The sequence below is a fragment of the Chenopodium album genome, chromosome 19 (genome assembly GCF_948465745.1).
Source record: "Chenopodium album chromosome 19, dcCheAlbu1.1, whole genome shotgun sequence".
NCBI classification, from domain to species: domain Eukaryota; kingdom Viridiplantae; phylum Streptophyta; class Magnoliopsida; order Caryophyllales; family Amaranthaceae; genus Chenopodium; species Chenopodium album.
Genome location: NC_137852.1, coordinates 15,276,361 through 15,348,449, shown reverse-complemented (window position 1 = coordinate 15,348,449; position 72,089 = coordinate 15,276,361). Strand labels below are relative to the sequence as shown.

The following is a 72,089-nucleotide window of genomic DNA, read 5'->3' as shown; positions in this document are numbered from 1 at the left end:
GTAGAACCAAAATCAAGCAAATTTTAGCAAAATAGTAAGAAGCATTCCCATTTTCTACATGCTCTTTCTAATGAACTAAAAAAACTTGAATAATGTTAAATATATGTATTTATAATTCCTAATCATAGAAATAAAAAAAAAACAAAGCAAGTTATAAGGTTTTAAGGACTAGTAGAACCGAACCGAAATCAAGCAAATTCGAGCAAAATAAGAAGAAACACCCATTTTTTACATGCTCTTTCTAATAAACTTGAAAAGGCTTGATTCATGTCAAATGTATGTATTTATAAGTTCCTAACAAAAGAAATCATAAAAACAAAGGATGTTATAAGGTTTTAAGGTCTTGTAGAACAAAAATCAACCAAATTCGGCCCAAATGGTAAAAAGCGTTCCCATTTTGTACATGCTCTTTCAAATGAACTTTAAAAGGCTTGAATCTTGTCAAATATATGTATTAGTAACTTCATAAGCATAGAAATCACTAAGACAAAGCAAGTTATAAGGTTTTAAGGTCTAATAGAACCGAAATCAAGCAAATTCGAGCAAAATGGGAAGAAGCGTTCCCATTTTCTACATGCTCTTTTTAATGAACTTGAAAAGGCTTGATTCATGTCAAATATATGTTTTTATAACTTCCTAAGAAAAGAAATCACAAAAACAAAGCATGTTATAAGGTTTTAAGGTCTTGTAGAACAAAAATCAAGCAAATTTGGCCCAAATGGGAAGAAGCGTTCCCATTTTCTACATGCTCTTTCTAATGAACTTATAAAGGCTTGAATCATATCAAATATATGTATTTGTAACTTCCTAAGCATAGAAATCACTAAGACAAAGAAAGTTATAAGGTTTTAAGGTCTGGTAGAACCGAAATCAAGCAAATTCGGGCAAAATGAGAAGAAACTTTCCTATTTTCTACATGCTCTTTATAATGAACTTGAAATGGCTTATTCATGTCAAATATATGTATTTATAACTTCCTAGGAAAATAAATCACAAAATTAAAGCTTGTTATAAGGTTTTAATCTCTTGTAGAGCCAAAATTAAGCAAATTCGGCAAAATGGGAAGAAGCATTCCCATTTTCTACATGCTCTTTCTAATGAACTTGAAAAGGTTGAGTCATGTCAAATATATGTATTCATCACTGCCTCACAAAAGAAATCACGAAAATAAAGCAATTTATAACCTTTTAAGGTCTTGTAGAACCAAAATCAAGCAAATTCAGGAAAAATGGGAAGAAACGTTCGCATTTTCTACATGTTCTTTCTAATGAACTTATAATTTCTTGGATCTTGTCAAATATATGTATTTATAACTCCATAAGAAATTAAATCACCAAAACAAAGCAAGTTATGAGGTTTTAAGGTCTTGTAAAACCAAAATCATGCAAATTCGGGCAAAATAGTAAGAAGCATTCCCAAATTCTACATGCTCTTTCTAATGAACTTATAAGTGTTTGAATCATGTGAAATATATCTATTTATAACTGTATGAGCATAGAAATCACAAAAACAAAGAAAGTTATAACGTTTTTAGGTCTTGTAGAAATGAAATCAAGTAAATTCGGGCAAAATAGTAAGAAGCATTCCCTTTTTCTACATGCTCTTTTTAATAAAATTGAATAGGCTTGACTCATGTCAAATATATGTATTTATAACATCCTAAAAAAATAAATCACAAAAAAAAGCAAGTTATAAGGTTTTAAGGTCTTGTAGAACCAAAATCAAGAAAATTCGGGCAAAATAGTAAGCAGCCTTTCCATTTTCTACATTCTCTTTCTAATGAACTTATAAATTCTTGAATCATAACAAATATATGTATTTATAATTTTCTAAGTATATAAATCACAAAAACAAAGCAATTTATAAGGTTTTAAAGTCTTGTAGAACCAAAATCAAGCAAATTCGGACAAAATGGGAAAAAGCGTATCCATTTTCAGCATGCTCTTTCTAATGAACTTGAAAAGGCTTGATTCATGTCAAACATATGTATTTATAACTTCCTAACAAAATAAATCACATAAACAAAGCAAGTTATAAAGTTTTAAGGACTTGTAGAACCAAAATCAAGCAAATTCGGGCAAAATAGTAAGAAGCATTCCCATTTTATACATGCTCTTTCTAATGAACTAAAAACCACTTGAATAATGTAAAATATATGTATTTATATTCCTAGTCATAGAAATAACAAAAACAAATCAAGTGATAAGGTATTAACGACTGGTAGAACCGAAATCAAGCAAATTCAAGCAAAATAGGAAGAAGCACCCATTTTTTACATGCTCTTTCTAATGAACTTGAAAAGGCTTGATTCGTGTCAAATATATGTATTTATAACTTCCTAACAAAAGAAGTCATGAAAAAAAAGGATGTTATAAGGTTTTAAGGTCTTGTAGAACCAAAATCAACCAAATTCGGCTCAAATGGTAAAAACCGTTCCCATTTTCTACATGCTCTTTCTAATGAACTTATAAAAGCTTGAATATTATCAAATATATGTATAAGTGACTGCTTAAGCATAGAAATCACTAAGACAAAGCAAGTTATAAGGTTTTAAGGTTTAGTAGAACCAAAATCAAGCAAATTCGGGCATAATGGTAAGAAGCGTTCCCATTTTCTACAAGCTCTTTCTAATGAACTTGAAAAGTCTTGATTCATGTCAAATATATGTATTTATAAATTCCTAAGAAAAGAAATCACAAAAACAAAACATGTTATAAGGTTTTAAGGTCTTATAGAACCAAAATCAAGCAAATTCGGCATAAATGGGATGAAGCGTTCCCATTTTCTACATGCTCTTTCTACTTTACTTATAAAGGCTTGAATCATGTCACATATATGTATTTGTAACTGAGTAAGCATAGAAATCACTATGAAAAAGCAAGTTATAAGATTTTAAGGTCTGGTAGAACCGAAATCAAGCAAATTCGGGGAAAATGAGAAGAAGCGTTCCCATTTTCTACATGATCTTTCTAATGATCTCGAAAAGGCTTGATTTACGTTAAATATATGTATTTATAACTTCATATGAAAATTGATAACAAAAACAAAGAATGTTATAAGTTTTTAAGGTCTTGTAGAACCAAATTCAAGCAAATTCGGCCCAAATGGGAAGAAGCGTTCCCATTTTCTACATGCTCTTTCTACTGAGCTTGTAAAGGCTTGAATCATGTCAAGTATATGTATTCTTAACTGCCTCACAAAAGAAATAACAAAAACATAGCAATTCATAAGGTTTAAATGTCTTGTAGAACCAAAATCAAGCAAATTCGGGCAAAATAGTAAGAAGCATTCCCATTTTCTGCATGCTCAATCTAATGAACTTATAAATTCTTGAATCATATCAAATATATGTATTTATAATTCTCTAATTATACAAATCACAAAAACAAAGCAAGTTATAAGGTTTTAAGGTGTTGTAGAACCAAAATCAATCAAATTCGGACAAACTGGGAGAAAGCGTACCCATTTTCAACATGCTCTTTATAATGAATTTGAAAAGGCTTGATTCATGTCAAGCATATGTATTTATAACTGTGTAAAAAAATAAATCACATAAACAAAGCAAGTTATAAGGTTTTAAGGTCTTGTAGAACCAAAATCAAGAAATTCGGGAAAAATAGTAAGAAGCATTTCTATTTTCTACATGCTCTTTTTAATGAACTGGAAAAAGCTTGATTCATGTCAAACATATGTATTTATAACTGCCTAACAAAATAAATAACAAAAACAAATCAAGTGATAAGGTATTAAGGACTGGTAGAACCAAAATGAAGCAAATTCGGGCAAAATAGTAAGAAGCAGTCCCATTTTCTACATGCACTTTCTAATGATCAAAAAAAAACTTGAATAATGTTAAATATATGCATTTATAATTCCTAATCATAGAAATAACAAAAACAAAGCAAGTTATAAGGTTTTAAGGACTGGTAGAACCTAAATCAAGCAAATTCGAGCAAAATAAGAAGAAACACCCATTTTTTACATGCTCTTTCTAATGAACTTGAAAAGTCTTTATTCATGTCAAATATATTTGTTTATAACATCCTAAGAAAAGAAATCACAAAAAAAATGCATGTTATAAGGTTTTAAGGTCTTGTAGAACAAAAATCAAGCAAATTCGGCCCAAATAGGAAGAAGCGTTCCCATTTTCTACATGCTCTTTATACTGAACTTATAAAGGCTTGAATCATGTCAAATATATGTATTTGTAATTGCCTAAGCATAGAAATCACTAAGACAAAGCAAGTAATAAGGTTTTAAGGTCTGGTAAAACCGAAAACAAGCAAATTCGGGCAAAATCGGAAAACGTGTACCCATTTTCTACATGCTCTTTCTAATGAACTTGAAAAGGCATGATTTATGTCAAATATATGTATTTATAAATTCCTAAGAAAATAAATCACAAAAATAAAGCCTGTTATAAGGTTTTAACGTCTTGTAGAGCCAAAATCAAGCAAATTCGGCCAAAATGGGAAGAAGCATTCCCATTTTGTAAATGCTCTTTCTCATGTACTTGAAAAGGCTTGCGTCATGTCAAATATAAGTATTCATAACTGCCTCACAAAATAAATCACAAAAACAAATCTATACATAAGGTTTTAAGGTCTTGTAGAACCAAAATCAAGGCAAATTCGGGCAAAAATGCAAAATAGTAAGAAGCATTCCCATTTTTTACATGCTCTCTCTAATGAAATTATAAATTGTTGAATCATGTCAAATATATATATTTATAACTGGCTAAGCAAATAAATAACAAAGCAAAAGCAAGTTATAAGGTTTTAAGGTCTTGTAGAACCAAAATCAAGCAAATTCGGGTAAAATGGGAAGAAACGTTCCCATTTTCTACATGCTCTTTCTAATGAACTTATAAACTCTTGGATCATGTCGAATATATGTATTTATAACTCCATAAGAAAATAAATCACAAAAACAAAGCAAGTTATGAGGTTTTATGGTCTTGTAGAACCAAAATCAAGCAAATTCGGGCAAAATAGTAATAAGCATTCCTAAATTCTTCATGCTCTTTCTAATGAACTTATAATTGTTTGAATCATGTGAAATATATGTTTTTATAAATTCATAAACATAGAAATCACAAAAACAAAGCAAGTTATAAGGTTTTAAGGTCTTGTAGAACTGAAATCAAGCAAATTCGGGCAAAATAGTAAGAAGCATTTCCTCTGTCTACATGCTCTGTTTAATAAACTTGAAAAGGCATGATTCATGTCAAATATATGTATTTTATAACTTTCTAACAAAATAAATCACAAAAACAAAGCAAGTTATAAGGTTTTAAGGTCTTGTAGAACCAAAATCAAGCAAATTCGGGCAAAATAGTAAGAAGCATTCCCATTTTCTACATGCTCTTTCAAATGAACTAAGTAAAACTTGAATGATGTTAAATATAGGTATTTATAATTCCTAATCATAGAAATAACTTTAAAAAAGCATGTTTTACGGTTTTAAGGACTGCTAGAACCGAAATCAAGCAAATTCGAGCAAAATAGGAAGAAGCCACCATTTTCTACATGATCTTTCTAATGAACTTGAAAAGGCTTGATTCATGTCAAATATATGTATTTATAACTTCCTAACAAAAGAAATCTCAAAAGTAATGGATGTTATAAGGTTTTAAAGTCTTATAGAACCAAAATCAACCAAATTCGGCCCAACTGGTAAAAAGCGTTCCCATTTTCTACATGCTCTTTCTAATAAATTTATAAAGGCTTGAATCATGTCAAATATATGTATTAGTAACTGCCTAAGCATAGAAATCACTAAGACAAAGCAAGTTATAAGGCTTTAAGGTCTAGTAGAACCGAAATCAAGCAAATTCGGGCAAAATGAGAAGAAGCATTCCCATTTTCTACGCGGTTTTTCTAATGAATTTGAAAAGGCTTGAATCATATCAAATATATGTATTTATAACTTTCTAAGAAAAGAAATCACAAAAAAAAGCATGTTATAAGGTTTTAAGGTCTTGTAGAACCTAAATCAAGCAAATTCGGCCCAAATGGGAAGAAACGTTCCCATTTTTTACATGCTCTTTGTAATGAACTTATAAAGGCTTGAATCATGTCAAATATATGTATTTGTAACTGCCTAAGCATAGAAATCACTAAAACAAAGCAAATTATAAGGTCTTAAGGTCTGGTAGAACCGAAATCAAGCAAATTCGGGCAAAATGAGAAGAAGCATTCCCATTTTCTACATGCTCTTTATAATGAACTTGAAAAGGCTTGAGTCATGTCAAATATATGTATTCGTAACTGCCTCACAAAAGAAATCACAAAAACAAAGCAATTCATAAGGTTTTAAGGTCTTGTAGAACCAAAATCAAGCAAATTCGGGCAAAAGAGTAAGAAGCATTCCCGTTTTCTACATGCTCTTTCTAATGAACTTATAAAATAATAGATATTATTTTATCGCCTTCATTTTATTGCTAAAAGTGATTGAACGATTATTAATTCCTTCTAATATTTCGTTTTATTTATTACAACATATTATGTAAATTACTTCAATGACTATTAATAAATTAGCAACAATTTATAACACAACTTATTTCTAATGCCAACAAATTAAAATGTGATGTCATTTTAGCAACAAATAGTAAAACAAGTGTCCCATATAGCAACAACTAGAAATTTTGTTGCCAAACGTTTTGTAAAATGGCATTGTTAAATGACAACAAATAAAAAATATGTTATCATCTAGCAACAATAATGAGACGGCTAATTTCTAATAGCAACAATTCTTTTTGAATCAAATGAAAGTAAAATACATTCAACAAAGACAATTGAGTCAAATGAAAGTCAAACACATTCAAACAAAGCTTTTTGAATCAGATGAAATCAAATGCATTCAACAAAGATAATTGAGTCAAATAAAAGTAAAAAACATTCAAACAAAGCTTTTTGAATAAAAAGAAAGTCAAATGCATTCAACATAGCATTTTGACACAAATGAAAATCAAACAAATTCAAACAAAGCTTTTTGAATCAAATGAAAGTCAAATGCATTCAACAAAGCTTTTTGACTCAAATGAAAGTCGAACATATTCAAACAAAGCTTTTTGAATCAAAAGAAAGTCAAATACATTCAACATAGCTAATTGAGTCAAATGAAAGTTAAACAAATTTAAACAAAGCTTTTTGAATCAAATGAATGTAAAATGCAACAACTAGTAAGACAGCTAATTTCTAATAGGAACAATTCAAAAATTTGTTGCCTCAATTTGTTTCTAAATAGCTACAAATAAAAAAGTAGTTGTCAGAATTTGTTGATATATGGAAATAAGACAAAATTTGATGTAATCTAGCAACAACTAGTAAGACAACTTGTTTTGAATACCAACAAAAAAGAGATATATTGAATCAAATGAAAGTCAAATGCATTCAACAAAGGTAATTGGGTCAAATGAAAGTCAAACACATTCATACAAAGCATTATGAATCAAATAAAACTCAAATGCATTCAACAAAGCTAATTGAGTCATATGAATGTCAAACACATTCAACAACGTTTTTGAATCAAACGAAAGTCAAATACATTCAACAAAGACAATTGAGTCAAATGAAAGTCAAACACATTCATACAAAGCTTTTTAAATCAAGTGAAAGTCAAATGCATTCAACAAAGATAATTGAGTCAAATGAAAGTCAAACACATTCTAAAAAACCTTGTAGAATCAAATGAAAGTCAAATGCATTCAACATAGGTTTTTGACTCAAATGAAAGTCAAACACATTCAAACAATGCTTTTTGAATCAAATGAAAGTTAAATGCATACAACAAAGCTTTTTGACTCAAATGAAAGTCAAACACATTCAAACAAAGCTTTTTGAATCAAATAAAAGTCAAATGCATTCAACAAAGCTAATTGAGTCAAATGAAAGTCAAAAACATTCAAACAAAGCTTTTTGAATCAAATGAATGTAAAACACATTCAAACAAAGCTTTTGAACCAAATGAAAGTCAAATGCATTCAACAAAGATATTTGAGTCAAATGAAAGTCAAACACATTTAAACAAAGCTTTTTAAATCAAATGAAAGTGAAATGGATGCAACAAACATAATTGAGTCAAATGAATGTCAAACACATTCAAACAAAGCTTTTTGAATTAAATTACAGTAAAATGTATTCAAAAAAGCTTTTTGACTCAAATGAAACTCAAACACATTCAAATAAAGCTTTTAGAAGCAAATGAATGTCAAATGCATTCAATAAGGATAATTGTGTCAAATGAAAGTCAAACATATTCATACAAAGCTTTTTGAATCAAATGAAAGTCTATTACATTCAAAAAAGATAATTGAGTCAAATGAAAGCCAACACATTCAAACAAAGCTTTTTGATTCAAACGAAAGTCAAATGCATTCAACAAAGCAAATTGAGTCAAAGGAAAGTAAAACACATTCAAACAAAGCTAATTGAGTCAAATGAAAGTCAAACACGTTCAAATAAAGCTTTTTGAATCAAATGACAATCAAATGCATTCAACAAAGCTAATTGATTCAAATTAAAGTCAAACACATTCAAACAAAGGTTTTTGAATCAAATGAATGTAAATTGCATTCAACAAAGCTAATTGAGTCAAATGAAAGTCAATCACATTCATACAAAGTTTTTTGAATCAAATGAATGTCAAACACATTCAAACAAAGCTTTTTATACAAATGAAAGTCAAATGCATTCAACAAAGCTAATTGAGTCAAATGAAAGTCAAACACATTCAAATAAAGAATTTTGAATCAAATGAAAGTCAAATGCATTCAACCAAGATAATTGAGTCAAATGAAAGACAAACACATTCAAACAAAGCTTTTTAAATCTAATGAAAGTGAAATGCATTCAACAAAGATAATTGAGTCAAATGAAAGTCAAACACATTTATACAAAGCTTTTATTAATCAAATGAATGTCAAACACATTCAAACAAAGCTTTTTGAACCAAATTAAAGTCAAATGCATTCCACAAAGATAATTGAGTAGAAGGAAAGTCAAATTGATGTGGCTAGGAATGGTAGGTCGTTGGGCTACCACCTTGCCCTATCAAACAATATTTATATGCTTAACCAACCCCTAATAGTGTAGCGGCAAGTCAAGGTCGAATCCCAAGGGAATGATGTTAAGTGCACGAAGTCTAGATTAAGCTATTTCGGAAACAAAAGGGGTTTGAAGTAGGACTAGGTCTAAACTAGGTATGCAAACTTGTATTTAATCGATCTAAAACACTAGGGCAATGGATCCACATACATTCACAATGGAATTGGTAATTTGGGAGGTCAAACCGTCTAAGTCAATCGATATGAGGGAAAACTATCATGTATCCAAAAGAGCATGCTAAGGTGGTTCACCTAGAGGTCTAACTAGCGTCAACTATGCTAAACACTAACTAGGGAACATAACAAAGCACCTCAATCGTGAAATTGCAAGTCTACTAATCAATTGTCCGTGTCATAGCATACTTACAATGCAATCTAGTGTATTAATCAAAGATGGGCAAACCTCAATTAATCACACACATGCACATGAAAAATCAACCAATTTAATCATATCATCAACTCCATCAATTATCCCCAAATTACACTATTCCATCATTCATGCGTGCTTCACCATCTCCCTAGCTAGAGAACTACTCACTAGCCATAGAAATGGAGATCAAAACTACAACATTCATCAAATTAATCATCAACATGCTTGAATTCAAAGATTAAACCAACAATCAATCAAAATCAATTAAAATTCAATCAATAACCAAATCAATCATCAACAACATGAAAAACTAATGAGATCAACTAAAATCAAACTTGAATTGAGATTAAGAAGAAGATCCTTACAAAACTTTGATCAAAAGATCAAATACAATGATGAATTCTTGAACAAACACCAAAGATCATGAGTTTCTCTCTCTAGTTCTTGAGTTTCTCTCTCTAAAAATTCTCCAAAAACTAACTATCTAATTCAATCTAAAACTTCTTCTAAAAATAGGTAGAAATAACTATATATACAAGGAGGAGGTCGGTAAAGACGCCCAAAAATAGACCCTCGTAAGTGCGGGCGCTCGGAGGAGGGAGAAAGGCACGCACGGGACACACCCAGGCATGTGCGCCCACACGTGCCTGGTGTGCGGCCGCACACGACCACTGTGCGGCCGCACACTCCCTGTGTGCGCCCGCACGTTCCTGGGTTTCCTCCCCTTCTTCTCTTCGTCCTAGCTCAAGTGATGCACGCACCTAGGATGATGATGATGGAGGACAAGGAGGGCAGAAACTTTCTTGAATTTCTTGAAGAATGAAAGCCATGAATAAGGCATAAACAAAGCCTTGAAGCTTGCCCCTTGGATCCACCTTTGACTTGAAACTTCTTGCACCTTCTCTAGGCATAAAAGCAATGAAAAATCGTGGAGAGGAGGCTCGGGAATTCTTGGACAATCGATTACCACCTACAAGCAAAAGATAAAAAACAAGTAAAAGAGAAAAATAACAAATAAACTAGAAAAAGACATGAAAAAGAGAAATAAACTACAAAAAGCATAAAATAAGGAAAACAAGAATAAAACCAAGGAAAACTAAAGAAAAGAGAGATAAAATGAAATAAAAATCATCCAAAAAGAAACCAAATGAGTGCCAAAAATGTCACTCATCAAATTCCCCCAAGCTAAACTTTTGCTCGTCCTCGAGCAAAACCAAGCAAAGAAAAGAGAGGATGAAAATTTTATTAAAAACGAAAAAGAAAGACTCAAGAAAAGAATATACACTAATACTCATTGTCGTAGGAATCACGGTTGTTTTTAGCTACAACAAGCCCTTTAAACCCCAAAGTCGCCTATGAGGACGAGTGAGGTCTCGTAAGGGTATCCTAAGAGTTTGACCCATAACTCTCAACCAAACATCAATGAGGCAAACCAAAGGATTAAAAGAAAGAAAAATGAAAGAAAAACAAACCTTTACGAAATGAATCAACATAAAGACTATAAAGTAAATGAATGACAATCTTTCTCAAGTAGTTAAGGTATGCACGTTTCAAGATATCCAAGGTTGATTGAAACATAGGGTATGCTAGGCATAGGAACTAGTTATCACAATTCACTTTCATCCCAAACAATCTTACCGCGTTCTTCCCACTAGTCTCAAATCTCCCTTTAGTGAGTGTCCCAATGATTCCTCGAAGGAACCGGAAAAAGAAATATTTTAGGCTACTCGACATCTTGACTATGCATCCCCTTTCCTTAGGCAATGACCCATGATGCTCTCCCCCGAATAGTGACTCAACTATCTAGGTCGAAAGGTCTTTCCCCAAGGTTGTAACGTAAGGCATAAAGGGTGAAGGTAGGCTAAAAATTTAAAAATTTGGTGATATTCCTAAAAAGTGAAGCAAAAGGGTGATCAATCCTTAACACCACAATCAAGAAATTACCAAACAAAAACATCACCCCCAAGCTTACTTGAAGCTATACTCACAAAAATATATACAAAAAGCGTACACGCTTCTCCCCCAAGCTAAAATGGAGCATTGTCCTCAATGCTTAGTAGGAGAAAAGAATACAACAAAATATTTTTGAATTTTTCACTTTTCACATTTTTTGTTTTTTTAATAATGCAATTGCAAAGTCCTTGCCTTTTGTAACTTGGGACGGCTTTTACAACCTTTGCACTTATTTGTCCATGCCTTTTATAATGTAGGACGGCTTTTACTCAAACTCAAATGCCATTATTCACAAAGAAATCAAAACACAATCTTGCTTACATAAAAACCAAATTTCCAACTTAACCACCACAAACTTCATCTCAAATGATCATATTGCTTCACAAAAATCAAGAAAAGTAGAAAATGAAACAAAAGGTCAAATAACTAAAGATGTGGCTTGAAAAGAAGGGATTAGGCTCAAATGGTTGCAAGAAGGCAAATGTAAACCCAAAAATAAAAGAAAGTAGCAAAACAAAGTAAAAATGAAAATATCACCCCGAAAAATGTGCCTTTGTCCTTCCTAGATAGTTCGGTCTCGTGTTTGAGAATCATACATCAAGCTTTATTAGATTAGGTTTGCATAGTCAAGGATCCACGCCGCTCATACAAGGAATGTTGAAGGCTAGAAAAACAAGTAACCTCACAAGGTTGTGGCAAAAACTCACTAATGGTGTCAAATCAACTATAGGAAGCAACTACCAACATACCACAAACAAGTAGAATCCGGCTTCATGATCCTCCTAGTTCAAACCAACTACCCTAGCATACACTATCCTAGAGTCAACCAAACATAGTCTCAAACCGTGCATACCTTTACAACCTAGGAAGAAAGTCATGCAAAAGACAAGTCCAATGTACAATGTTCATCTCAAAAGAAAAGAAATGAAAAACAATGCCTCAAAATCACATCAAAAATAAAAAGAAAAATAAAAGAAAATAAGAGAAAAAGGTAAAATAAAAGAAAGTAAAAGAAAAGAAAATGGAGACATAGGAAAGGAAAACATAGGAGGAAATCATGCAAAGGTCTAGAAAGCATGTTAAACACATAAAAATCCCAATCGACAAACAAGTGATCGATAGACAACAAAGTCACCGATCCCAAACACATTACGTGTTAACAAGCATCCATCCTCGAACCATTCAACTTCTCCTAAACTAATCCTATTCTATGCAACCAAGTAAAATAAAGAAGAAAAATAAGAAAGGTCTCACCGGGATTCCAAGCATAGCAAAATAAACGAAGCAATAAGAAACCACCTCGTAGCATTCCATATCCATAAGCTCTTCAAGGAACCAAGTGAGAAAAAGAAATAAAAGAAACTATGAACAAAGAAAATGGTTAGTAACTTCAAAACAAAGAAAAGAAAACAACAAATAAAAGAAAATAAACAAAGCAAGAAATATATACAAATAAGGGAAAGAAAAACTAAAACTAAACTAACTAAAGAACTATTCTAAACTACAAGATTTGGATTAAATGGATTTGGATTGAGGGATTTGGATTTAAGGGAATATCAACAACAACAAGTCAAGCAAAGCATCTCCACAAACAACAAACATCCAAGCGAATAGGGCAAACAAGCTAGCTACAAGGAAAGTAGCCTAGAGATCAAGAAAAGTGGGGAAACCAAAAAGAGGAAAGAAAATAAACATGCAAACAACTAAGATATGTACACAATCAACAACAAGATCACCGAGCAAGTTACTAGTTCCCCCAAGCTAGATAGAAAATACATCTCAACATCCCAAATCAAAACAAAGCAAGTATCAAAAATATAAGGGATGGAGGTAAAAAGCATGAGAAGCTAAAAGGGAACTAATAACTACTACCACCACCACCACCACTCCCACTAGGCTCAGCCCCATCGGGGTCTCTGTTGCGCTCGGGGTCATCGAAGGGATGAGGGTAAGGGTCCCATCCTCCGGTGTACCCATCGGGCCACCCATAATGCCCATTGAAAAGATCTTGTTGCCAAGGAGCAAGAGGGGTGTAGCTATCGGGCAAAGTGAGCTCAAAAGGGTGGTTGGGGTGGACATGGGGGTAGTTAGGATCCCCCCTATAGTCACTACCTCTCAGAGCCTTGTAATCATAGTTACCATGCTCATCCGGGTAATAGCGACGCTCGGTGTCGGGGTTAGGAGGCTCCGACCAATAAGGATGCCCAAACGAAGGTAGAGGACCTTGTTGGGGTGGGAAATATGGATAGTTAACCGGGGGAGTGATGTTCCCACGGTTAACTTCCATATCATAAAGTTGTTGTTGTTGTGAAAACATACCTTGCTGCACTTCTTGAATACCTCTTACTTGGTCATAGAGTGCCCCAAAGTCTTGATCGTACATGCCATCAATGTGGATTTTCAATCCACTCATTTGCTCACTAAGAGCTCTCAAGTCATCATTGGCAAAAGAATGTTGCCCTTGTTCTTGTTCTTGCTCATGGGAAGCTTGTTGGAGTGGAGAGAAATGTTGTTGTTGTTGTTGATGATCTTGTTGTTCTTCTTCATCTTCTTCTTCTTCTTCATCCTCCTCGGAATCAAAGTTGGGATGCCGGAAGGACCTTGGAACATGCCAAACATTGTTGGCAACCCTAGCCAAAGAAGTCAATCGAGGGTTAGGCAAGAAGCACCAATGCTCGTTGCCCCTTAGCCACTCATATCTCCCTTCACTGAAACCCTTGGAGATAAATTGGATTTGGCCCAATTGTTGCATATCAAGATAGATGGAGGCCGCATCCCCTATCTCCCTACAAAATGGAAGATAATCATTGAGGCGAAGGCGAGTCACGAGCCTAGTCACCATACCCCCACAAGGGATCTCTCCCGACCTTCTCTTGCGGAGTTCCAAGCAATATTGGGCAAAGATGTAGCCCAAGTTCAACCGGCCCACAAACTCCGGGCGAGTAGAAAGACAAAGTACCTTGAGCTCCAATTTGCTCAATTTCCCCATCTCTTGCTTGGGGAACAAGACATAGCCCAATAGACGATGCACAACCCTAAGGCAAGGTTGGAACACGTCCGAGATCTTGGCCTTGTTGGCAATGAACTCACTACCACCGGAGATGTCTTCCCACCAAGAATCTTGATCATAATCCGGGAAGATGAAGTGTTCGACGTTAATAATATCCCCATGGGGATCAAAGTCCAAAGCAGCGTTGAACTCCTCCAAAGATTGGTCAAAAACTTGGTTGAATAATTGGAACCGCACTCTATATACCCCTCCAATGGGTACTAGCTCCAAGGTAGCCAAAAATTCCAAGGTTGGCTACTTGTAAGTGCAATAAGCATCGGCGATGAAAGTCCCCATTCTCAAGTTCAAAAGCAATGACCTCACATCATCATCAATCCCCAAATTCAACATATCGGGTTGAAAGTAATGGCGGGTTTGTATGAGGGTTCTTTCATCTTTGAGATTTTGGTAAAAGGCTTTTTGTTTTTCTGTGAAATTTTTCTTCTTTGGAAGAGAGGTTGGAGGTCGTGTTTGAGTAGAAGATGGGTTGGAAGTACTAGGCCTAGAAGATGTACTAGGCCTAGAGGAGGTGCTTGGGCGGGGAGGCTCTTCGATGCTAACATCGGTTTTTCTCTTTTTGGTGAGTTTCTTTAGGTATTTAGACATTTTGAGAGGTATAAGAAATCACCAACAACCAATCAAGTGATCAACCAAAGAACCAAGAACACCACACCCAAATTCAACGCTTACTACCAAAATCACCAAACTTCCAATTTCACAATTTCTTTCAACCAAACCAAATCCAATCCAATCAATAATTCCAATGTACCAAGAAAAATTCCTTTCAATCAATCCAAGACCAAAACACAAAGCCAATTCCAATATCACCACTTACTACCAACTTTCCAAATTTTCAACTTTCAAGAATTCAACCAAAATTGATGAAAATTGCTACAACATCAACAAACAACACAATGTCATGCAAAATCAATCAACAATTATCACTAATTCACAACCAAAATCAAGAACAATCATCAAAAATCACAAAATCAATACTACACTATTCATGCTCATACAAAATTGTAAATCATGCAAATTTATGATATAATTGACAAAATTAAAGCAAGGATTAGTGATTATACCATCAAAGAAGCAAGATAAACCAAGTTTGAGCAAGCAATTCCAACTTCACACAAAACCCCCAAATTTTCGGCCTCAATGTGTAGGAGAGAGAGTGAGTGAAATTTGGGTCAATTTGTGAGGAATTTGTAGTGTAGGAAGGTTTGTGAGTGATTTTGATTGAAAATGGAGTGATTTTAGTGAGGAAATGAGTGAATTTTGATGGTGAATGGGAGGGTATGAGGTGCGCACAAGGAGGGTTTGGAGAGGAGAATGCCGTGAGCTTGAGGAAGAATGGAGGAAATGAAGGGAAAGAAGGAGAAAGAAGAAGATAAAGGCTCGTCAGCTAATGTGCGGCCGCACAGCCCTGATGTGCGCCCGCACACGAGGTCTGTGCGCCCGCACACGAGGTCTGTGCGCCCGCACAAGCCTTGTGTGCGGCCGCACATACTATGGCGTATCCTTCCTTCTTTTTTTTCCTCAAAAATTTGATACTTACTGCCTATTTGGGTGCGCACATGAATCATGATGGTGATGAGGAACAACATAGGCAGTAGCAAAAATTATTTTCAAAGTCCTCAAAGTTGAAAATTCATGTGCACACCTCAAAAATTCACCAAGTATCAATTTTCTCCATTATTCAAAATATGAATTTCCTATCTCACCTTTCTAAAAAATTCTTACCCTTTTACCTCAAATTTCGATTGAAATCGAACAAAATATGATTTGTGCCATGAACACCTTCCATCCATCATGCAAGCTTGTTGAATTCCAAACCCACAAACGAACATCCTAAAAATCCAAATAAAGAGAAAAGTAAAAGAAAAGACAAAGTAATAAAAGAAACAAAAATGAGAAAAATCAAAAATCAAAGAGAAAGGTTAGAAACTCCGGGTTGCCTCCCGGGAAGCGCTTGCTTAAGGTCCTAAGCTCGACCCTTCCTCCTAATCACGGAGGATCAAAGAACACCACCCTCTTCAAGGTGGTTGATAGAGCAAATTTTTCTTCAACCTTTGGCAACTTCTCATTGTTGCTTGATGAAACTCTCACAAACTTCTTTTCAAATTCTTCTTTTTCATTTTTCAACTTCTTCCTTTTTCTTGCCTTCATAGAGTCACGAGCCTTTTTCTTTGGCTCGACTTCAACATCCATTGTCATGGAAGCTTTCTCTTCCTCATAAGGATTAAGTTTGAACCAATTTGGAAAACCAATATCTTTCTCATCCTTTGGCTCTTGAATCTCAAATTCTTCTTCACTAACAACATCAATACTTGCACAAGCATCATCAACAAACTCAAAAACATTGTTAGTGGAAGAATCAACCATGCATATATCATTGATGGAATGAGAAAGACTAGCACATGCAATATCTTGAACACAAGACAAAGACTCATGCATAGGTTTCAACTTAAATCTCTCTTCTAAATTCCCACACCTCAAAGTAATTTGACCTCCTTTGACATCTATTAAAGCTCCCGAGGTAGCTAAGAAAGGCCTCCCTAAGATGATTGGAATATGTTCATCTTCCTGAATCTCTAGAACAACAAAATCCACCGGAAAAACAAACTCTCCAATCCTTAAGGGGACATCATCAATTCTTCCCTTAGGTAGCTTAATAGAACGATCGGCCAATTGAAGTGTTATCTTGGATGGTTGAAGCTCACCAAGATCAAGCCGCTTAAAAACCGAGTAAGGCATAATGCTAACACTAGCACCAAGGTCACACAAAGCATTTTCAAAAAGCATTTTCTTAATTTGACAAGGGATTGAAAAATTCCCCGGATCTTCCATCTTCCTTGGGAGTTCACCATGGATAAGAGCACTAAAGAACTTCCCTCCATCCACCGAACTACCCTCATCAACATCCTCTCTCTCATCTAAGATCTCCTTAACAAACTTGGAGTATTTAGGCATGTCGGGGATTGGTTCGGTAGGGGGTGTAGAATCATGAACATCCTTAAAGGCTTCAAGGAATTTTCCAAATTGCTCATCCATTTTAAATCTCAAGTATTTTTGGGGATATGGAACATCGGGAATTCTCTCTATCTCACTCATCCTTTCATCAACACACTCTTCTCTTTTGTCAACCTCACAAAAGAAATCCTTAGACTCAACTTTTTCCTCTTCATTCTCCTTAGCAACACACTCATCTCTTTCCTCCTTTGACCAAGAAACTCCCTCATCAAAATCAAATCCACCACTAGTGGCTATAGAGTACACGGGTTTCTTTGGTTCAACACCTTGGGAAGGCAAAGATGAAGGACTAGCAAAATCCTTAATTGTGAGTGATTTGAGTCTCAAGCATCTTATTGTGAGTCATCATCTCATTGAATTTCTTATCACTAACCGCCATATAGGTGTTAATGATCTTGGTTTGATTATCAATAAACTCTTCCAAGGTTGTCTTAGGAGAAGAAGGTTGTGAATAGGAATTTTCATTTTGAGTCTTTGGAGCAAAACCGGGTGGGGGATCTCTTTGAGCATTGTTTTGAAAATTTCCCCTTCCTTGGTTGTTCCAATTACTCCTATTTTGATTTGAACCATAACCTTGATTATGGTTACCACCACCATGATTATGGTTTCCATTACCTTGGTTATGATTCACATAACCTTGGTTTTGATTACCATAATTATGATTTTGATTACCATAATTTTGGCCTTGATTTTGGCTACTATAACCTTGGTTATTGTTACCACGAGAACCTTGATTCCCTTGGTTCCTATAACCACCATTATGGTTATAGTTGTCAAAATTGCCTTGGTTTTGGAAATTCCTATTCCATTGGCCTTTTTGATTATCAAACCTTTGAACATTGTTGTTTGACACAAAATTGACATGTTCACATTCATTGTCAAACTCATCAACACATTCATTAGGACAAGCACTAGAATCATGATCATACGATCCACATGCATCACAAAACAAGCAACCCAAAGGCATATTATTTGAAGAGGGAGGAGGTTGAGAGTTAGAAGGAGTACCTCTCCCCTTAAATTGGGAGGGAAGATTGGAAGCTTGAGAAGAGGTAGAAGTGCTCTCCAACTTAGCTTTGATTGCGGTGACCTCCTTTCCCAAATTTGTCATTTGAGAGGAAAGGTTGTTGATTGCATTGAGATGGTCCACCGAATACAATGAAGATTGTTTGCTTGAAGAGTCTCTCTCCCCATCTTGCCAATCCCTATAATATGTCACCACATCCTCAATGATGTCCACAACTTCTTCCTCGATTTTGTTCATGATAGGGCCCCCGGCCCCTCCATCAAGGCATGATTTGCCTTGGGGACTTAAACCGCCATAGAAGATTTGGATCACTTGGTATGTGGGGATTCCATGATGAGGACACTCCCTTTGATACTCTTTAAATCTCTCCCATGCTTCATAGAGACTTTCATTTGGCCTTTGCTTGAACCCTTGAATCAAGGCTCTTGCCTCCGCTGTCTTCTTTTGGGGATAGAAACGGGACAAGAAAGCCTTTGTAACATCATCCCTAGTTCTCAAGGAGTTGGGCTTCACCTCCTTGTCTAGCCACTCCAAAGATCTTCCTATTAGAGAGAAGGGGAACAACTTGAGGCGGATGAATTCTTGAGAGACCCCATTGACTTTGATAGTGTTGCAATATTTTTCAAATTCTTTCAAATGGTTCAATGGGCTTTCATTTTTAGCCCCACTATATTGCCTTCTCTCGATCAAGGTGATCATTGCCGGACGGATTTCGAAGTCATTTGCCGGGGTAGTTGGTGGAGCAATTCCACTTTCAAATCTATATGCCCCGGGCACTCCAAGCTCCTTCAAGGCTATTCTAGGATGTTCACCCATTCCTTTTTCTTCTTGAATTTCTTCTTCACTCGAAGAGCTATAAGCCAAAGATCTAATATCCACTCTTCTTCTTGAAATAGTCCTTTCTATTTCCGGATCAAGGGGAACAAGGGGACGATATCGGGTTTTATACATGCAAAACTCACACAAAAATGTTAGTAGCACGGCTACAAATGTAGCCTAGAGAAACAAAATCTTTTTGTATTTTATCAAAAATGAAATAGACTCAAAAACAAGATACACTCAAGCACCATTCCCCGGCAACGGCGCCATTTTGATGTGGCTAGGAATGGTAGGTCGTTGGGCTACCACCTTGCCCTATCAAACAATATTTATATGCTTAACCAACCCCTAATAGTGTAGCGGCAAGTCAAGGTCGAATCCCAAGGGAATGATGTTAAGTGCACGAAGTCTAGATTAAGCTATTTCGGAAACAAAAAGGGTTTGAAGTAGGACTAGGTCTAAACTAGGTATGCAAACTTGTATTTAATCGATCTAAAATACTAGGGCAATGGATCCACATACATTCACAATGGAATTGGTAATTTGGGAGGTCAAACCGACTAAGTCAATCGATATGAGGGAAAACTATCATGTATCCAAAAGAGCATGCTAAGGTGGTTCACCTAGAGGTCTAACTAGCGTCAACTATGCTAAACACTAACTAGGGAACATAACAAAGCACCTCAATCGTGAAATTGCTAGTCTACTAATCAATTGTCCGTGTCATAGCATACTTACAATGCAATCTAGTGTATTAATCAAAGATGGGCAAACCTCAATTAATCACACACATGCACATGAAAAATCAACCAATTTAATCATATCATCAACTCCATCAATTATCCCCAAATTACACTATTCCATCATTCATGCGTGCTTCACCATCTCCCTAGCTAGAGAACTACTCACTAGCCATAGAAATGGAGATCAAAACTACAACATTCATCAAATTAATCATCAACATGCTTGAATTCAAAGATTAAACCAACAATCAATCAAAATCAATTAAAATTCAATCAATAACCAAATCAATCATCAACAACATGAAAAACTAATGAGATCAACTAAAATCAAACTTGAATTGAGATTAAGAAGAAGATCCTTACAAAACTTTGATCAAAAGATCAAATACAATGATGAATTCTTGAACAAACACCAAAGATCATGAGTTTCTCTCTCTAGTTCTTGAGTTTCTCTCTCTAAAAATTCTCCAAAAACTAACTATCTAATTCAATCTAAAACTTCTTCTAAAAATAGGTAGAAATAACTATATATACAAGGAGGAGGTCGGTAAAGACGCCCAAAAATAGACCCTCGTAAGTGCGGGCGCTCGGAGGAGGGAGAAAGGCACGCACGGGACACACCCAGGCATGTGCGCCCACACGTGCCTGGTGTGCGGCCGCACACTCCATGTGTGCGCCCGCACGTTCCTGGGTTTCCTCCCCTTCTTCTCTTCGTCCTAGCTCAAGTGATGCACGCACCTAGGATGATGATGATGGAGGACAAGGAGGGCAGAAACTTTCTTGAATTTCTTGAAGAATGAAAGCCATGAATAAGGCATAAACAAAGCCTTGAAGCTTGCCCCTTGGATCCACCTTTGACTTGAAACTTCTTGCACCTTCTCTAGGCATAAAAGCAATGAAAAATCGTGGAGAGGAGGCTCGAGAATTCTTGGACAATCGATTACCACCTACAAGCAAAAGATAAAAAACAAGTAAAAGAGAAAAATAACAAATAAACTAGAAAAAGACATGAAAAAGAGAAATAAACTACAAAAAGCATAAAATGAGGAAAACAAAATAAAAGAGAGATAAAATGAAATAAAAATAATCCAAAAAGAAACCAAATGAGTGCCAAAAATGTCACTCATCAAATTCCCCCAAGCTAAACTTTTGCTCGTCCTCGAGCAAAACCAAGCAAAGAAAAGAGAGGATGAAAATTTTATTAAAAACGAAAAAGAAAGACTCAAGAAAAGAATATACACTAATACTCATTGTCGTAGGAATCACGGTTGTTTTTAGCTACAACAAGCCCTTTAAACCCTAAAGTCGCCTATGAGGACGAGTGAGGTCTCGTAAGGGTATCCTAAGAGTTTGACCCATAACTCTCAACCAAACATCAATGAGGCAAACCAAAGGATTAAAAGAAAGAAAAATGAAAGAAAAACAAACCTTTACGAAATGAATCAACATAAAGACTATAAAGCTTTTTGAATCAAATGAAAGTGAAATACATTCAAACAAAGCTTTTTGAATCAAATGAAAGTGAAATGCAGTCAACAAAGATAATTGAGTCAAATGAAAGTCAAACACATTCAAATAAAGCTTTTAAAGTCAAATGAAAATCAAATGCATTCAACAAAGTTTTTTGACTCAAATGAAAGTCAAATGCATTCAATAAAGATAATTGAGTCAAATGAAAGTTAAACACATTCAAACAAAACTTTTTGAATCAAATGAAAGTCAAATGCATGCAACGAAGCAAATTGAGTCAAATGAAAGTCAAACACATTCAAATAAATCTTTTTGAATCAAATGAAAGTCAAATGCATTAAAAAAGATAATTGTGTCAAATGAAAGTCAAACACATTCAAACAAAGCTTTTTGAATCAAATGAAAGTCAAATGCATTCAACAAAGCTAATTGAGTCAAATGAAAGTCAAACACATTCAAACAAAGCTTTTTGAATCAAATAAAAGTCCAATGCATTCAACAAAGATAATTGAGTCAAATGAAACAAACACATTCATACAAAGGTTTTTGAAACAAACGACAGTCAAATTCATTCAACAAAGATAATTGAGTCAAATAAAAGTCAAACACATTCAAATAAAGCTTTTTGAATCAAATGAAAGTCAAATTCATTCTACAAAGATAATCGAGTCAAATGAAAGTCAAACACTTTCATAAGAAGCTTTTTGAATCAAATGAATGTCAAACACATTCAAACAAAACTTTTTAAACCAAATGAAAGTCAAGTTCATTCAATAACGATAATTGAGACAAATGAAAGTCAAACACATTCATACAAAGGTTTTTGAATCAAATGAATGTCAAACACATTCAAATAATTCTTTTTAAATGAAATGAAAGTCAAATTCATTCAACAAAGATAATTAAGTCAAATAAAAGTCAAACACATTCAAATAAAGCTTTTTGAGTCAAATGAAAGTCACATGCATTCAATAAAGCTTTTTGACTGAAATGAATGTCAAACACATCAAACAAAGTTTTTTGATTCAAATGAAAGTCAAATGCATTCAACAAAGATAATTGAGTCATATGAAATTCATACATATTCAAACAAAGCTTTTTGAATTAAGTGAAAGTCAACTACATGCAACAATACTAATTGAGTCAAATGAAAATCAAACACATTCAAACAAAGCTTTTTAAATCAAATGAAATTCAAATGCATTCAATAAAGCTAATTGAGTCAAATTAAAGTCAAACAAATTCAAACAAAGATTTTTGCATCAAATGAAAGTCAAATGCATTCAACAAAGATAACTGAGTTAATTAAAAGTCAAACACATTCAAACAAAGCTTTTTAAATAAAATGAAAGTCAAATGCATTTAACAAAGCTAATTGAGTCAAATGAAAGTCAAACACATTCAAACAAAGCTTTTTGAATCAAATGAAAGTCAAATGCATTCAACAAAGCTAATTTAGTCAAATGAAAGTGAAACACATTCAAACAAAGCTTTTTTAATATAAAAAAATAAAATGCATTAAACAAAGCTAATTGAGTCAAATGAAAGTCAAACACATTCAAACAATGCTTTTTAAATTAAATGAAAGTCAAATAAATTCAACAAAGCTAATTGAGTCAAATGAAAGTCAAACACATTCAAACAATGCTTTTTAAATCAAATCAAAGTCAAATGCATTCAACAAAGCTTTTTAAATCAAATAAAAGTCAAACACATTCAACAACGCTTTTTAAATTAAATGAAAGTGAAATGCAATTCACAAAGCTAATAGAGTCAAATGAAACTCAAACACATTCATTAAAAGCTAATTGAGTCAAATGAAAGTCAAATGCAACCTACAAAGTTAATTGAGTCAGATGAAAGCCCAACACATTCAAATAAAGCTTTTTGAGTCAAATGAAAGTCAAATGCATTCAAAAAAGCTAATTGTGTGAAATGAAAGTCAAACACATTCAAACAAAGCATTTTGAATCAATTAAAAGTCAAATGCATTCAACAAAGATAATTGAATCAAATGAAAGCCTAAAACATTTAAACAAAGCTTTTTGAATAAATTGAAAATCAAATGCATTCAACAAAGGTTTTTTACTCTAATGAAAGTCAAATGCATTCAACAAAGTTAATAGAGTCAAATGAAAGTCAAACACATTCAAAAAAGCTTTTTGAATCAAATGAAAGTCAAATGCATTCAATTAAGATAATCTAGTCAAATGAAAGTCAAACACATTCATACAATGTTTTTTGAATCAAATGAAAGTAAAATGAATTCAACAAAGCTAATTGAGTCAAATGAAAGTCAAACACATTCAAACAAAGCTTTTTGAATTAAATCAAAGTGCAATGCAATTGACAAAGCTAATTGAGTCAAATGAAAGTCAAACACATTCATAAAAAGCTAAATGAGTCATATGAAAGTCAAATGCATTCTACAAAGCTAATTAGGTTAAATAAAAGTCAAACACATTCAAACAAAGCTTTTTGAATCAAATGAATGTCTAATGCATTCAACAAAGCTAATTGAGTCAAACGAAAGTCAAACACATTCAAAAAAAGCTTTTTGAATCAAATGAAAGTCATATGCATTCAACAAAGATTTTTGACTCAAATGAAAAAAAAAACACATTCAAACAAAGCTTTTTGAATCAAATGAATGTCAAATGCATTCAATAAAGATAATAGAGTCAAATTAAGGTTAAACACATTCATACAAATCTTTTTGAATCAAATGAAAGTGAAATGCGTTTAACAAAGATAATTGAGTCAAATGAAAGTCAAACGCATTCAAACAAAGCTTTTTGAATCAAATGAAAGTCAAATGCATTCAACAAAGGTTTTTAAATTAAATGAAAGTAAAGTGCATTTAACAATGCTTTATGACTCAAATGAAAGTCAAACACATTCAAACAAAGCTTTTTCAATCAAATGAATGGCAAATGCATTCAACAAAACTAATAGATTCAAATGAAAGTCAAACACATTCAAACAAAACTTTTTGAATCAAATGAAAGTCAAATGCATCCAACAAAGCTAATTGAGTAAAATGAAAGTCAAACACATTCAAACAAAGCTTTTTGAATTAAATGAAAGTGAAATGCAATTAACAATGCTAATTAAGTCAAATGAAAGTCAAACACATTCATACAAAGCTAATTGAGTATAATGAAAGTCAATTGCATTCTATAAAGCTAGTTGAGTCAAATGAAAGTCAATTGCATTATATTAAGCTAATTGAGTCAAATAAATTCAAACACATTCAAACAATGCTTTTTAAATCAAATGAAAATCAAATGCATTCAACAAATCTAATTGAGTCAAATGAAAGTCAAACACATTCAAACAAAGCGTTTTGAATCAAATGAAAGTAAAATGCATTCAACAAAGCTAATTGAGTTAAATGAAACTCAAGCACATTCAAAAAATGTTTTTTGAATCAAATGAATGTCAAATACATTCAACAAAGGTATTTGAGTCAAATGAAAGTCAAACACATTCACACAAACTTTTTGAATCAAATGTATGTCAAACACATTTAACAAAGCTTTTTATATTAAATGAAAGTTAAATGCAATTTACAAAGCTAATTGAGTCAAATGAAAATCAAACACATTCATAAAAAGCTAATTGAGTCACATGAATGTCAAAAGCATTCTCTAAAGCTAATTGAGTCAAATGAAAGTCAAACACATTCAAACAAAGATTTTTGAGACCAATGAAAGTCAAATGCATTCAACAATGCTAGTTGATGAGTGACATTTTTGGCACTCATTTGGTTCCTTTTTGGATGATTTTTATTTCATTTTATCTCTATTTTCTTTAGTTTTCCTTAGTTTTATTCTTGTTTTCTTCATTTTGTGCTTTTTGTAGTTAGTTTCTCTATTTCATGCTTTTTCTAGTTTACTTGTTATTTTTCTCTTTTAATTGCTTTATTTCATTTGTTTGTAGGTGGTAATTTATTGTCCAAGAATCCCCGAGCTTCCTCTCTATGAGCTTTCATTGTTTTCATGCCTAGAGATGGTGCAAGAAGCTTCAAGTCAAAGGTGGATCCAAGGGGCAAGCTTCAAGGCTTTGTATATACCTTCCTCATGGCTTATTCTTTTCAAGAAATTCAAGAAAGTTTCTGCCCACTTTGTCCTCCATCATCATCACCTAGGATGTGTGCACTGCTTGAGCTAGGACGAAGAGAAGAAGGGGGAAAGACCCAGGGTTGTGCGGGCGCACTAGAGGAGTGTGCGGCCGCACATCTGTCGTGTGCGGCCGCACATCAGGTGTGTGCGGGCGCACATGCCTGGGTGTGCTCCCGTGCGCACCATTCTCTCTCCTTCGAGCGCCCGCACCGACGTGGGTCTATTTTTGGACGTCTTTCCCAACTTCCTCTTAGGATTGTTAGTTATTTCTTTCCATATATAGAGAGAAGATTAGATCTTCATAAGGAAGAATTAGATTAGAATAGATTTTAGAGAGAAAAAACATTAGTTCTTAGCATTTTTAGAGAGAGAAAGTGTGGGTTTGATGATTGATGATTGAAGATTGCTTCATTTGATTTGATTTCTATCAAGTTTGTAAGGATTCTTTACTCTTTAATGCAATTCAATGTTTGATTTCATTAGTATTGTTGTTGATTTGGTTAATTGATAGTTTGATTGATTTGATTGATTTAGTTGGTTTCAATTTGATTTCAATTGATGAATTTGGGAATGATGATTAGTTTAGCTTTGATTTTGATGTTCTTTATGGATTGTGAGTATTTTATTTGCTAGGGTAGTGGTGAAGCATGTATTGATGATGAATTAAGGTTAATTTGGGGGAAATTGATTGAGTTGATGATGTGATTAAATTGGTTGATTGATTTTGTGCATGTGTGTGCTTGATTAGGCTTGATCACCCTTGTTATTCACACTAGATTGCATTGTGAGTTCACATTGATACGGACCATTGATTTGTGGCTTACATTTACTCGATTGAGATATCTTGTGATGTTTCCTAGCTAATGTTTGATGTAGTTGACGCTAATTAGACCTCTAGGAGAATAGCTTGATGTACTCTCTTGGTTGCAATTTCGATTTTCCCTCACATTGCTTGACTTGATTGGACTTCATCGTTGATGCATGTGGATCCATTCCCCTAGTGCCTTAGCATTCATTTAGTACAAGTCTTTTGCATCGTCTAGCTTTAGCTTAGCCTTAGTTTCTACCATATACCCCTTCTAGATTTCGGAATAGCTTAATTTTGGCATCGTCCATTTAATCTCCATTCCCTTGGGTTCGACCTTGACTTACCGCTACACTAAAAAGGGGTTTGTTAAGTTACAAATATTGTTTGATAGGGTGGGGTGGTAGTCCAACGACCTACCGTTCTCCTTCCCATCAAAATGGCGCCGTTGCCGGGGAATGGTGCTTCGAATGCATGATGTTGTTGAGTCTATTCCACTTTATTTGCAAAATACAAAAAGATTTTACACTTTAGGCTACACTTGTAGCCGCGCTACTAACATTTTCTTTGAGTTTTGTGTGCTTAGATCCCTAGCCATGGGAAGTAATTCAAGAGTTGCCTTGAAGGAACTTGGAGTGCCCGGTGCTTATAGGTATGAGTGCGGCATAGCTCAACCTACAACACCGGCAAGCGATTTTGAAATTAGGCCGGCAATGATCACCCTAATTGAGAGGAGACAATATAGTGGGGCAAAGAACGAGAGCCCATTGAACCATCTTAAGGAGTTTGAAAAATATTGCAACACTATCAATGTCAATGGAGTTTCTCAAGAGTTTATCCGCCTTAAGTTGTTCCCTTTCTCTCTCATAGGAAGATCTTTGGAATGGCTAGACAAAGAAGTGAAGCCCAATTCCTTGAAGACATGGGATGACGTCACAAAGGCTTTCTTGTCTCGTTTCTATCCACCAAAGAAGACGGCGGAGGCTAGAGCCTTAATCCAAAGTTTTAAGCAATTGCCTAGAGAGAATCTCTATGAAGCATGGGAGAGGTACAAGGACTACCAAAGGGAATGCCCTCACCACGGAATTCCAACATATCAAGTGATCCAAATCTTCTATAGTGGTTTGAGCTTTCAAGGTAGATCGAGCCTAGATGCCGGAGCCGGAGGGCCAATCATGAACAAAACGGAAGAAGAGGTTGTGGATGTAATAGATGATGTGGTAAGGAATTACATGGATTGGCATGATGTAGAGAGGGAATCGACAAGCACAAGTTGCTCAACCGATCAATCTTATGTCATCAACGAATTGTCCACAATGGTCTCGGAGTTAGGAAAGGAGGTGAATTTTCTCAAGAACAAGCTCGAGAGCCCTTCACAAGCTTCTAGTCTTCCCTCCCAATTTAAGGGGAAAGGTACATCTTCCTACTCTAACCCTCTTTTTGCTTCTTGTTGCATGATTAGAGAATGCTTGGTTTGTGATATGTGTGGCAAGAATGATCATGATGCTTCTAATTGCTCCAATGTTCCTTGTGATAGATATGATGGATATGAGAATGTGCATGTGAATTGTGATGATAATAATGATTTTGGACCTAGATTCAATGCTCAAAAGATTGTTGGGAATAGGAATTATCACAATAATGGGAGCTATGATAATTACAACCAAAAGAGTGGTAATGGTAACCGTGTGACCCAAGAATTTTGTGGTAACCATAACAACTTTTGTTGTAATGATCAAAGCTATGGCCAAGAATATGGGGATCATAACCAAGGTTATGGTAACCATAATCAAAATTTCGGCCAAAATCATGCTAAGGGTAATTGGAGTAATCAAGGTAGGGGAAATTTTCAAAATGATGTTCAAAGAGATACCCCACCCCAAATTACTCCAAAGACTCAAAGCTAAGGTGATGATTTCTTTACTCAACAATCCCAATTGAATTGGCTAGAAAATTTCATGATGGATCAATCTAAGATGTTGAATGAATTCACATTTTCTTGTAATAAAATGTTTGAGGTCCTTTTTACTCATGGAAAGATGCTTGAGAACCAAATTGTTCAACTAGCCAACCCTTTGAAAGATTGTGCTAGTCCATCTCTTTTTCCCTCACAAGAAGTTGATTCTAGGGAACCGATGTGTGCTATGACCACTAGGAGTGGTAAGGTCCTTAAAGAGAGTGTTCCTAAGAAGAGTAAGGAGAGTGAAAAAGAGAATGATTCGAGTGAAGAGAATAAGAATGAAGAGCCGAGCAAGATGAGTGAGGATTCCAATAATAAACCTAAGGAGAAAGAGCGGAAGCAAGATGAGGTTTACAAACTTAGACTTCCTTACCCCCAAAAGCACAATAGGCATAAATTGGATGAGCAATTTGGGAAATTCATCGACATGCTTAAGCAACTTCATCTTACTCTTCCTTTTACCGATGTTGTAGAACAAATGCCAAACTATGCTAAGTTTCTTAAGGAAATTTTGAGCGGTAAGAGAGATTGCAATATGGTGGAACCGGCGAATCTAGGGGAGTGCTTTAGTGCCTTTTTTCAAAATGACCTACCCCAAAAGTTGAAGGATCCCGTAAATTTCTCCATACCTTGCAAAATCAAAGGAAAATTGTTTCAAAATGCTCTTTGTGATCTTGGTGCTAGTGTTAGTATCATGCCTTATTCCGTTTTTAAGAAACTTAAGCTAGGTGAACTTCTTCCATCCAATATGACCCATCAATTGGCCGATCGGTCTATCAAGTTTCCTAAGGGGAGAGTTGAGGATGTTCCTCTCAAAATAGGAGAGTACACCTGTTTAGGGTAATTTTACCCCTCACACGTGGCCCAATCAGAGGGTGACACGTGTCAGCCCGGGGATGGACCAAAATGGACCTATCCCTGTGTGACACGTGTCTTCCCAGATATTTGGGAGAATGTCGGCCTTCAGGCCCAAATCCCGAGAAAGCCGCAAAACGGCGCAGCCCATCTCTGATTAGGGTTTCTGTCACCTAATCAGGGGCCAAATCCCAATGACCCTATAAATAGGGAGATTCCCCTCTTTTGGAGGGCACGTTCCTTCATTTACTACAAACTGTCCCTTTGATAGAGACAACTGAGCTAGAAAACCTAGCAGATCCCCACCTAAATTTCCGCACCTTTTTCTCTCCTTCAAGTTACTAACTTGAGCGTTGGAGGCGGAGCACCACCCAAACGGTGTCTTCGTTGATTTTGCAGGTACAGAAGCCCTCCGGACCAGTCTTCGAGTTGTAACTCTCCCAAGGGACAAAAACACCCAAAACATTTGGCGCCGTCTGTGGGGAGAGTACCTCAGGATGGTTCAAAGTTCTGTACCGGTTCTCAATTCTACCTCTCTACGTCCGGGCACCCAGACGGGTACCCCGGATGACATGCAACCGGTTATTCAGCCGGTGGGGTTTGAAATCCCCCAGCCTCCACCTCAGCCTCAGCCAGAGGTATTCACTGAGGAGGAGGAAGAAGATGAAGATGATGATGTGGAGACCTACACATCTAAGGATGGCTCCCTCATCTCTAAATCCATTTGTTCCAGGGATCAACTGGAGCAAAATGAAGACCAGGCGGGCCCAAGCAGGCGCCCATCAGGAAGGCCAGAAGGGGAAACCCAGAAGGCCAAAGGTCAGGCCCCAGTCACCCGAGATGAGCTCATGAAATTCATGAACTCTTTCAAAGGTGAAATCAAGGCCATGATCAACCAAAACAAGGCAGGCTCTAGCAAGAGTCAGCCGGCTAAAAAGACTCCCAATGATGGGAAGAAGAAGAAGCCGGTCAAGGACAGGCAGCCAACTCCTCACCCAAAGGAGAAGGCAGCCGCAAAACTTGACTGGTCTAAGATTCTGATGCCCCGGCGACCCCAGCCGGAGGCCAAGAAGACGCCTACCTTCGATGCAAAAGAAATCATTAATCGAAGGAGGCAGCAGCAGTCTGAGTCAGCCTCTACCTCGAGCTTTCCAGACAGCTTCAAGCAAGCATCAGCAAGGAACTCTATGTCCTTGCATGAGAGTCGGACAGGCGATAAATCCGTCAACACCGAACCTCAACTGATGATAGGGTCGATGCCATACGCACAATGTTATCAGGATCGGGATTCTAAGTTGGATCGGAAAGGCCTAGCAGGATCGGATCGTAGGATCGAATCGTAGGATCGCACGATCCTACCAATTTTCAATTCTAAGACAAAGTAGATGTATAAAATTGTTGTGGGATCATATTTTATGTAAAAACAACACTAATAATGCTAATACTTAGTGATTTACTCATTGAAAAGGCGATACTTCATTAAAAAGCTAATTATAGCGAATATTTCGACATCTTTCTCAATAAATTTGTACATAAAAATCTTGAGAACAAGGCAATAGTTATGAGTTCAATACTTCAATGACAAAATAATACACATAATGACATAAAATAGTTTTAATTACAAAAATCTTAGTTTTAATTAAAGTATATTCATCAATCATCATATCCAAAACTCAAATTGCCATACTCAACATCATCACTTCTAACATTAGTTTCTCCTGTACTAGTTGGCTCATTTTCAAAGTTGTTTCCATCACCAAAATCGTCATCATCATTAAATTCATTTGAGCCCATATAAGTTGATGCAATGTCATCATCATTGTCGGTTAAATTTGTTACTTCAACGATTTCATCTACACAATAAGTGGCAAAAATAATTAAAAAGGTGAAATAGGAGAAGATAAGATTTTTATAAGTAATAAATATTAAATGAAAAGGAAAATAAAAATCTCACCATCATGGTCTTCATGATTTTCATCTCCATTTCATCTCCAGTAGAAAACGAACAAAAACATGCAAATTTACCAAAACAATCCCTAAATTACTAAGCAAATAAAGAAAAATTGAAAATTTCATAATAAAAGAACATACCTTTGCAAGCTTGGAGCAAAAAAATGGAGTTTATGCATCATGCATGTGTCGATTTGCGTGAATAAGATAATGGTGAAATGGAGATTTGGAGTTGAATGACTTGAATCTTGAATGTCGGTGAAATGGATAGGAAAAAGTGATCAAAAAGGGTTTTTTTTACAAATAAGATAATGATATCTTGGATTCTTAAGGCTAGAATATTAATGGGCCAGCCCATAATATGTTTGGCTGACTAAATTTTCACAAATGTAAGCTTTAATGTAGGATCGTTGGAATCGACATAGGATCGCGATCCCACCGATCCTATACGATCCCAACGATCCTATGCCCGATTTTTTGCAAAACCGATCTTAAGGACGATCCAAGTCGTTTGATGAGATTAGGATCGTAGGATCGTATGATCCTACGATCCGGATCGCGATTTTGATAACATTGCATACGCACCTCAGGTGCAGTATGGGCAGTATGGCCTTCAATTCATGCAGCCACCTCCTTTTGGGGGTCAGGCGGCATATCCCCCTGCCCAGCCTCTGGACTGGCAGCTTCAACTAATGAGGCTAGGCGAGCAACCGTCTGCCTTTGCAGCCAATATAACCGAGGCGGCTCAGCCGGCCAAGGTTAAGAATGTACTGGTGGGCACCTATGATGGTACCACCAACCCCGAAGACCACCTGATGACATACACCAACCTCATGTGCTTACAAGGTTGGGACGATGCCACCTGGTGTCGATGTTTCCCAGCTACACTGAAGGGCATTGCCCAGCAGTGGTTTGGCAACTTGCCAGTCGGCTCTATTGACAGCTTCAAGAGGCTAGCCTTCTTGTTTGCTACCAACTTCTCTATGAACATTCCTGCCAAGAAGACGAGCCTTGATTTGAGCACCGTCAGGCAGGGTGAGAGAGAAGGGCTGCGCTCCTATGTCAGGCGGTTCAACCTGGTCAGAATACAGATCCAGGGGCTGTCTGACGAGGTAGCTTTCACAGACTTCTTCAAGGGTCTGAAGAACGGGTCGGTCTTTAAGTTCGACCTTGTCCGAAAGGGGGCATTCACGCTACAGGCGGCCCTGAGGGAGGCGGAGAGCTACATTCAGGCTACCGACCTCTGCTCGCCTGGTAGCCACTCAGACTCCAAGAAGTCTGACAAGCAAAAGGAAAGCCGGTCTGCTCAGCCGGGTAACAAAAAAGAAGAGAGCAAGAAGAGAAAAGAAGTCTGGGCGGTTAGTGATTCTGACCAGCCGTCCCAGAAGAAGAAGAAAGAGTTTAAACCGTACGTCCCCAAGTACGAGTTTAACAAAGACTGCAACTCCATTTACATGGAGGTGAAGGATCGGCTGTCTATTGAGAAGCCGAATCCGATGAAGAGTTCCGTCCAGTCTCGGAACAAAAATAAATTTTGCCACTTCCATGAGGAGGTTGGCCATGACACCAACGACTACTTCAGTCTACAGCGGACGTTGGACCGTCTGGCTGACAAGGGGCTCCTCAAGTCCTACATCTCAAAGTCCCCCGCCGGGGCAAAGAGGAAGAATAAGGGTCAGTCCTCCAAGGCTGGCCCCCAGCCTGCTAGTAGCTCGGAAACCGACAAGGATCCGGTCTACACTATAGCAGGCGGATTTTCATGTGGTGGCCCTACCATCCGGGGCACCAAGAGCCATCTTCGAAAGATGGATAAGGATGATGATGAGCAGGCGTCTGCCTCCTCCACCTTCCCAGACGTTCTTATAACTGAGAAGGATAGGGGCAGCGTCCGCCGTCCGCATGACGACCCGGTTATCATTGAATGTAAGGTTGCCAACCAGCTGGTTGGACAGATCCTTATTGACACCGGCAGCTCGTCAGATATAATCAGCCTCCGGTGCCTGCAGAAGCTAAAATATAATGTCAGCAGCATGCATCCGGTCACCCACCCCTTGGTTGGTTTTGGGGGTGGGATGGTCTACCCAGCCGGCAGAGTTGACTTGCCCATCCGGCTGGGTGAAAAAGGCCAGGGACGGCATATTGTCGTCAGGTTCTTGGTCGTTGAGGAGTTGACCGCCTACAATATCATCCTTGGTAGGCCAACCCTCAACGAAGCTAAGGCGGTCATTATCCCGTCTCTCATGCTCATCAAGTATGAGCGGGATGATGGCTCTGTTGGTTCCCTGAACGGGGATCAGAAGACGGCAAGGGAGTGCTATCTCTCAACCGTGAAAGATACTGTGGCCCCAGACGGCCAAGGGAAGGAACCAATAGACCTTGACGATGTCAAGGATGCCAACCCAGCCCCACCAGCCGTTGGTAAGAAAAGAAAAGCACCTCTGCTGGTGGAGGTGAAGAAAGAGAAGAAATAGCAATCACTGACCGGTGAACGGTAAGACGAGCTCCGTCCCCAACCGGTTGGAGAAAACATTGATCTCGTTCTGGACGACAGCCGTCCAGAGCGTACGGTGAAGGTTGGGACGGTTGCTTATGCTACTCTGGGTGCAAGCTTGCACCTTCTGCTGCAAGAGTTCAAAGACATTTTTGCATTTGAAGTGGAAGAGATGCCAGGCGTCAGTCTGGATCTCGCTGTCCACAAACTCGCCGTGGATCCCAAAAAGAAGCCCATCCGGCAAAAGAAAAGAAACCATGGCGAGGAAAGAAGTCAGGCGGCAGCTGCCGAAGTCAAAAAGCTGCTAGACGCCAGGTTCATTCGGCCCTGTAATTTTCCCGACTGGGTGGCCAATGTGGTCCTTGTCAAGAAACCGAATGGGACCTGGCGCATGTGTGTAGACTACACAGACCTCAACAAGGCGTGTCCAAAGGACAGTTACCCGCTTCCAAAGATCGACAGTCTGGTCGACTCTACAGCCGGTCACGCCTTGATGAGCTTTATGGATGCCTATTCTGGCTTCCATCAGATACCCCTCTGGAAAAAAGATCAAGAGAAGACGACCTTCGTCACTGATTTGGGGTTATTCTGTTATACTGTGATGCCGTTTGGCTTGAAGAATGCGCCTGCCACTTTCCAACGGATGATTAATACAGTCTTCATTAATCAAATTGGGAGGAATGTGGAGGCGTACATAGATGACATGATAGTCAAATCCAAACAACAGGCGGATCACCTTGCTGATCTCCGAGAAACATTCACCACCCTCAGGCGGCATAAGGTCATGTTAAACCCCAAGAAATGCGTCTTTGCTGTTGAGTCTGGGAAGTTTCTCGGATTCCTGATTGATCAAAGGGGGATAGAGGCTAACCCCGAGAAGATACAGGCGGTAATTGACATGAAGTCACCCCGTTCTGTCAAGTAAGTTCAGAGACTAACCGGTTGCCTGGCCGCCTTGGGAAGGTTCCTCAGCTGGTCAGGTGACAAATGCCTCTACTTCTTCCAAGCAATCAGGAAGAAGACCAGGTTCGAATGGGGAGACGATGCTGAGACGGCATTTCAAAAGTTGAAAGAGCACTTGCACTCTCTGCCTAGGCTGGTCAGTCCTCTACCTAGGGAGACGTTGTATATGTATTTCGCCGTCTCAGATCATGCTCTCAGTGCCGTTCTCCTTGCTGAGCGAGACGGCGTTCAACTCCCGGTTTACTTCATTAGTCATGTTCTTAAAAATGCTGAACTCCGGTACCCTGTGGTGGAAAAATTTGGCCTTGCTTTGTACATGGCATTCAAAAAGCTGAAGCCTTACTTTCTGGCCCATCCGGTGGTGATTTACACCGACCAGCCACTCAAGCGGCCAATGTCTACTTTGGAGTCATCCAGCAGAATGTTAAAATGGGCTATTGAAATGCAAAGTCTTGAAATCACTTACGAACCGAGAAAGGCAGTGAAAGGTCAGGCGTTTGCCGACTTCATTGTGGAAATGACCCGTCCGGTGGCTCCGGATAATCTCAATCAGGTTTGGAAAGTGTATGTAGACGGGAGTTCAACTAAAAACGGCTGTGGTGCAGGCGTAATTTGTGAGTCTCTTGAGGGAGACAGATATGAGTATGCACTACGGTTCAAGTTTCAGGCCTCAAACAATGAGGCGGAGTACGAAGCCCTGCTAGCCGGAATCCGCATGTGTAAGGCGGCAGGAGCCACAAAAATTGACGCCTATTCTGATTCACAGTTGGTCGTTAGCCAATATGAGGGAACATTTGAAGCAACTCACCCGGCTATGATCAAAAATCTTCAGGCGGTCAAAGATGAGGCTGGGTCACTTGAGGAATTTCATCTGAATCAGGTACCCAGGTCAGATAACAACCAGGCGGATGCCTTGTCAAAACTTGCATCCTCCGCCTGTCATGATACGCCTCGGTCAGTCTTCTGGGAAGTACTTGAAAAAAGAAGCATCTATGAAGATCCCATTGGAGTCCTAGACCGAAGCTCTACTTGGATGGATGGCATCCGGGCTTATCTCTCAGACGGGACACTTCCTGATTCGCCACAGGAGGCAGCCGTCCTGAAAAAGCGAGCTGCAAACTTCGAGTTAAGAAATGGAGAGCTCTTCAAGGCGGGGTTTCTTAAGCCTCTTTTGAAGTGTGTAACCCTAGAAAAGGGGAAGGAAGTTCTCGAAGATTTGCACTCAGGGTTCTGCGCCTCCCATATAGGCGGCAGATCTCTAGCCGTCAGAGCCAAACGCCATTATTTTTGGCCCACTTTAGAGGCAGACGCCAAGGAATTGGTGAAAAAATGTGACAAGTGCCAGAAATTTGGCAAACTTATTCACCGTCCGGCTACTGATATGACGGCCATCCACAGCCCAATCCCGTTTGCCAAATGGGGCATGGACATCTTGGGTCCTTACACGCCTGCACCAGGCGGAAAGCGCTATATCTTGGTAGCTGTGGATTACTTCACCAAGTGGGTAGAGGCTGAGGCGGTAAAAAATATCAGGACCTCAGACGTGATCTCCTTCATCTGGAAGAACATCATCACCCGGTATGGGGTTCCTATGTTTATGGTGTTTGATAATGGGCCTCAGTTTGAGACGCCTCAGCTCAAGACTTGGTTGGGAGATCAGGGGGTCTCAAGTTATTTTGCATCTGTTGGCCGGCCCCAAGCAAACGGCCAAGTTGAAGCCTTCAACAAATTAATCTCAGACGGTATAAAGAAGAAAATTGAGAGAGCCGGTGGCTTATGGGCTGAGGAATTAATTCATGTCCTATGGGCCATCCGGACAACTGCAAAGGGGGCAACCGGTGAAACCCCATTTCTCATGGTTTATGGTGCTGAAGCCGTCTTGCCCATTGAGCATTATGATCCTACTCTCCGAGTCATGCTATATGATGAAGAGACTAACTGGGAGGCAATGCGCCTAGCATTGGACTCACTTCCAGAACGCAGGGGCAATGCCGCCTTACGTCATGAGATTTACCGTCTGAGAATGACAAGAGCCTACAACAAGAGAGTACACAAGCGTCCCTTGAAAGTGGACGACCTTGTGTTACGAAAAATGGAGGCAACCGGTAGGGCCAATGAGCTTGGAAAGCTGACTCCTAATTGGGAAGGCCCCTACCGGATCTATGAAGAAGTAAGAGACGGCACCTACCGCCTGGAAACTCCAGACGGCAGGCGCCTGCCTAGAACTTGGAACGTAGATAATCTAAAAAGATACTACGTCTGAGATTTTGTAATAATTTTTTGTAAACAAGAAGTGTACTTTAATGAGAAAAAACTTTTTGTTTTCATTCTTGAAAGTTTTTATCCCGTTTGAAACACAAACGGGTTGCATGTTTATTTTTTCTAAGTTTGATACTTGGAAATTGAATGAATGCCTGATTGGCAAAGAGGCCAATGGCCAGATAACTAAGCTGAGCACAAAAACGCTCATTGGCTACCCAGCCGGTCTCAATCAAGACCAAAGCCCAATGGCCAGATGGCTGATTTTCCCATAAAACCGCCTGTCCCTACATGGACTAAGGCGTCCGGCGACACCCCTCCGGGTGCAATCGTCGCAGAGAGAAGCCAACATGCTTACTCTACGTACCAATGCAGGCGGCCACAATTGGACGGCTGAATCAGCCGCTCATAGCCGTCTGCCTGAGCAACTTAAGGAAATACTAAGGTTGGAGAACCCGATGTCAATTGACATCAGACGGTTTCCTCTACCGGCTGCATTCCTTACTTAGCGTTTTTTCGCATTTAAATTATACGCAGCCTCGTTTGGGGCAAAAGAGTTGTACAAATGGCTTAATGAACTTCACCTACGCGGTCAAAACCGTTTAGGTAGAAGCGGAAACGCCTGTATATGTACGGCTGTGCACTTGGTTTGGGGCAATCACTATTGTGACCCAGTTTAAAACCAAGCACACAGCCGTCCAGGGGCAAGGACAGCCGCATACTTTTGATAAGTAGGCAAAAAATTGAAAAAGTTGAAGCCGCATGCTTTTGATAAGTTTGGCAAAAAATTGAAACATTGAAGTGCAAACACAAGCGCAGAAAATACCAAAACCGACACAGTCTGTGCATTCATTAAGATTCCACCCAGCCAAACGGCTGTGGTGGATCAATTGTTATACGGACCCCGTCTGGGAAAGAGAAATTGTTTGACAAACACGGCTCCTCAGCCGGTAAAGATACAAATGTACTCGGCACACAGGCCGGAAAAGCAAGTTTTTTAGCATACTGCCGCAGAAGAAAAAAAAAAAACGCAAAGACATGGCTTACAGCCGCTGAAATTATCGCCCCGCAGACGACCCCTCCTTCCCGCCTTCTTCCAGGATCTCAACCTCTTGAGCATCAGCCTCGGCTTCGGCATCAGGCTCAGGATGCTCCGTCTCTGCCCAGGCGATGAAGGATTCCGGCTCAGGCAGCCCTTTCTCTCTCAAGTAGATGACCTCGTCAGCGTACTGGTGAGCCAGAGCCCAGACGCCATACTCCTTCCCAGGATTCAAGGCTTCCCAGGCGATCCTCATCATGGCATCCTGGTCGTTGGACATTTCAATGACCAGGCGGTTTTGCTCCGCCTCAAGGGTGGCCTTGAAGTTCTCCTGAGCCTTGGCTGCCGCCTCCTCCAGACGGGCCACCTTAATCTTCAGATCAGCATTTTCTGAAGAGGCGTTTTGGAGCGCCTGGAGGCTCTCCTGGGCCTTCTGGAGGTCCTCCCTGAGCTTGGGAAGGTCAGCCTCCGCCTGCTTCTAAGCCGCCTCTGCAGCCTCAGCATTCTGGTTGGCCGCCTGCAGCTGCGACTCCAGCTCCGAGATCCTTGCCGCCTGCGTCATTTCGGTTGCTTTAGTTTTTATTTCATTAACAATAGACGTGTGTAAAGCAACGTCAGTGGCATTTGTGGCAGACTGATTGGCCCGTCTTACCTCATCCTGTTTGCGGGTGTAGGGACGCTTGAGCCCGTCTACCCGCAACATGGCCTACAAAAATAAACAAGGTGAGGAATACAGGCATCCTTAACCCGTTTGCCCAGTTATAAAAACAAAAAGAGAAAAATGGCTAAGTAAGTTACCTCAGCCAGAAGGGTCAAGATGCGTTCTAGATTGAACGTCTCAATCCCCGGGATAGCATCCTTAACCTGTTTGCCCACAGCCTCCAGCATTGCTCGCGCATGCTGCTGGACGTCTGGCCAGTGAGGCGACCGATCTGCACCATAATCAACATCAGATTGAGTTACTAAAGCTGCGCCTATCTGGTTTCGACCGTCTGAGGATGACGTTTGCTGAGAGTGTGATTTCACTCGCAAAGGCCATCCTAGCTCAGGCGGGGATTCAAAAGGATTCTTACCTGCAGAGCCGGCGTGGCGAGAGCCACTCGCAGCCGTTGATAGCCCCCCGGTTGCAGGAAGACGGACCATATCAAGGCCAAAGGGGCCTGACACTTGCTCGCTTCTTCCCCCAACTCTCATTTGCCTCCCAGACGGGGCAATGGGGGTGGTCACAGAGGCGGCCTTCTTGGAGGACTTATTGGTTTTGGAGACAGGCGTCTCCTCCCTAGCCCGCTTGAGATTTTTCTCAAACGTCTTGTCCACAATGCCTCCCTGAAAAATTACAACATAATGTCAGCAGACGAAGAAAGGAAACTTTGAAAGAAAATGCTTAAAAGAGGTCAGGCGGTTACCTTGGCCTTAAGCTCCCTCGCCTGAGCTTCCGCCAAGTCTCGGCGGATCTGAGCGGAGGACCGCTTGGTGGTTTTCTCTTCTGGCAACATGTTTAATGCGTCTTCTGCAAAGATCAGACGGGAAAACAGTTAGAACATTTTCAAGAAACATACTTCCAACACAAAAGTACTACAGACGGAAGTAACTCAGGCGCATACGTCTATCAAACATGTGCCCTAGCCCGCAGGCGGCTAGGAAACACTCATCTCTGAACTAGGCGCTCTTGGGGATCCAATTCTTTGGAACTTTTAATTTTTCGCCGGTTGACAGAGTTGCGTCTTCGAGGCCGAAGAGGTCAGCCTCAATTATTGCGTCGTAATCCTCATCCGGGATTCGAGGGAGACAGCATTTTTGCCCCATCAGCTCGGGCTTTTTATTGTACAGGCGGAGTTCAGAATTCTCCCGCCTGGTAGGAGCTGTACACATGTAGAACCTGTGCTTCCAGCCGTCAAACTTGGACACCTTGTCCAAGGTCATCATATATTGGGGAAACGTGGTCAGAGTATACCACGCTCTGTACCCGCCTGGATTGCGACTAAGATAGTGCATTTTGGCAAAGGCTTCCCAGCCGGGGTGAACCCCTTGGAATTCGCAGGCGGCAACATACCCCATTATGTTTGCCCAAGAGTTGGGGGTAAGTTGCCAGACTCCGAGGCCGTAGCCTCTCAAAATTGCCTTCACCGCCTGGTGAAGCGGGAAGCGTAGGCCCGCCCTGAACGCCGCCTCGTAACAGCCGAAGTAGCCGTTTGCGTTGCGTTCATCATCTTCCCAAGAAATGGTGCCGTCTGGGGGAGGCACCCTTATTTTCCACCCGTCTCCCATGGGGTGAGCCTGCAAGAACTTGTCAAGGCCTTTCTCCATAAGGTCAAGGTCCTTAGAGGAGACGTGGATTTTGTAAGGATCATCTTTCTCCTTCCACGTCTTCCTCTCCTCTTCCTCACTATCCTCAAACGGAGGAAGATCGTCACTGCTCTCTGAGGAAGAGACGTTGAGACCACTTCCCGTCTCCTCCTCAGATAAGGAAATGGAAGCTGAGGCGGCTTCCTCACCGCCTTGGTCGTGGATCTCTTCCACGCTTTGGTCGCACTCCTCCAAAAAGGAATCTGGAGGAGTTGGGGGGCCACGCGGCGGAGATCTCTCTGGAGCCGTCTGGTGTCCAGAGCCAGACGTCTCCCTTTCAGGCGTTTGGCCGCCTGAGGCATCGCTTCTATAATCTGGATCGCGTGCCGTCTGCATTGTCCGAGCCATTGTGTCCTGCACAGACGCGCAAATGGTCGGAATCCAAGCATGAGGGTGGTCCCAACACCCTGAGACGACACTACCAGTCCTAGACTCAGCCGTCCTTGGAGACCGGCTGGATTCTACCCTAGGTTGTGCCGTGTGTGTTGGTGATGAATCCATTTATTGCAAGGAATATATACAAACGGAAAAATGAAAAAAGAGCTGAAAGAGTCAGAGACGGTACCTTTAGATTTGATATCTGAAGGTAGACGGGTCCGCCTGTGTTGATGCGACTAAATTCTTCGAAAATTACGCCTGACTCAGACGGATGACTTCTGTTCTCTCTTTCAAGAAATCTCTCTAAGTTTACTCTGAAATTTTTGTGAAGCGTAAATGAGAATCTGAGGGTAAACGGCTATATATATAGAGGGTAAAAGAAGGGGTATTCTCGTAATTTACCCAGAAGTTGAAAAGTTAAATTTAGGCGGTAAAATTACCACCAATCAGAGAGTGACATGTGTCACAGATGCCACGTGGCGTGCCACGTCACATCTGGAGGGGCAAATGTTTAGGGTAATTTTACCCCTCACACGTGGCCCAATCAGAGGGTGACACGTGTCAGCCCGGGGATGGACCAAAATGGACCTATCCCTGTGTGACACGTGTCTTCCCAGATATTTGGGAGAATGTCGGCCTTCAGGCCCAAATCCCGAGAAAGCTGCAAAACGGCGCAGCCCATCTCTGATTAGGGTTTCTGTCACCTAATCAGGGGCCAAATCCCAATGACCCTATAAATAGGGAGATTCCCCTCTTTTGGAGGGCACGTTCCTTCATTTACTACAAAATGTCCCTTTGATAGAGACAACTGAGCTAGAAAACCTAGCAGATCCCCACCTAAATTTCCGCACCTTTTTCTCTCCTTCAAGTTACTAACTTGAGCGTTGGAGGCGGAGCACCACCCAAACGGTGTCTTCGTTGATTTTGCAGGTACAGAAGCCCTCCGGACCAGTCTTCGAGTTGTAACTCTCCCAAGGGACAAAAACACCCAAAACATCACCATTCCCGTTGATTTCATTGTGCTTGAGATTGCGGAAGATGACCATATCCCTATCATCTTAGGAAGACCTTTCTTAGCCACCTCGGGAGCCTTGATAGATGTTAAGAGAGGTCGAATTACCTTGAGAATTGGTAAGAATGAGGAAAGTTTTGATTTGAAACCAACACATGAGTCTTTGTCCCTTGTAAAAGGAATTATGTGTGTTAATTCCCCTCGCCCTATTGATGATGTAAGCATTGTTGATTCTTCACATAACGATTTTCTTGAGAATTATGATGATGTGCTTTTGAGTTGTGATTGCAAAAAGGTTAGTGAAGATAAAGTGTTGATTCCCAAGCTTATGGACGAGGAGGAAGTTGATATTCCTCATTGGTTTGAACTCCATCCTCAAGATGAAGGTGATGTTTCTATGAGTTTAGATGGTGAAGGACCATTTACGAAGAAAAACAAGGCAAAGAAAAGAGCACGAGCTTCTAAGAAAAAGAGAAAGAGGAAGAAGTTGAGGAAAGAAAATCTTGCATTTGAAAGGTCTTTGTATGAAAGCTTATCAAGCAACAATGAGAAGTTGCTAGAAGTTGAAGAGGATTTTGTTCTTTCTACTACCTTGAAGAAGGTGGTGTTCTTTGACCCTCCATGATTTGGAGGAAGGGTAAAGCTTAGGACCTTAAGCAAGCGCTTCCCGAGAGGCAACCCGGAGATTCTAACTTTTCTTTTTGATTTTTGAGTTTTCTTGTTTTTGTTTCTTTTATTACTTTTTCTTTGCTTTCGCTTTTCTACTTGTTTGGATTTTTAGGATGAACTTTGCGAGATTGGATTTCTTCATGAATGCATAGTGAATGGAAGGTGTTCGTGGCACATATCATATTTTGTTCGATTCTAATCGAAATTTGAGGTAAAAGGGGTAAGAATTTTAGAGAGGTAAGATAGGAATTTCATGTTTTAAAGGTTGGAGGAAGTTGATATTTAGTGAGTTTTTGTGGTGAGCACATGAATATTTAACTTTGAGCTCTTTAAAATGTTTTTAGCTACTGCCTATGGTGTTTCTCATCACCATCATGATTCATGTGCGCACCCAAATGGTCAGTGAGTATCAAAAATAAGAGGAAAAGAAAGAACGGAGAAGCACAGCAAGGTGCGGCCGCAAATCAGGTGTCACTACTACAAAGTTGACCTAAGGTAACACCACATGGTATCACTTTCAAGGCTAGAAACTTAACTAGGTCATAAGTAACACTATTGTAACACTTTGACATTATGTAACACTTGACTGTAACACTTTGATATTAAGTAACACTATATTGTAACACTTTGATATTAAGTAACACTTTATTATAACACTTGATATTATGTACATAGTAGTAAAAAAAGTAGAAATATAGCTAAAAAAGTTACCAGTTCATAATTAAAAACCACTATACCTTAATATCTTGTCTAAACACAGAAAAACGAAAAATCCGGCCTCAAAAGGTAATAGTTTACAAAAACCAATACCCTTAACTTATTATAGAGGTACCGGTTTAATATGAACCGCTACCCTTAACTCGCACTCACTCCGTGACTGCGTCCCCTTACTTTTACCCCAATTTCTATTTTAGGTGTCCCTATATTTTTTCCCCATTAGTATTTTGTGTCTTGGTCCCTATCATTAAAATAACTTACTTTATATAAACATATTTAACTACCCAATTAATTTCAAACCACACTTTTTTTTAAAATTATCTCACGAGAATTCACACTTGAATTATTGGAGTATTTCCTAACCCAAAGTACATACTGTTCCTTAACTCTCAAAGTGACTCAAACCACCAACACCATCACTAGTTTTCTCTCTCCTTCTCATTTCTCACAAACACTTCCCTTCCCACCACCACCACCAATTTTCTCTCTCCTCCCTCCCACTACAACTTCTCATCTCCTTCAATTTTCACGGCAGCAAAGTTGAAGAATTTTTTCACCACCTCGCTCAAGCCGACGTCGCGCAACCACCATTCGAAAGCTGCACCATCATCTCTGTTGCCCTCCTGATAAACCGTGCCATCAGCACGCACCTCCAATTGTATGTTTTTTGCTTTTTTTTCCCGATTTAGAATTCTTCATTTGTTTTAATTTATGAATTGTTTTTATTTTGGGGATTTTTTTTTATTTACTTATTATTTTGATTTTTCGATACAAATAAACAACAGTTTTATGAATTGGGGATTTCCTTTTTTTTTTTTTTTTTTTTACTTTGCTAATTGCAATTAGCTGTTCTTTATTTCTTGTTGCTATAAATTTGTTAGGATTAGGGTTCGAATTTTGGGTTAGGGTTCGAATAGGAGGATGAAGATGATGATTAAGAGTTCCACAGAGCCAGGATGGTGAATTATGATGGGTTTGAGCAAATCATCATAATTATAGTATAATCATAATCATAGTAATAATCATTATAATTATACTCAGTTTAGCAATGGTGGCAATGGAATGATGATGGAGTCACAGAATAAATATGGTTTAGTGGTTTCTTATCATCAGCCTCCTATTGTTGGCCCTGATAATAATTAAAGATGGTTCTGATTTTGGATCTTCTCTTTTTTTTTTCTTTTTTATTTATCAAAAAGGTATTAAACTTTTTTGATTTGATTAATTTTTAGTTTATGATGATTTTGAGTTTGTGTGAAAGTTTTGATGTGTTAGATTATTGAGTTGAATTGTGAAATTTTATTGTTTGATCTATTCTGATTCTTGGGTAGTTGGTTTTTTGTGCTAAATTGTTGTGTAGAATTGAAACTAGTTTTGAAATCTTAAATTTGATTAACTTAGTAGGATGTGTTAACTTTAGAAGGTCTACTTTTTTTTCTCGATTTGTTCGTGTCATCCTTGCGTAGGGGCCATGCTAATCTATCTTATCAGATGTCTCCGAAGAGACAGACGGGTCTACTTTTGAAAGTTCTAGTTTTCCAGGTTTGATAGCTTGATTGTCAGTTTTCTATGTATTTGTTATCTCAATCTTTCGGAAATTATTGTTAATAAGATAGTGTAAGTCAGTAAAAAATAGTATAGTAATGAAATCTAACAAAATCACAACTAAATTTTTTATTTAGGTGGTATCATCTGTTTTGGTTTGATTTTCCTTTATGTAGTAAGTTTATACTTGTTGACATGGGGGCTTTTATATTCCTTTTATATTCCTTTATTGATATGATTGAAGTGAGGAGGGTAGGTATATGGGACTTTTCTTTACCTTACTTCAGTATCTTTGGTCTTGAGTATTTTGTTTTGAAATGTCGCATGTATTAGAAATCATTTGGGTTGCTGTTATGATTTTGGCAAGACTTGATCTGGAGGTATATATTAGGCAGCATGATTCGACCCACCGTCACACAACCCACCTAGGTACTTTAATATAAGGAAGCAAGGAAAATAAATCACCAGTAGAGCAAATAGTTATTTACTTTCTTTCTTAGTTTAAACATGATCAAGATCACTTTGAGTTAGCTGAATGGTAATCTTAATTACAGTAATTGTTTTTCTGTGCCCAATTCTCTGTAGTAAATTGAATTTCATTTATCCTTTCCATTATCTGTTTGTTGGCAGCTCAAAATTATGCTTTCATTGTGGTGGAGCCTTATTGCTCTTTTGTACTTTGCCTTCCCTATCCCTTTTCTCACGAGTGATCCGCAAACACTGATCGCATTGAAATCTTAAGTAGGTGAAGTTGTTGTAACTTTTTTCAAAAGCAACACACAAATAGTCGAATACTAGTACTAGCTCAAATTACACTATCAATGTATGATCCAATAGTTCAAATTACACTATCAGGTATGCGATTGCTTATATAGTTACTTGACTTGCTTAAGTAACTCTGATTCTTTTTGTTGGAGTATGGATGTTGTGTATCAGCTTTTATAGTGAAGTGTCACTCTCTTGCAAACTGTGATTGATTTTAGGTATCAGTTATTCATGGAATCTGAGATCTTTAATACGGAGCATGTCAATTTTAGCTTTTTTTTATTCATTTTCCTTGCACTCCTTAGAAATTAGAATAGGCAACTTGACATAGCTGAGCTGCAATCTACTAGTCAAATTTGAACGTGTTTTTCTGATTCTGGTGCTCTGAAAATGGCCTTTATAACAGGGTTGTGTTTCTATTCTTAACAACAGAGGTTATTTTATTTTTGTTGCAAGATTAATGGTGGATGCTCGACAACTTCGATATGCACAAGCAAACCCTAGTAAGAAGTGGTATATATGGAGTTATTTAGTAATTGATTTACTTCCTTTTTTAGGCCATTTTGAAATAGTTATAAAATGGTTCCAGGTTTTTCTACTCACTCACTTCTACTATGATGACTGATGAGATGCAGGGAAACAAATTTACACATCATATATTCCTCTCACTAGGGTCTACTCAGTCACTTGAGGTTTTTATCAGGCTTCCTACAGGTTATGTTACTGCCCTCCTATTGCCGATAGTGTTGTCCATGCCACTTCACATTCTGCTCTATTGGGTTGCTGCTGCACATACATTTTGCCTTGCTAGAGAATCTGTTGTTGTTCCTAGTTTGGCTCTGCTGGATCTACTACTCGTTGTTGTGAATACTCCTTTTTTTTAATTTTTTTATTGCCAGTGTAAAGTTACAAGTTATTTTAGGTATACTATAGTTTTTTTGTATGGAACCATGATATTATATCAATTCAAATTATTATCTATCGTATTTGTTAATTTCACATATGTGATTGTTGTATATGTTAATATAATTTTTATATTTAAAATAATAAAATTGCATATTTTTCGTAATAATAATAAATCTTACCTATTAATTAATACGGTGTTACATTAGTTTGCAAAAAGTGATACATAATGTCAAATAAAGTGCTACTATATGTTAAAAGCTGATTGAAAAGTGTTACCTAATAATAAAAAAGGTGCTACATTAGTTTGAAAAAGTGTTACATAATGTCGGATAAAGTGTTACTATATGATTAAAAAATGTTACTAAAGATAAGTAAGTGTTACCTAAGAAATAAAAAGTAACACTTTAAAAATGATACTAATAATATAAAAAAGTGTTACATAAGAGAGTTTATAGTAGCACTTTTGAAAGTGTTACCATACGTTACCCAAAGTGTTACATTAGACCTTAGGGAACATGGGCGGAAGTATCACCCAATAAAATGTTACCTATTGTCTTTAATAACACTTTTACCACTTTATGTAACACTTTTTGGGTGTTACTGAAGGTTAATTTTTCACTAGTGTGTGTTTGTGCCTTTGTCCTAAAAAATAAAGAAAGAAACGAACTATCCTAAAAAATGAAAAATACCACCCCAAAAAATGTGCCTTTGTCCTCCCTAAATGGTCGGTCTCGGATTCAAGATCTATGAGTCAAGTTTCAAGACCTAAGAACTCATGGATCCATGCCGCTAAATATAGGTAGAAGGCTTGAAAAACAAAGAACTCACACGGATGTAGCAAAAACTCACTATTGGCGTCAAATCGACTATAGGAAGCAACTACCAAACATGCCACAAACAAGTAGAATCCGGTTTCATGTTCCCACTAGTTCTAACCAACAACCACATCCCACAAACAGAGGATGTGCGCCCGCACCACCATGATGTGCGCCCGCTCCACCATGGTGTGCGGCCGCACATCCTTCGTGTGCGGCCGCACCTTCTGCGCGTGCGGCCGCACTCAGCTGGGTTTCTTCGAATCTTCAACTCTTCAAGCTCAAGGGGTGCACACATGATTTATGATGGTGATGGGCACTAGGAGTGGCAATAGCTAAGGCTTAATATTGAGGGCACACACTTCCTTTGAAGGGAGCACCGCAAGCGAGCACAAGAGAAGAGCCATGACTTGGAACTTCCACTTCTTTGCATCTTGAGCTTCCCAAATTCCATGAACTTGATCCAAAAGCTTCTTCCACCATAGTGGATCACCAAAATCAAAACCCGAACCTCATCCAATACCTATAACCACGAAAATAGAGCAGATAAAGAAGAAAAAGCTAGAAAACCAACGAAATGCACAAAAGCTACAAAATAAGAGAAGAAAGGTAAAACCAAGCAACAAAGCATAAAACTAAGCACTTGTTAAGAATGAAAGCTATAAAAAGAGAATATAAAGGACCTAAATGCTTGTCAAATGTGTTCCATTAATGACACACATCAAATACCCCCAACCTTACCTTTTGCTTGTCCTCGAGCAAAACAAAACCAAGGGAGTGGAAATGACGAGCTTATTAAAACAAACTAAAGATGAGACGAGATGAGAATATACACTAACTCACTTTCGTAGGAATCTGATACGACTGTCGCGTGTCTACCAAATATCAACCTAACTAAAACCTCCTAAAATGTAGTAGGGTAAGCTAGGGTCGATCCCACAGAGAATTGGATTATCAAATTATTACTTGTGTAAGTTAGAAACCCCTGTTTTGAAGAAACAATGATATTATCTAATAAATAAACTACTGACTAAATAACAAATAAAGCACGGAGAAGTAAACTAATAAAAATTAGAATACGATAAGATAAAAAATAATGAAATAGGGAATCGGGAGATGTATTATAGCATTGGAGTATCAATTATTGCTCATCGAATTATACGAATTACATTTATATCTTAATGTTAACCAAGGAACACAAACAAGCATTCAAAACTTCCCTTAATTGCATATATACCAAACAAGCTCTCGGAATATTGTCTAACTAACTAATAATCTAGAACAAGATCTCTAGACTCGATTAATTAGCCGCATTAATAACAAAGAAGTAGTTAACTTAAGCCACGAGTCTAACAAGCTCGGACTTGTGCAACTCAAAGGGTTGATAATCTTAGGTGTGAGCCAAGTTTTAGTCACCAATCAAACACCTAATTACTACTAATGGTATTAGCTAGGACAATTACGGATCACAAGCTAAAATTCTAGTCGTCAAACTAACAAATTATACTAAAGATGGCCGGTCTCAAACATAATCAACTAGTTTGTAATTCAAGCGGATTATCAAACCAATTAAGAATATAAACATAATACCCAAGGACTACAACATATCAATTCTCACAATCCAATATCCAATGCATAATTAATTTCCCTAGCTCCCTAATAATTTAGCCTGACATATCAAATATTGAGGTAGCTATAATATAATGCATAAAAATCATAATCAAACTAATTAACAAAACAAATAAACGAAAATTGAACTAACAATTAAATTAATCTAGCAAATTGAATTGTATACTAACTAAGTATACTGTCGCATTCAAGCAAAGAAAGAAAAGTGAAAGCATTGACTTTCATTATTATTCTCCAACAGCAAAATTAATACTACTACTTCACGATAAACCATGACTCACAATTTAATGAAAAAAATGAAAACAAAAATACAGTACCAAATCTTCCAGTGAAAATCGATCAGAGTAAACACAAAATGAACCGAGTTGCCTTCTAGTCCGTCTTGCTTATATGAAGCTCTTCACTTTGCTGCTCTCTGTTCGTTGCTAGATGTCCTACCTCTATTTCAGATAAACTACTCCATTTATTGGTGAAACCTAGCCCAGAAAAATCCCCAAAAATATGGATCTGATAACTCCCAAAAACTCCCCTCCGAAAGATAAGATACTAGTCTTCGATTCTTCTCAGCAGCTCCGGGTATCTTGCTCCAATAATTATCCAATTCTATCTCTATCTTCTCTATTGTTATGATTGATGCTCGCACAAATCGCTCCATGGTTTACGAGTGAATGAAACTCTTAGTTTCCCACTCAATTTTCTTTTGCTTTGCTGAGTGAAACCTTGGAGTACCTCAAGGCCCATAAGTCTATTTGCACTCAAATATTGTTGGGCTTAAATTATGTGACTTAATTTAGTCTTATGAGCTCCGCTTCTTTTGATCCAAGTAGTGGCTAAATGCATTTTGCTACCATACTCTTCTTTCCTACAAACAAATAAATAAAAATAGTAGTATCTCGTATCCGGGAAAGAAAATATTTATAATACTCTTAAATCATCAAATGTCGATATAAAATCAAGAGTTTAATCTATAAAACATAATACACTTTTACGACTCTATCAAAATCACCGTCAATTTTAGCAACTAATGACAAGCCATTTAAATCCCTATATCGCCTAGAGGACGAGTGATGCTCTCGTAAGGGTATCCTAAGAGTTTACCCATAACTCTCATAATAATACAAACAAGGAAAAGCATGAAAAAGAAAACAAAAATACAAGAAAAGCAAACAAATGTTCATGAAAGGAATTTTGCAAATGTACAAGCATAAGTGGATGCAAATCTTTCTAAACTAGTAAAGGAGTGCACGTTCCAAGATACCTAAGGTTGATTGAAACATAAATATGCTAAGCATAGGAACTAGCTTTCACAATCCACTTTCATCCCAAACGATCTTACCGCGTTCTTCCTAATAGCTTCAAATCGACCTCAAATGAGCATCCCAATGATTCCACGAAGGAACCGCAAAAAGAGAATTTTTAGGCTACTCGACATCTTGACTTTTGCATCCCTTCTCCCTATTCCTAAAACTCACATTCCTCTCCACCGATGAGTGACTCAACCATTTATGTTAAAAGGTCTTTCCCTAAGGTTGTAACGTAAGGCAATAAGGGTGAAGGTAGGCTAAAAATTTGAAATTTGGTGGTTTTCCTAAAAGTGAAGCAAAGAGGGCGCCTTTCTTTAGAAACACAATCAAGTAATCACCAATCCAAACAAAAATACTCACACCCCCAAGCTTATTCAAAGCTATAAACCACAAACATATAAACAAAAAGCGTGAGAACGCTTCCCCCCAACCATAAATGGAGCATTGTCCTCAATGCTCAAAAAAAGAGAAAACTCACATCAAAATATTTTTTGAATTTTCATTTTTCACTTTTTTTTTCTTTTTTTTTTAATAATGCTTTGTCCTTGCCTCTTTTAACATTGGACGGCTTTTTCGAATTTGCACTTATTTGTCCATGCCTTTTATAATATAGGACGGCTTTTACTCATACTCATTTTCCATTATTCACAAAGAAAGTATAACAGAATCATGCTATCATAAAAACCAAACATTCCAACTTCTCCACCACAAACTCCATCAAGAATGATAAATTGCTTCACAAAAACCAAGAAAAGAAAGAGAATGAAACAAAAGGCCAAAGATCTAAAGATGTGGCTTGAAAAGAAGGTATAAGGCTCAAATTCTTGCAAGAAGGCAAATGTAAACCCAAAAATAAAGAAAGAAACGAACTATCCTAAAAAATGAAAAATACCACCCCGAAAAATGTGCCTTTGTCCTCCCTAAATGGTCGGTCTCGGATTCAAGATCTATAAGTCAAGTTTCAAGATTAGGTTCGCAAGAACTCAAGGATCCATGCCGCTCATTCAAATATAGGTAGATGGCTTGAAAAACAAAGAACTCACACGGATGTAGCAAAAACTCACTATTTGCGTCAAATCGACTATAGGAAGCAACTACCAAACATGCCTCAAACAAGTAGAATCCGGTTTCATGTTCCCACTAGTTCTAACCAACTACCTTAGCATGCTTTATCCTAGAATCAACCAAGCGTACCCTCAAACCGTTTAAACCGTTACCATTTAAGAAGAAAAGCATTCAATTATACAAGTCCAAATGTTATTATGTCCAAAGCAAGAACAAAACAAAACACATTGCAAATTTGCCTTGATAGAAACAAAAATCTTTTTGGAGTTTTTCAAAATATAAGAAACATGGAAAAGCATATACAAAGGTGCATAACACATAAGAGTTAACATCCCACCAAACATGATAGAATACCCTCCCCCAAGCTTGAATGAGGCATTACACTCAAATCATAAATCATATAATCCATGGGAGGGGAAAACAAGGAGATCAATCCAACAACCAACATATGTCCAACAAGTCATCATCCACTAGAGAAAGAGCAAGGAAGGATATTACCGGATATTAGGTGGGTGTAAATACCCGCAAATGACCTAATTAAACCTTTCATAACTAATTTCCCAAGAATTGAAGCTTGTTTCCATGTGCTAGCAAAAATTGGAGTCAACCTTCCTTGATTCTTGATCCAAATCGAATCACCAAAGTATATCAAGTTATGTACCTAGCAAAAGGCACACAAACATTTTCATGAGAGAAAAATCTATTCTAAAAAAGAAAAGGAAAATCTAATCTAAAACACGGGTTACTTCCCGAGAAAGGCTTGCTTAAGGTCCAAGCTTGACCGCTCTAGTAAAATAATAATTCAACGCACGCAAGAGCTTGTCTAATGCACTACTACACATTTCATAAGAAAGTATGTGTGCACATGACAAAAAAAAGGCATGCAACAAGCATAGTGCACACCTATGAGGAGAGAGATGCCAAGAGAAAGAAGAAGAATCAAAAGAAAACTCAACAAAATAAGAAGAAGAAGAAAAAGAGGAAGAAAAGGAAAAAGAAGGCAAATTCTCCTCAAAATATTTTTGGGTGGCATCGTCACCCTTTTCTCAAATTGGAGACAAATGAACCACATTCAAATCTTCATAGACATAAGGACCCCAATAGGCTTACCAATAAAGGAAGGGAGAAAAAAAGGGCAATAAGGGATGTGATTAAACTTTTGAGAGAAAGGGGTATGATAAATAGGCAAAGGGTTAGCTACTCCCTCAACATAAGGTCTCACATCACCAATGAGGGCATGAAAATCAATCATAGAATCCTGAAAAAAAGAACACTCATGATCACGATCTCCCTCAAACATCCAACTCCCAAGAGGAACCACATAATCTCCTCCACTACCTTCATGAACAATAGCTCCCTCAACTTCCTTAAAACCTAGAGTCTCAAAACCATGCATGAATGGAGGCAAATTAATTTCAAAATCATCTCTCTCCCATGAAGCATCATCAATGAACTTGCTTAAAAGGCTATGCCTATTCCCTATGCACTCAACAAACACATTTGTAATAACCTCAAACGAGTCCAAATACTCATGGATAGAAGAGTCACATTCATACACTTGAAACTCATCACAATCAACAAAGGAATAGATGTCTAGACTTAAAATTTCATCAAACTCATTATCACTCTCAACTCTCTCTCCTTCACTCCTATGCTCGACAATAGGATCCTCACACACTCTTTGTTGCTCGAAATTACCATCATCACCCTCAACACTCACATTGGATTTGTAACTTTCACACATAAGCATCAAAGATGACAATTGGCTTCCTAGCTCTTCATTTCTCCTTCTTCCCTCCTCAAGACGCTCCTCACTCTTTTTCATCATCTCCAATTGACTTCTTAAACAATTAAGAGTCGACTCTTTTGTAGGCCCAAGATCATCACGAAGCTCAACATGCCTAATCTGAGTTTCCAAGGTAGCAATAAGAGATTCAAACGGGGTAGGTGATTCAGGCTCAACAAGAGAAGAAGAAGTACAACCAAAAGTGGCATCATCATCATTACAAACATGAGCATTTTCATCAAATAGGGGGTTGGGGGCTGATGAGTGTCATTTATGGCACTCATAAGGTTGTCTTTTAGGTTATTTCTTTCCCCTTTTGTTGCTTTCTTCTTTTAGTTTTGGCCCTTTTTCCTTTAGTTTCTCCTTTTTCCTCTTTCTTCATGTTTCTCGTGTTTTATCGTGTTTTTCCTTTATTTTGCTCTTTTTCCGTTTTATTTCTTTCCTTTGTTTACTTGTGTAGGTATTGTGAGATTCACCTTGGCAAAGGATGCAATTCGGGACCTTAATGATCAAGCAAGGAGGGAGCATTTGGCTAGAGAGGGCCTAGAGAGACCTTGGAGAGACCTCGGGGAGGTCTCCATAGCTTTCCACCAGGCCGCGGGCCCAGGACTTCGAGCCGCGGGCGCGGGCTCTTTTGTTCAAAACTGCCAAAACTTGGCAGGAACTAGCCGCGGTTGCCCCGCGGTCTCTCCGCGGGCGCGGGCATTTTGGAGAGGTCTCTCCACTCAGAGAGACCGCGGCTCCCCTGATCAGCCTTTGGGAGTAGGGGACTTCGCCGCGGGCGCGGGTAATCAAGCCGCGGGCGCGGGCCCCTGAGGCCGCGGGCGCGGGTACTGCCCAGGCAGCCCGCGGAGGGTTCCGTACCCATTTTTCCGTGGGCGCGGGTTTATCGGGAGAGACTGCGGGAGCTGCCGTTTTCTTCTTTGCTTATAAATAAAATTGTATTTCCTTTTTGAATCTAACTTTTTGATAATTTTCATTAGCTTAGTTTTAGAGAGAGAAGTTAGAGAGAAGATAGAGAGAAGTTGTTGGCTTTGGATTTGTAACTCAATATTTGATCAATCAAGTTTGGATTTCTTCATCAATTTTAGTGAGATTTTCTTCTTTCTTTCATCTTTACTTACTCGTTATTTGATCCTTTTGCTTGATGTTTGTTTTTCTTGGAATTGAGTTTTGATAATATTGAATACTTTGATTTCTATTAGATTTTGATATAGAATGATGATCAATGCAATTTCTAGTTATTTGTTCTTGAATTTTATCATGATTAGTGAGTAGATTAGTTGCTAGGGAAAGGGGGAAGCATGTTTGATTAATGGAAATGCTAGTTGATGCTCTTGATTGGTTGATTTGTTGCAATTAATTTGGTTGACATAGTTTTGCATGAGATTGATTAGATTAGGATTGATCACCCTATAAGATTAATCTAGATTGCATTGCAACTCTTAATGACATGACCAATTGATTTAAAGGTTGCTCTAATTGATTGAGTTTGTTTATGATTCTTCTTGGTTTGCCTTTCATAGTGACCACTAGATTGGCCTATAGGAGATAGTATTTGAACTCTCTTGATTGCTACTATTGTTTGTCCATTGCAATACTTGAACTAATTGATTGAGTTTTAATCTAGCATTATCATTGGTTTTGCATGTGGAACCCATATCCCTAGTGTTTAGACCTTTGATCTAGTTCATTTAGTACCAACCGATATCTCATTTTCGACTCCGAGGTAGCTTGACTTAGACTTTAGTTTTCATCATTGCATTCCCTTGGGATCGACCCTTAACTTACCCTATATTCATATATGGTTTGTTAGGTGTTTACAAATTTAGTTTGGCTAGGGGAAAGGGTAGGAAACGACATGCATTTTCCCCTTGTCAAAATGGCGCCGTTGCTGGGGAATGCTATTGGTGCTTAGCTTTTGTTGTTGAGTCTACTTCATTTTAAAAAAAAAACAAAAAGATTTTGTTTCTTTAGGCTACACTTGTAGCCGTGCTACTAATATTTTTGTTTGAGTTTTTGCATGCACAGAACCCGTGATCGTCCCCTTGTTCCCCTTGATCCGGAAATTGAGAGGATTCTTTCAAGAAGAAGAGTGGATAATAGATCCTTGGCTTATAGCTCTTCAAGTGAGGAAGAAATTCAAGAAGAACAAGGAATGGGTGAACATCCTAGTATAGCCTTGAAGGAGCTAGGAGTGCCCGGGGCATATAGATTTGAAAGTGGAACAACTCCTCCCACTACCCCGGCAAATGACTTCGAAATCCGTCCGGCAATGATCACCTTGATCGAGAGAAGGCAATATAGTGGGGCTAAGAATGAGAGCCCATTGAACCATTTGAAAGAATTTGAAAAATATTGCAATACCATTAAAGTCAATGGGGTTTCTCAAGAATTCATCCGCCTCAAGTTGTTCCCTTTCTCTATAATCGGAAGATCCTTGGAGTGGCTAGACAAGGAGGTGAAGCCCAACTCCTTGAGAACTTGGGACGATGTCACAAAGGCTTTCTTGTCCTGCTTCTACCCCCAAAAGAAGACGGCGGAGGCAAGAGCCTTGATTCAAGGGTTTAAGCAAAGGCCGAGTGAAAGCCTTTACGAAGCATGGGAGAGATTCAAAGAGTATCAAAGGGAGTGCCCTCATCTTGGAATCCCCACATACCAAGTGATCCAAATCTTCTATGGCGGTTTAAGTCCCCAAGGCAAGTCATGCCTTGATGGAGGGGCCGGGGGCCCTATCATGAACAAAACCGAAGAAGAAGTTGTGGACATCATTGAGGATGTGGTGACTTATTATAGGGATTGGCAAGATGGGGAGAGGGACTCTTCAAGAAAACAATCTTCATTGTATTCGGTGGACCATCTCAATGCAATCAACAACCTTTCCTCTCAAATGATAAATTTAGGAAAGGAGGTCACCGCAATCAAAGCTAAGTTGGAGAGCACTTCTTCCTCTTCTCAAGCTTCTAATCTTCCCTCCCAATTTAAGGGGAGAGGTACTCCTTCTAACTCTCAACCCCCTCCCTCTTCGCATAATATGCCTTTGGGTTGCTTGTTTTGTGATGCATGTGGATCGTATGATCATGATTCTAGTGTTTGTCCTAATGAATGTGTTGATGAGTTTGATAACCATGAGAGTGAACATGTGAATTATGTGTCAAATAATAATGGTCAACAGTTTGATAATCAAAGGGGTCAATGGAATAGGAACATCCAAGGCCAAGGCAATTTTGACAACTATAACCAAGGCGGTGGTTATAGAAACCAAGGGAACCAAGGTTCTCGTGGTAGCTATAATAGTCAAGGTTATAGTGGCCAAAATCAAGGCCAATATTATGGTAATCAAGGCCAAAATTATGGTACCCAAAACCAAGGTTATGGAAATCATAACCAAGGTAGTGGTAACCATAATCAAGGTGGTGGAAACCATAATCAAAGTTATGGCCAAAATCAAAATAGGAGTAGTTGGAACAATCAAGGACGGGGTAATTTTCAAAATAATTCTCAAAGAGGTCCCCCGCCCGGGTTTGTTCCAAAAACTCAAGGTGAAAGTTCCTATTCTCAACCTTCTTCACCTAGGACTAATTTGGAGGAGATAATTGAGAATCAAACCAAGTTGTTGAACACATACATGGCCGTGAGCGATAAAAAATTCAATGTTATGATGACCCACAATAAAATGCTTGAAAACCAAATCTCTCAACTTGCTAATGCCTTGAAAGATCATGCAAGCCCTTCTTCTTTACCTTCCCAAGGCCTTGACCCCAAGAAACCCGTGAATGCTATTGTTACTAGGAGTGGAAAGGTTCTTGAGGAGGTATTGCCTAGGAATGGTGTAGATAAGGAGATTCCTAGGGAGATTTTGGTTGAGGATGAGGAAAAAAGGGCATCATTGGATGAGGTAGTTGTTGAGACACCTAGAGAGGTGAGAGTAGAGAAAGAGATTGTGAGACCCAAACTCCCCTACCCACAAAAATTCATGAGACACAAATTGGATGAACAATTTGGGAGATTTATTGAAATGCTAAAACAACTCCACCTTTCTCTACCTTTTACCGATGTGATCAACCAAATGCCAAACTATGCCAAATTCCTCAAGGACATTTTGAGTGGGAGAAGAACTTGTGAGGTTTTGGAGACCATCAATTTGACCGAAAATTGTACTGCTATCATCATGAACAAAATGCCACCCAAGTTGAAGGACCCCGGAAACTTCTCCATCCCTTGTGCAATCAACAAAATGCAAATTGATAATGCCTTATGTGACTTGGGAGCTAGTGTGAGCCTAATGCCATATTCGGTTTATCAAAGACTTGAGTTAAGGGAACTTCTACCTTCTAACATTACCTTGCAATTAGCGGATAGGTCTATCAAATTTCCAAAAGGTAAAGTAGAAGATGTCCCTTTGAGGGTGGGGAAGTTTGTGTTTCTGGTGGATTTTGTTGTTCTTGAAATGGGTGAGGATGCCACCATTCCGATCATTTTAGGTAGACCCTTTCTTGCTACCTCGGGAGCCATGATTGATGTGAGAAATGCTAAGATCTCCCTTAAGGTGGGAGAAGAGGTTATTGAATTTGATTTGAATGAAAGCATGAAATATCCATGTTCTTCTTTGGAAAATTCACTACTAGAAAACAGGCCATTTCCGACGGAAAAATTCCGTCGGAACAACCCTGAAATCCGTCGGAAAACACGGTTCCGACGGAAATTCCGTCGGAACTGGTTGTCGGAAAACGCTTTGTAGGAAAAAGCACCTTTTTCGTCGGAAATTCCGTCGGAAACACTTTTCCGACGGATTTCCGACGAAATTTTCCGTCGACGGAGGTAATTCCGGTGCCGGAAAAATCCGTCGGAAACTTCCGACGGACTGAATTCCGTCGTGAATTTCCTACGGAATTTCCGTCGGAAAATGCTTTTAAAAAAACAAAAAAAAAACGCACAGCCACCCCGTACCACCGCCGCAAGCCGTCACCCCACACCACCTATCCCTACCTCACACAACAAGCCAAACCCTCACCACACCCACACCCAACCCCATCCACCGTATCACCAGCCCACACCATAACCAGATCTACCACCCCACCACCCACTTAAATCACCACCGCCACAGCCACCTACCTAATCAGACTACCCATCTACAACCACCACCACCACAACCACCTACCTAACCAGATCTACCACCCCACCACCCACATAAATCACCACCGCCACCACCCAAAATCATCAGAAATTAACCAAAAAAAAAGAAAAAAAATTAAAATCCACCCCCAAGCCCCCAAACACGATCTCCAACAGCCACCACCCACCACCATTAATTGTAAATAAAATTCGACAAACAACAAATACCATCAAAATTGAAAAAAACGAAATACATACCTTAATTAGACCACACATAACCTCGAAATTGGGTTTAAGAGGCCAAATTCGACCATAAAAACTCTAGATCTAGAGTTTTCATGGTCGAATTTGACCCAAAAACCTTTGTTTTACGCATGAAGAGAGAGAGTAAAGGCGAAAAAGATGAATGTTATTGTTGATGTTGATGCCGGCGATGGTGGTTTTGATGTTGGTGTTGTTCGTTGTTCGTTGTTGATGTCGGTGGTTAGGATAGATAGAGAAGGAGAACGAGTGAGAACGAATTGATAGAGAAGGAGAACGAGTGAGAACGAATTGAAAGAGAAGGGGAATGAGATTCTTAGAGAGGAGTGAGAACGAATTGAAAGAGAAGGGGAGTGAGATTCAGAGGAGTGAGAACGGGGAAGAGGGGAACGAATTGAAAGAGAAGGGGAGTGAGATTCAGAGGAGTGAGACGGAGAAGAGGCACGAAAGAGAAGGGAGGAGAGAGAAGAGGAAAGATAAGGAGGAGAAGTGGCGGAAAAGAGAGGAGTGTTAGGGTTTTTAGGGTTAATTTTTTTTTTTTTTTTTTTTTAAAAAAATTTTTTTTAAAAAAAAAAAAAACATTCCGACGGAATTTCCGTCGGAAATTTCCAACGGACTAAAAATCCGTCGGAAAAAGTAATTTCCTACGGAAATATCCGTCGGAAAGCTCATATATTACGACGGATTTTTATTCCGTCGGAAATTTCCGACGGATTTTTAGAATTCGTCGGAAATATCCGACGGAATTAAAATCCGTCGAAAAATTCGATATTTCCGACGGAATGTTGGGTCCGTCGGAAGCAGTCCGTCGGAATTCAGCTACTTTCTAGTAGTGATTGTATGATGATTGATTCACTTGATATTGTTGTGTCTTCCATGCATGAGCACTTGCTCACTTCTAACGATGCTCTTGAGAATGTATTGTTGAACAAAGACAAGGTAGGTGCTTCATGCAAGGAGATGAATTTCTATGAGGAATTACTTGAGGGAAGTGTGGAGGATGTGGATGAGCAAACATGTTTTGGAATCTCAAGCGATGAAGCTTTGCAAGCGACCACATCACAAGAAGGTAATGGTGTGCCTATGGTAGAGCTCAAACCTCTACCATCACACCTTAGGTATGAATTCTTGGGCCCTCATTCTACTTACCCCGTGATAGTTAGTGCATCCTTGAGCAAGAGCCAAGCTCAAGCGTTATGTGGTGTTTTGAGAAAACACCAAAGTGCTTTGGGGTACACAATTGATGACCTTAAAGGTATAAGCCCCGCTATGCGCCAAAACCACATAACGCTTGAGGAAGGCGCCCTTCCTTCTATTGAACGACAACGGAAACTACATCCCCAAATGGGAGAAGTAGTTAAGAAAGAGATCACCAAGCTTTTGAATGCAGGAATCATATTCCCCATCACAAGCTCAAGGTGGGTTTCCCCCGTGCATGTCGTTCCTAAAAAGGGGGGTATGACCGTAGTTGAGAATGAGAAAGGTGAGCTCATTCCAACTAGAACGGTCACCGGTTGGAGGATGTGTATAGACTATAGACGTCTAAACACATCAACCAAAAAGGATCACTTCCCTCTCCCTTTTATTGACCAAATGCTTGAAAGGTTGATTAGGCACAAATTTTATTGCTTCCTTGACGGATATTCGGGATTCTTTCAAATTCCCATTCATCCCGAAGATCAAGAAAAGACAACCTTCACATGCCCCTATGGTACTTTTACATATAGAAGAATGCCCTTTGGATTGTGTAATGCTCCGGCGACCTTTCAAAGGTGCATGATGAGCATTTTTGGGGACATGCTTGAAGAGGAAATGGAAGTTTTCATGGATGATTTTTCTGTGGGAGGTGTTTCATTTGAGGATTGCCTCAAAAATCTTGAGAGATGCCTAGAGAGATGTGAAAAGGTGAACTTGGTGCTTAATTGGGAGAAGTGCCACTTCATGGTGGAGGAAGGGATAGTGCTTGGGCACAAGATTTCAAATAAGGGCATTGAGGTGGATAAGGCAAAGATTGATGTGATAGAAAAACTTCCACCTCCGATAAATGTCAAGGGAGTGAGATCGTTCCTTGGTCATGCGGGTTTTTATAGGAGATTCATTAAGGACTTTTCACTCATTGCTAAGCCCCTAAATGACCTTCTTCAAAAAGATGTTGAGTTCAATTTTGATGACAAATGCTTGAAGGCATTTGATACATTGAAGAAGGCCCTAATCTCTACCCCTATTGTTCAAGGCCCAAGGTGGGATCTTCCTTTTGAGTTGATGTGTGATGCGAGTGATTGGGCAATTGGAGGTGTTTTGGGACAACGGGTAGACAAGAAACTTCATGTCATTTACTATATGTCCAAGACTCTCAATGGGGCTCAAAAGAACTACACAACAACGGAAAAGGAATTTTTGGCAATTGTGCACTCTTTTGAGAAATTCCGGTGTTACTTGTTGGGTTCCAAGACCATAGTCTTCACAGATCATGCGGCCCTCAAGTATCTCTTTGCTAAAAAAGAGTCCAAGCCAAGGTTGATTCGATGGGTACTTGAATTGCAAGCTTTTGAGATTGAGATTAGGGACAAGAAGGGTGCGGAGAATGTAGTGGCGGACCATCTTTCTCGCCTTGAAGGGGATCAAATTCATGATGATGGCTTACCAATAGAAGATAAAATGCTTGATGATTTCTTATATGCCATAGAGGTGAAGGAACTCCCATGGTATGCCGATTTGGTCAATTTTCTAGCATGTGGGGAGTTTCCACCCTCTTTCTCCAAGAACCAAAAGAAGAAGATCATAACAGAGGCAAGGCACTATTTGTGGGATGAACCTATCTTATACAAACGTGGGGTTGATGGTTTACTTAGGCGTTGTGTTCCAAATGAAGAGGTGCCTAGTGTTTTAAAAATGTGCCACTCGGACCCTAGTGGTGGACACATGGGTGTTTCCAAGACCGCTACTAAAGTCCTTCAAAGTGGTTTTTGGTGGCCACATCTCTTCAAGGATTCATGGGGCTTTGTTAAGTCATGTGACCGATGTCAACGAGTTGGGAACATTTCCAAGCGAAAAGAGATGCCTCAACAACCTAATCTTGAATTGGAGGTGTTCGATGTGTGGGGAATTGACTTCATGGGACCATTTCCCTCCTCATATGGGAATCAATATATTCTTGTAGCAGTTGACTATGTTTCTAAGTGGGTTGAGGCCATCGCCTCTCCAACAAATGATCACAAGGTTGTATTGAAGTTATTCAAGAAGATCATATTTCCAAGGTTTGGTGTCCCAAAGGCGGTGATAAGTGATAATGGATCCCATTTTGTCCATAATACCTTTCAAAAGATGTTGAGGAAACATGGTGTGCATCAACGATTTGGGCTTCCCTATCATCCTCAAACGAGTGGCCAAGTTGAGGTTTCAAATCGTCAACTCAAGCTTATTCTTGAAAAGACGGTTGCTCGTAATAGAAAGGATTGGGCGGACAAATTGGATGATGCTCTATGGGCTTATAGGACGGCTTTCAAGACACCCATCGGTACCACTCCATATCGCCTTGTCTATGGCAAATAATGCCATCTCCCGGTTGAGCTTGAACATCGTGCCATGTGGGCCATCAAGAAGATAAATTTTGACTTAGCAAGTGCGGGAGAGAAGAGGTGGTTGGACCTTCATGAATTAGAGGAACTTCGACTTGATGCTTACGATTGTGCTAGTACTTACAAAGCTCGATCCAAGGAGGTTCATGACAAGTTGATTGAGAAAAAAGAGTTTTGTGTATGTGACAAAGTCCTCCTCTATAATTCTAGAATGAAGTTGTTCCCCGGAAAACTCATGTCAAGATGGAGTGGTCCGTTCTTGGTAAAGGATGTTTTTGGTAATGGTGCCGTGGAAATTTCTCCTTTGGATTCCTCATCGACATTTAAGGTCAATGGTCATCGGCTCAAGAAGTACTTTGACAAAGTGCTTGTTGGTCTTGTCCAACATATGATTCTTTTCCAACCACCTTGAGTGGGGTGATGCACGTCGAGCTAACGACGTTAACCAAAAGCGCTTACGGGAGGCAACCCGGATTCTCATCTCTTTTTCTTTTCTTTTCCCTCCTTTTCATTTTCCTTGTTTAGTTTTGATTTTATTTAGTGTTGGTTTTGTGTTTGTTTTGTAGGTTGCCCATTGTTATCACTTATTGGAAAGAAGGGGTTCTATGAAGAGTTTAGAGTGCAGGGGAGAGGGCTCCCCGAGGGCTTGGAGAGACCTCGGGGGCCTCTCCAACTTTAACAAGGAATTACAATCAGGAACTCCCCGCGGTTGCCCCGCGGTCTCTCCGCGGGCGCGGGGGAGTTTGGAGAGGTCTCAGAAAAATTGGAGAGGGCGCGGCCCTTAAATCAGCCAAAATGAAGGAATTGGATCAGGAACTTCCCGCGGTTGCCCCGCGTTCTCTCCGCGGGCGCGGGAAGTTTTGGAGAGGGCGCAGCTGTTTTGGAGAGGGCGCGGCACCCATCAGGTAAGAAAATCGCAAAAACGGGCAGGAACTCCCCGCGGTCTCTCCGCGGGCGCGGGAGAGTTCCCGAGACCGCGGCTTTATCAAGAGCGGGCGCGGATAACTGGGTTTACAATTACCCGGAATCCCCTCTCCCTCTCTCTCCTCTCTTATTTTCTCATCTCCTCTCTAATTTTCCCCTTTCTCTCTCTACATACACTCAACCCTAACTCCAAAACATCAAATCCTTACTCCTTTCTTCAATTTTTCCATCAAATTTTCACGAAATCTACCTTATTTCTCCATTTTCATCACTTCTACTCAAGTTTCTCGTGGTTTTTCGGCAAATTTCGGTAGTGTGTGGTGCTCTAGGCTTGTTTTGAGTCTCCAATCTTGGTATACTTCTAACCTTTGTATTATTTTTGTCAATTTCAATTGATTTTTTTACATTGGTTGGTTTATCTTGATTTTGAGCATGATTTTTGTGTTTCATGGTTATTTTTGTGAAATTTGGTATTTTTGGGTGATGATTGGTTTCTCTAGATAAATCTTGCATATATTTGATGGATGATTGTTAATATTGGTATTTGTTGTTGGAATTTTGGTTGCTGTGTCGATTGAAACAGGTACCTTGTAGTTTTTGGGGGTTTTGTTGGATTTGAAGGAGGATTGTGAGTGTTTGAGGTGTTTGTTGCTTGTTTGAGGGAGTTGGATTATTTCTTGTGAATTTTTTGTGAACTTGTGTGGTAAAACAAAATGAATTTGTTGCGACGATCCAAGAGTAACAAGAACCGCTCAACCCAATCTCCCGGCCAATCTTCTCAAGGCCAATCCTCTAACCCTAACCCCCAAACACACTCTTCTAACCAAGATGACGCCCCTCCTCCTCTACCTCCTCTAAAATTGTGGAACCGGTCTAAGCAATTGCCCATTTATAACAAAATAAAGGACCGTAGGTTTAGACCCACCCGCCACTATTTTCGTGACGATATGGCCAAGCTAGGGATAGATCTTGAGGTGCTTCTCAATAACCTAAGCTTAGGTGAATTCTTGAAGTTTAACCCCCGTACATACTTGGAACCTTCGATCGAGTTTTTCTCCACCTTTGAGTTCAATAGGGTTGGGGACACCGACTACATCATCTCCTTCCAACTCTTCAACATTAAACACACCATGAACCTAGCCGAGTTTAATGTGGCCCTAGGTTTCAACCCAAATGGTGATATTTTCGAACCCCTTATCTCCCTTGCCCAAAGTGAGTACAATGAGGTTGCTTGGTGGAGAACCATAGCCCACAAAAAACATTTCGACTCTAAAACTTCCCTTGCTAGTGAGATCATTCATCCGGCCCTTAGGATCCTCCATAGAATTCTTGGGTACTCGGTTTATAGTAAGCAAGATTTGGGTAAGTTATCTCGGGAGGAGATAATGGTTTTGTGGATGGCTACTAAGCCGGAATTGGGTTCTAGGATTAACTTTGGGTACATTTTCATGGAAGGGTGCAAGGAGATAATGCATGGGGTGAAGACGGGGGAGGTTCATTGTGGGGGCATGGTGACCCGCTTGGTGAGGTATTTCAACCAAGAACGGTTCTTAGAGTCTTGCACTCCGGTTGGAGGGAGTGAGGACATTTGGATCAATTTGAGGCAAGTTAACACCCTTCGCTTCATAACTAGTACTAAGAGAGCCGGTACCTACTCTTGGCTAGTAAGGAATACCCACCATTGCCTTCTCCCTAACCCGATCGCTACCTCCATTTTTCGCGAGGCTAGGAATGTGTGGATGGTCCCTAGGGACAATGGTAGGGTTGATGAGGATGAGATGGAGGAAGATGCTGATTTTGTTGAGGGAGTCGGGTTAGAGGATGTGAATGAGGAGGAGGAGGAAGGAAGAGGAGAAGAACAAGAGGAACAACAACAACAACCATTTCAACAACAACAACAACAAGGAAGAAGAAGAAGACAACAACAACAACAAAAACAACAAAAACAACAACAACAACCGCCATATGATATTGAGCAAGATATGGCGGCTATGTGGGCGCAAATGGACCGGATGAGACTTTCCATGCAAGGTATGTATTCTGACCACCAAACTCTTTCTTATCAAACTAGTGCCTTATATGATGCTAGTGTACGTAGGGGGGAGGTCGCACCCCCGGTCAACTACCCTTATGTGCCGCCCCAACAAGGGCCGGTACCTTCCCGGGGTGGTGATGGCCTCCCTACGTACCCTTATTGGCAAGGGGTTGAGACCCCCGATGTGCCAAGGCGCAACTTCCCGCCTTATGATTATCGAGCCCCGGGGGGGAGTGATTATAGGGGTGACCCCGCTTATTATTATGTTGACCCCCGTCACCCCGAGCCCCACGTTCAACAAGAGCCCTTTGACCAATTGACCCCATCCCAACAAGACCTATTTAAGGGTTATTACGGTTTTTCTCCCGGTTTCACCGGAGGTTGGGATGAGGGTGATGGTTTTGGGGGTGATGATGGTGCCGGCCCGAGTGGCCATTAGTCTTTTTATTTGCATATTTGTCTCCCTTTTTGTTCTCCCCTTTTCCCTATTTTTACATGTTTGCCGGCATCGGGGTCGATGCTTTCATTTTGTGAGGGGGGAGGGTCAAAAGGATGTGTTAGCATGGGGACGGCACCTTGGGCTCGGTGGGAAGTTTTTGATAAGGTTTTTGGTGGATTTTGGCTATTGGTCTCGTTGTTGTGTTGCTTGTTGTTGATTATTTCTTTGGATGATGTTTTTGGGATTTTCTAAAAAAAAAAACAGAAAAATTTTTGGTTTTGATGATGATGAGTTCTTCTAGGTCTTTGTATATAGTTAGTGTTTTCGTTTTCTTTATTGTTTGCTTTTGTTTGGAAGTTACTAACAATTTCACTTTGTATATATAGCTTTCTTTTCTTTTACTCACCTTGTTCGTAGCTCATGCTTTGGATCGCGGAGCCCTTTGGAGAAGCTTGTTCTCACTCTTTGGGTACTTTAGTCTAGCACGGACGCTTGGTGAGGCCTTTCTTATTTTACTTCTTTTTATTTTCACCTCTTTATTTTCTTGGTTGCTTAGATTAAGATTAGACTTAGGGGAAGTTGAACGGTTCGAGGATGTATGAATTTAACACCTAGTATGTTTGGGGTCTTTGGCGATGTGGCCATTAGACCACTTGTATGTCAATTGGGATAAATGTGTTATGATTGCATCTTTGCCCTTTCCTCTTTCCCTTTCTTATCTTTGTCTTAGTTTTCCATCTTTTCCTTTCTTTTCTTATCTCTTGTTCTTGTTGGTGTGCATATCCTTTTGAGGCTTTCCTTTTTACTATTTCTCTTTTTGAAAGTCGGACTTGTATGCAATGGACTTTTGCTCTTGAATAATAGTCTTCCTAGGTAATTATGGTAAGCACGGTTTGAGATTATGTTTGGTTGATTCTAGGATAAAGCATGCTAAGGTAGATGTCTAGAACTAGAGGGATCATGAAGCCGGATTCTACTTGTTTGTGGCATGTTTGGTAGTTGCTCCCTATCTTCGATTTGACAACCTTAGTGAGTTTTTGCTACAACCATGTGAGGTGTATATTTGTTCAAGCTTTCATCACATTCTTGCATGAGAGGCATGGATCCTTGATTTTCGCAAACCTAGTCTAGAATCTTAGCATATGATTCCTAAGACCGCGACCGAACTACCTAGGAAGGACAAAGGCACCTTTTTCGGGGTGGTATTTTTCATTTTTAGGTTAGTTTGATTCATATTTGTTTTTGGGTTTACTTTTGCCTTCTTGCAACCATTTGAGCCTTATCCCTTCTTTTCAAGCCACATATTTAGATCTTTGGCCTTTTGTTTCATTTTCTATCTTTCCTTGTTTTTGTGAAGCAAATTGATCATATTTGTTGGAGTTTGTGGTGGCAAAGTTGGATGTTGGGTTTCCATAAGTGCAAGATTGTGTCTTTGTAAATCATGGCAAGTGTTCGTGTAAAAGCCGTTCTAATTCATAAAAGGCATGGACTAATAAATTGCATTATAGAAAAAGCCGTCCGAATTTAGCAAAAGGCAAGGACATTGCAAGTTTAAGTAAAAAAAAATTGAAAAAAACAGTAAAATTTCAAAAATATTTTGTTGAAATCTTTCCTCCTTCTAAGCATTGAGGACAATGCTTCCTTTAGCTTGGGGGGGGGGGGGGGAAAGCGTTATTTCTTCACGCTTTTTGGTCTTATTTTAGTAGAGTATAGCGTTGAATAAGCTTGGGGGTGTTAATTCATTTTTGTTTGGTGATTACTTAAGTTTGGTGTTGAGATTTGGCCGGTCTTTGCTTCACATTTTAGGATAACCACCAAATTTTTAAATTTTTAGCCTACCTTAACCCTTCTTGCCCTACGTTACAACCTTGGGGAAAGACCTTTGGACCTAGGAGTTGAGTCTTTCATCGGTGGAGGGAATCATAGGTTGTGGACTAAGGAAAGGGGATGCGAAATCAAGATGTCGAGTAGCCCAAAACACTAGGCGAAAAAAGGGGTTGGCCACCGGTTCAAAACCCCCCTTTGCCACCGGTTTTGAACCGGTGGCCAGTGGGGGGGTGGCAAAACCTAGGACAAAAGGCCACCGGTTCAAAACCGGTGGCAAAAACGAGAATTGCCACCGGTTAACCGGTGGCAATACATTAATTGGCGCTTTTTTTTTGTGGTATTTATTAGTTTTGCCACCGGTTAACCGGTGGCAATTTGAGGTATAATTTTATTTTTTTTTATTTTTTTTTTTATATTTTTTTACTTGAAAAATAGTCAGAACTCTGAGTTCTTATTTTTGGTTTGCTTATTTCACTTGAAATATGAGTAACTCAACATTAAAATCAACTAAACTTGTAAATGAAATATATAATCAGAAATAAATTGATCATTAAATTTTTATTGTACAATACCCAAAAAAATAAAAAAAAATTTACAACATCAATATACAAAAAAATTACAAAATCAATATCTTCTTGATTCTTCTATGTGGAGTCATAAACTAGTATGTACCTGCATAATTAAAAACACCAAAATTATTTAAACTTACAATATAGATGCGAAAAGAAAAAAAAAAAACAGAAAACATGAACTTCAAAATTAAAAAGAAAACCCAGAAAAAATAATTAGAATTAATTAGATCTACCCACCTAAACACCTACAACCACCCACCACCCACGACTTTACCACCTACAACCACCCACCACCCACGACTTTACCACCTTACCCACCACCCACGACTTTACCACCTTACCCACCACCCACTTAACCCAAACCCTCACCGAACCCTCACTGAACCCCCTCACCGAACCTCACCGAACCCTCACTGAACCCCCTCACCGAACCTCACCGAACCATCACCGAACCCCACCAAACCTTCACCGAACCTTACCGAACCCAGATTTACCCACCTAAACACCGAACCCACACTCCAACCCACCCACCTAAAACCCTCAACACGTAACACCACCACCAACATCACCGAACCGACACTCCAACCCACCCACCTAAAACCCTCAACACGTAACACCACCACCAACACCACCGAACCGACAATCAAACCAACCTAAAACCATCCAAAAATTAAATAAAAAAAATCAAAAACAAAAATAAAAACATTAAAACTTACCTTTAAAGTAAAAAAAGCTTCGAAATTCCCTCACACTTGGTTTAATAGTCAAATTCGACTATAAAAAAGCTAGATCTAGCATTTTCATTGTCGAATTTGACCTTGAAAACCATCATGAACTTGTTTTCAAGAACGTGGGAGGATGTTGTTGTTAATGTTTGACGGGAAAGAAGAGGAGGGTGACGAGAGAGGAGATCGCTGAGGGAGAGGGGAGAGGGGAGAGGGGAGAGTGAAGGAGATCGGGAGAAAGAGAGGAGGAGATCGCTGAGAGTACGTGAAGGAGAGAGGAGAGAGAAGGTGGAGAGGGGAGATTGAAGGAGAGAGGCTGAGGGAGAGGAATATTTAGGGTTAGGGGTTTATAAAGGGGGAGGGCCGTTTTTTTTTTTTTTTTTTTAAATATATTTAGTTATTGCCACCGGTTCAAAACCGGTGGCCTTTCCAATTTTTGCCACGGGTTTGGTTGAACCGGTGGCCATTGGTCTTTGCCTCATCCCGCCACTTATTTTTGCCACGGGTTTTCAAAAACCGGTGGCCAATGAGCGTTGTATTTTTCAATTTTTCTACTAGTGAAACTTTGATCTTTTTCCGGTTCCTTCGCGGAATCTATGAGATGCTCACTAAGGGGAGATATGAGATTAGTAGGGGGAACGCGGTAAGATTGTTTGGGATGAAGGTGGAGTGTGATAACTAGTTCCTATGCTTAGCATATTTATGTTTCAATCAACCTTAGGTATCTTTTAACGTGCATACCATAATTCACTTTAGAAAGGGTGTTATTCATTTGTATTATAGTCTCTTTGTAAAGTCCATTTCGTAAAGATTTTGTTTCCTTTTTCCTCTTTCTGCTTTTTCCTTGGTTTGCCTCATGGGGGTTTGGTGGAGAGTTAGGGTAAACTCTTAGGAAACCCTTACGAGAGCATCACTCGTCCTCTTGAGCAATCTAGGGGTTCAAAATGGCTTGTTGTAGCTAAAAACAACCGTGATTCCTACGACAGTGAGTCCTAGTGTAAATTCTTACCCCTCTTTTTCTTTTTTATTTTTCCCTCCTTTTTCCTTCTTGGCCTTTGTTTTGCTCGGGACGAGCAAAAGTCTAGCTTGGGGGAATTTGATGAGTGTCATTTATGGCACTCATAAGGTTGACTTTTAGGTTATTTCTTTCCCCTTTTGTTGCTTTCTTCTTTTAGTTTTGGCCCTTTTTCCTTTAGTTTCTCCTTTTTCCTCTTTCTTCATGTTTCTCGTGTTTTATCGTGTTTTTCCATTATTTTGCTCTTTTTCCGTTTTATTTCTTTCCTTTGTTTACTTGTGTAGGTATTGTGAGATTCACCTTGGTAAAGGATGCAATTCGGGACCTTAATGATCAAGCAAGGAGGGAGCATTTGGCTAGAGAGGGCCTAGAGAGACCTTGGAGAGACCTCGGGGAGGTCTCCATAGCTTTCCACCAGGCCGCGGGCGCGGGACTTTGAGCCGCGGGCGCGGGCTCTTTTGTTCAAAACTGCCAAAACTTGGCAGGAACTAGCCGCGGTTGCCCCGCGATCTCTCCGTGGGCGCGGGCATTTTGGAGAGGTCTCTCCACTTAGAGAGACCGCGGCTCCCCTGATCAGCCTTTGGGAGCAGGGGAATTCGCCGCGGGCGCGGGTCATCAAGCTGCGGGCGCGGGCCCCTGAGGCCGCGGGCGCGGGTACCGCCCAGGCAGCCCGCGGAGGGTTCCGTACCCATTTTTCCGCGGGCGCGGGTATATCGGGAGAGACCGCGGGAGCTTCCGTTTTCTTCTTTGCTTATAAATAGAATTGTATTTCCTTTTTGAATCTAACTTTTTGATAATTTTCATTAGCTTAGTTTTAGAGAGAGAAGTTAGAGAGAAGATAGAGAGAAGTTGTTGGCTTTGGATTTCTAACTCAACATTTGATCAATCAAGTTTGGATTTTTCATCAATTTTAGTGAGATTTTCTTCTTTCTTTCATCTTTACTTACTTGTTATTTGATCCTTTTGCTTGATGTTTGTTTTTCTTGGAATTGAGTTTTGATAATATTGAATACTTTGATTTCTATTAGATTTTGATATAGAATGATGATCAATGCAATTTCTAGCTATTTGTTCTTCAATATCATCATGATTAGTGAGTAGATTAGTTGCTAGGGAAAGGGGGAAGCATGTTTGATTAATGGAAATGCTAGTTGATGCTCTTGATTGGTTGATTTTTTGCAATTAATTTGGTTGACATAGTTTTGCATGAGATTGATTAGATTAGGATTGATCACCCTATAAGATTAATCTAGATTGCATTGCAACTCTTAATGACATGACCAATTGATTTAAAGGTTGCTCTAATTGATTGAGTTTGTTTATGATTCTTCTTGGTTTGCTTTTCATAGTGACCACTAGATTTGCCTATAGGAGATAGTATTTGAACTCTCTTGATTGCTACTATTGTTTGTCCATTGCAATACTTGAACTAATTGATTGAGTTTTAATCTAGCATTATCATTGGTTTTGCATGTGGAACCCATATCCCTAGTGTTTAGACCTTTGATCTAGTTCATTTAGTACCAACCGGTATCTCATTTTCGACTCCGAGGTAGCTTGACTTAAACTTTAGTTTTCATCATTGCATTCCCTTGGGATCGACCCTTAACTTACCCTATATTCATATAAGGTTGGTTAGGTGTTTACAAATTTAGTCTGGCTAGGGGAAAGGGTAGGAAACGACATGCATTTTCCCCTTGTCAGGGGCATTTTCAAATGTATGAGATTTGCTAGCTTGAACATGCAACATATTATCATGAACAAATGAGGAAATAGAAATGGAAGTACTTGTTCTAGGTTCAACTATGGGGTCATGTGACACATCATGGTAAATCATGCTAACATTGGAAGAATTAACACATTGCACATAAAAAATAGAAGCACGTTTACCCTTGTTATAAACTTCCCAAGCAAACCAAACATAAAATTTCCAAGCATATTCAGTAGAAAATGCTCTAAAATTACCATTATGCTTTGCTTCAACTATATCCCTACCATGGTGTGCGGCCGCTCATCCTTCGTGTGTGGCCGCATCTTCTACGCGTGCAGCCGCACTCAGCTGGGTTTCTTCGAATCTTCAACTCTTCAAGCTCAAGGGGTGCACACATGATTTATGATGGTGATGGGCACTAGGAGTGGCAGTAGCTAAGGCTTAATATTGAGGGCACACACTTCCTTAGAAGGGAGCACCGCAAGCGAGCACAAGAGAAGAGCCAAGATTTGGAACTTCCACTTCTTTGCATCTTGAGCTTCCCAAATTCCATGAACTTGATCTAAAAGCTTCTTCTATCATAGTGGATCACCAAAATCAAGACCCGAACCTCGTTCAATACCTACAACCACGAAAATAGAGCAGATAAAGAACAAAAAGCTAGAAAACCAACGAAATGCAGAAAAGCTACAAAATAAGAGAAGAAAGGTAAAACCAAGCAACAAAGCATAAAACTAAGCACTAATTAAGCATGAAAGATATGAAAAGAGAATAGAAAGGACTAAATGCTCGTCAAATGTGTGCCATTTATGACACACATCAAATACCCCCAAGCTTACCTTTTGCTCGTCCTCGAGCAAAACAAAACCAAGGGAGTGGAAATGACGAGCTTATTAAAACAAACTAAAGATGAGACGAGATGAGAATATACACT

General features: G+C 39.1%; 2 long non-coding RNA genes, 3 other non-coding genes and 1 pseudogene across 7 annotated transcripts; 2 read left to right on the top strand and 4 right to left on the bottom strand.

Moving 5' to 3' along the window:
* Positions 1 to 18,863: 18,863 nt before the first annotated feature.
* Positions 18,864 to 18,969, top strand: LOC145596214 (small nucleolar RNA R71). The gene has a single exon (XR_014103088.1). It is a non-coding gene; the product is annotated as a small nucleolar RNA R71 (small nucleolar RNA).
* An 8,511-nt stretch (positions 18,970 to 27,480) lies between these two features.
* LOC145596291 (small nucleolar RNA R71) lies at positions 27,481 to 27,586 on the bottom strand. The gene has a single exon (XR_014103143.1). It is a non-coding gene; the product is annotated as a small nucleolar RNA R71 (small nucleolar RNA).
* A 3,307-nt stretch (positions 27,587 to 30,893) lies between these two features.
* On the bottom strand, positions 30,894 to 31,765 carry LOC145595870 (uncharacterized). Its single transcript, XR_014103030.1, has 2 exons — positions 31,269 to 31,765; positions 30,894 to 31,167 (listed from the first exon to the last, which is right to left on the bottom strand). It is a non-coding gene; the product is annotated as an uncharacterized LOC145595870 (long non-coding RNA).
* Positions 31,766 to 43,626: 11,861 nt separating this feature from the next.
* LOC145595000 (uncharacterized) lies at positions 43,627 to 46,431 on the top strand. 3 transcript variants are annotated; one of them, XR_014102900.1, is made up of 2 exons: positions 43,627 to 43,796; positions 45,905 to 46,431. It is a non-coding gene; the product is annotated as an uncharacterized LOC145595000 (long non-coding RNA). The 3 variants fall into 3 exon arrangements; XR_014102899.1 differs by lacking the exon at positions 43,627 to 43,796 and adding an exon at positions 43,807 to 44,680; XR_014102901.1 differs by lacking the exon at positions 43,627 to 43,796 and adding an exon at positions 43,807 to 44,680 and having other exon boundaries at positions 45,881 to 46,431.
* Positions 44,559 to 44,645, bottom strand: LOC145596205 (U6 spliceosomal RNA; annotated as a pseudogene).
* Positions 46,432 to 55,496: 9,065 nt separating the features above from the next.
* LOC145596262 (small nucleolar RNA R71) lies at positions 55,497 to 55,602 on the bottom strand. Its single transcript, XR_014103119.1, has one exon. It is a non-coding gene; the product is annotated as a small nucleolar RNA R71 (small nucleolar RNA).
* Positions 55,603 to 72,089: the final 16,487 nt, after the last annotated feature.